At 42.0% G+C, this 72089-nt stretch overlaps 1 protein-coding gene across 1 annotated transcript; it reads left to right on the forward strand.

The window, feature by feature from the left end:
- The first annotated feature begins 8779 nt into the window (after window positions 1–8779).
- PKDCC (protein kinase domain containing, cytoplasmic) lies at window positions 8780–54218 on the forward strand. The gene is made up of 7 exons (XM_084623531.1): window positions 8780–9767; window positions 27542–27664; window positions 30646–30917; window positions 35713–35792; window positions 37147–37254; window positions 49783–49956; window positions 52939–54218. Exons 1-7 carry the CDS (start codon window positions 9075–9077, stop codon window positions 53022–53024), a joined length of 1536 nt encoding a protein of 511 aa, XP_084479657.1. The 5' UTR covers window positions 8780–9074; the 3' UTR covers window positions 53025–54218.
- The last annotated feature ends 17871 nt before the right edge of the window (window positions 54219–72089 follow it).

Here is a 72089-nt window from a genome sequence, read left to right on the forward strand (position 1 = left end):
CTGCTTATAAAGAAAACTGCTGAGAGATTTAATGATGACTGGTTTCAGAGTAACATCCGTGTTAGTCTGTATTCGCAAAAAGAAAAGGAGTACTTGTGGCACCTTAGAGACTAACCAATTTATTTGAGCATGAGCTTTCGTGAGCTACATGAAGCGAGCTGTAGCTCACGAAAGCTCATGCTCAAATAAATTGGTTAGTCTCTAAGGTGCCACAAGTCCTCCTTTTCTTTTTAATGATGACTGTTTCCACAAACTGTCGGAGGAGCATGCCAGGTAAGTGTCCAGCCCTATTCACATGGCACAGGAAACACTGCTGCATCTGGGCAGGCAGGGGCTGGGAAGAATGATTTAGAGGCAGCGAAGGTATGTCTGGAGAGCCTGCTTGAGATCCATGGGATCTGGCAGATCCCTCAGTTCTGTGCATAGGTCAGGACATGCCCAGTACCTCTTATCAGGGCTGCTCAGGTTGGGGGGCGGGGAAGGGAAGTTTGCCCTGGACCCCCCCCCCCGCATTTGAGAGAGCCCTCAAACTGAGTGGCGTTGCGACCTGGCGCATGGGGCCTCAGGGCCACTCAAATTTGGCCCAGCCACTCCCCCGTCGTGACGGAGAGGCAGCTGGGCCACATTTGAGTGAGTGGGGTAGTGATCCCGTCCTCCAGATCGCGCAATGCCTGGCGTGGGGAGCCGGGCTCCCTCTGTGGGACAGAAGACACCACCGCGGCAGTGCCGGGGCGGGGGTCACGTAGGGTCCCATGCCCCTCCCCAGACGCGGGGGGCACGTTCAGCCGCAGTGGCGAAAGGGGCAGAACATGGGGCTGCCGCTCCCGGGAGCCAGAGCCCCACACCGGCCGCCCCTCCGGCCCGGCTGTACCGCCAGCGCCCCCAGCCCTGTCCTCCGGCGGGGCTGTACAGACCCCAGGGGACGCGGCTTCGTGGAAGGGCTGGGGGCAGTACAGCTGCGCCGGAGGAAATGCCGGCACGGGGCCGCCCTCCTTTCACCTGACAAGTGTCGGGTACGGCGGGAGGACATAGGCCCCCCCCCAGGTAATGTGGGGTGGGGATGGGACGGGGAGAGCACTGGGGGCCGGGTGAGGAGGAGACACGTGAGGGGGGGGTCACGCGGGGAGGTCACGTGCCTCCCTCTAGCTGGTGCCCCCTTGTGTCCCTCACATGAGTCGCCCATTTCAGATTTTGCCCCAAACCTCCAAAAATCTCTCTGGGGCCCTGCTTCTTGTGTTCCTCTGCCAATCCTCTAGTGCCAGGGGAACAATACAGTGCTACAGCAGCTCTTCAAAGACACGTTGCATTTTTTGCTCCCTGCATATTTTTGCATATGGTCCCATCATTTTATTAAAATTCTATTGAAGTACCTCAGAAACCTGCTCTTGACCTGACTCACATAATTTTTTTATTGACATCAAATTTTGCCACTTCACTGTTCACCCTGTCTTCCATGTTATTAATAAAGTATTAAACAATATTGGTCCTAGTTCTGATCTCTAGGGCACCACACCATTAATCTCTTTCCAGGTTTAGAATTGGCCATTTATTCCATGGCCATTTATAACTAGATTTTAATCCATGACAGAACTTTACCTCTCACTCTGTGGTTACCAAGTTTCCTTAATAGCCTCTTGTAAGAGAATTTATCAAAAGGCTTTTGAATGTCTAAATAAATTATATCCTTTGGTTCTCCTTTACCCACTATTTTATTAACTCTTAGAATTGTAAAAGGTTAGACAGGCGAGATTTATTCTTATAGCAGCTATGTTGCTTTGTCCTGATCAGTTACTTTTCTGGGCGTTTTATATTTCTCTCTAGATTGTAAACACCTCACAGCACCAACTGTCTGTATTTTGTATCTTGGACCCATACCAAGTATACTGTCAATGTTTAACTAATAACAACAGTTCATGTAATATATTAGTGACTTTCTCAACTACCTTCTTGTAATGAAGTAAAGTTTATTAATCTATAATTCCCAGGAGGACCTAGGCATTCTTTCTCTGTCTAGGTACTTATATGACCTCTATCACTATAATACCTGAGTCTCTCACAAACACTAATGCATTTATCCTCACAGCAGCTCTGTGAGATAGGGAAGCATTTACCCCATTTTACAAATGGGGAACCCAGATACAGAGAATTTCCCCTTAGAACTGTATGGAAATATGGATATGCTGTAAGCCACCATTCACTTAACCCACTTCCCAGATAAGAACTGTGTGCACAGCAACAGAAGAATCATCACGATTCCTAAAGTTAACATGATAAGGGACTGCTCCCAAATCTCTTTCCTCCAAACCCTTCTGATGTAAAATTGAATTTTCTGTTGGAAAAGTCCTGATGGGTACCTCCAGTACAGGCAGAATCCAAGCTTTCCCTTTTTGCAACTTTCTATGCCGGAGGGATTCTGCTGGCTCGGCTAGTGACCAGCACATTTCCAGCCTTTCATGATGCATTTTTTACTCTAGCCAGAACTAATAAAATTGGCTTCTTCTGAGCTTGTTTCAAATATACATGAGAGCAGGTTTACTGAGAAAGTGGCCAAATGAAATCATGTCTAAAGTGACTGTGTAAGGCACTGTATAATTTACTTCAGACTGTCCCATAGCTTAAAGCCCAGAAAATCATGCAGAAAGACAATATAAAATGTGTCTGAATATAACCACCTCAACCTTATGCTTACTCCCTCCAAATAGCCTGAGAAAAGGAAGAGACGTTGCATGCCTGAAGGCTGTCAAATCTGGGCTCTGGCAAACAAAGGAATGGGAGAGCATTCCAACACTGAGGAACTCTCACAGAGAAGGTTGCAGGCTCTCGGAACCAGATTTTCAAAAGTGTGCAGCCCCCACAACTGAGGATGGATTTTCAACTCCCATTCAGACACCGGAATATGTGTCTAGATATTCAAATGATACACCTGAAAGTGTCACCTTGGGAGCTGTTGGGTGCTGAGGGCTTTTAAAATCCTGCTCTTACTCAAGTACCTCAGTGGGGGCTGAGCGCTTTTGAAAATCTATCCCCATTTGTGGGTGCTGATGGGGTTCTTGAAAATCAGGCCCTGAACTTTTTTGAAAATCTGGAATTTGGTCTTCTGGAGCTTCATTTAAAGTCCAATGGCAAAGGTTCCTTTGGAGGCTAAATGTCTTTTTGTGAGTGTGTTTGTATGTGCGTGTTAAACTTTGTTAAAAACAGCTAGCTACTGAGAAATGTTAGCTTTGCAAAGGAATTCTTAATTCACTATACAGTCCGTTATGAAGCTTATGTTGTGAACACAGCCCAAAAGTTAGCACAAGTGTAGGACAGAAAATGTTTATGCAAACATTTGGGTCCAGCAGATCAGAAGGCTTCTAAACCTTTATTTCCCATCCCCAGTCACTGGAACACAATTTTTTTCTTAGGCTCAGCCCTCCAAGACTGTTAGGGTTCCTGGAGCAGCGAAGTGATTTCCCCCAGGAGCAGTCAATACATTGCCACAATCTTAATCTTATTTAGCATGGTAGCATGGTTTTAATTTTTCTGTGTTTGATCCCACAGCCTTAGGAATATTGATAGAAATAGGAACTGGTAAGATCAAATAAAGAGCTGCCTTTTGTAAATAAAAAAATTAACTGCAGCTTTTAGCCTTTCTGCAATGTTCAATCTTTCCCAACTGTGCTGTTGAGATAAAAGGCTAGCATGTGAGCAGAACTGTTAGCAAATACCCAAGCCTGTGATGCCTTCTGCATTCACTATTGCAAAAGTTTTGGTTATAGAGAACAGATAAAATCTATTCAGAATTTTCTTGGTGGGGAAAAAAATCTGTTTCAGAACATAAAAAATGTTTTGTCTGCCTAGTTTTAATGCAGATTTATGAATTTCTGTTTCACCTAAATCAAACCCTTCCCCCTTGGCTTATATTGAGCTATGAAGTGTTAAGAAGTATGTTTGCTGTCCCCTGCAGCTCATTGTTGACTTTAGTCAGTAGCTTTGTTTATAAATCCTTGTTGATTTTTCTCCCTGCATAGTTTAATTAGGTAGACTACAGACAGCTGGGCTCACCATACTCTTGATTTCTAGATTGTGTTTTTAACAGCACTCCCAGTTTATGTGGCATAGGTACCAGTGCAATAATCAGTGACAGGCCCAGAATGGGTTGTAATTAGAAACATCGAATAAGTTTTCTGCCTTTTGAAATCTGTCTCTTAACATCAAAGTGTTCCACACAAGTCCTCTTCCAAAGTCTGCTTCCATATCTAAATGAGTGATGTATTTCATGGTGTCTGTCGGGAATGATATAATGAAGAAAACCGGCTTTGAGAGAGGCCTGATTTAAAAAACAGCTGGCCCACTTGAATGAGTTTGGAAGCATCTGTTTGCAGTTGTATTTTTTCCTGTAAACTTCATAAACAAGGCACAAGCTAATGTCAGATATTACACTTAGCATGCATGCACCAACAACCTAGCGTCAGATCCAAACAAATTATGTGCTTGCAAAGTTGTCTGCGACGATGCACCCAGGAAAGCAAGGCAATAAACTCATTTTGCAGGGGCACTGTTATTAGTGTTTCACTATGCTTACTATTCAAAGGTATTAATGTTTCCTGCTTTAAACAAGTTCTCCCACCATAACTAAACCTTTGAGGCAGAATATGAGCGGTCATGTCCACTTAAAGGATTGATCACAAGGTCTGAAACAAACTAGTAATTCACAATGAGGAAAGCAAAAGCACTGCGGGGTGAGAAAATGACTCAGCGGTGGGGTGCTGAGACAAAGTCTAAAATGTGTGTGTTTAGGGGGCAAAGAAGGAAGAGAATCTGGATACTCCCCATCCTCCTGTGAAATTGTTTAAATCAGCCTTAATAATGAAAAGCAGTTAAAAGTTCATTTTTGCTCCCAGCAGGAAGCCCTTGCAGAACACCAGGCAGGACCAACCTTTCTCCCATACAGGCAGATTTACATCCCTCCCCCCAAACCACCCACAGGTAAAATTGTAATGCAAAGTACCTGGCTAAACAAGCTTCCCTTCCCTCCCTTTCAATGAGGCAGTGTTTGGCCTATTATCTGATAGAAATCTTCCAGAGGGAGGGGGCTGGATTGTGAGCTCTCAGGGGCTTTCCGTTGCTTGTGTGTGAAGTTCGATAATCCCGCGCTAAATGGTTTGTGCGATTCAAAGGTGAGGATGGTAAATAGCTGTTAGGTGTCTGCAAAGAACGCGAGCGATCAGGGGGAAGCTCTAAATTAGAACCCTGGAGAAGACAGGGCTGATAAGACGCTCCGCGGGTGTCACCCTCGGGGCTGCTGGCTGGGGGAACGGGGAGGCGGAGAACCGTGAAGTAACCTGGCCCACTGATTCCATAGTGCACGTTGAAGAGATTGGCCGATGTGCTGTAATCAAAGCGAACTGCCTGGGAAAGGCATTGGACTGAACAGGCAGGGTCGGTGTTTCTCTCCCTCAGATCACAGCACTTCAATCCATTCCCAAGCATTTGGGGGTGAATTAAGACTGTAGCAGTGATTCTTGACAGGAGCTAAAAAAAAAGATCAACCGAAAATCGGTCCCCCGAGTCTGAGAGCATTTCCACCGTAGGGGAAAGTACCACCTCAGTTGTAGCAAGCAATGGGGCTGGATCCTTTCTATACTGAAGTCGAAATAGCTATGCACTTCAGTGGGAGGAAGATCTGCTCCAACAAGTTTGCCTTAGTAGTTCAGTGTTTTCTTCTCTAAAAGAGATTAATCTGTAACGTTAAACCCACGGGAAAACAAAATAAGAATTTAGCCCTGCTCTCCTAAACCTCACTGTTTTCACCAGACGGAGTCTGTCTAGGCCCTTGGATGTTACTGCGCAAATTATAAACCCAAATAAAACTGAGATGGTACAATTACTATATACAGGGTTTCCTTCTGCTCTTCCTTTCTCCCGTTTCATAAACGCTCCAACTTAATTCGTGTACTTACATCTTTGGAATAAATGGGAAACATTGGTTAAAATCAAACAAATCATAAAACTGCGTAAAAATAGATATTTAAAATATTTCTGGAGGGATGGGAATTATTCCCCCATATAGCTCTGGGAGAGTCTTTTATTTCTGCTGCGGAGTGGGGCAGAGACTTGACATTGTGATTGGAGATCTTTGATTGGTGATCGCTTAATGGTTACCTGATCTGGAATGTACATGGGTCCAGGTATACGCACGATTCTCATTTATATTATTCATTGCAATACATTAGCCCCCAGCTCGAGCACTGGAGACAGGTGTGGCTGACAAATCAGAGTGGGAAGGCCCTGCATTAACCCAAGTACAATCTACTTAGTTGTATGCGAGTTTCAGAGGCCTAGTATTGTAATGTAATAAAAAGGAGTGGATTCAAAGGTGCTGGTCTCCCGCACATCCCATTGAAATCAAGGGGAGCGGCAGGCGTTCAGCGCCTTTGAAAATAAGGCCAGTCGTTATGATCAGAGTTTATATTGGGAGACATATCACTGGCCAAATTCTGCCCTCATTTACATGACTGGGAGCAGGCTGTGGCCCAGGATAACTGCCGCTGGGTTGCCCTGGTATCAGCGACGAGAGAATGTTGTCCGTGGTGACAATTAGATAAGAATGGAAAGAGTAAAAACTATGAGATGCAGCAGCAGGCACCGTTGGGGAGTTTTATGCATTGTTACTTGCCATCCAACCACGCAAAGCTTCACCCGGTTACTGTGTCCTGCAATAAGCTTGCGGGGGACTGAGGGGGTGCGGCTGGTTGAGCATTCAGTTGCAAGGAACAGTAGGTGGCGCTTAGCTGATACAGTATTTACCTGGCTTTTGAATGCGATCTCCTCCCAGCCTCCTTACACAGCTCAGTTCTGCTCACATACAAAGGCTGCAATGGCCACAAAGCTAACGGGACAGTATGGCATGAGAACCCCGCGAGGCGTTCGGGAAATGTGCTGCAGGCTACTTAATGGCTTGTTAGCCCCACACCTATTTCAGACACGGTCTCTTCACTGGTAATTTACTGTCCTCATTCGGGGGCTCTCATCATGTTTGACCTTAACGCTTCCATTTGCTCTTGGTATTATGTTTCAAGCCTGACTGTACAGCCACTATTAAAATATGTCAAAATTAGGCCTCATTAAAAACCGTTTGATCTGCTGTCCGCTTCTCATAAACTTGTAATTCGCCCTCCGGACAGTTTTATTACAAGTGACTGACGGTTCTTAGTTAAACCCGTGATTGAAGAGATTACGTTGTAAAAGTAAACTGAATCTTTTAAACTCTCCCGATTATCTTGACCATATAGGCCTCTTATTAATGTATCTTGTCTCTTGAAAACAGTATTCCTTATGAGTCAGCATGCAGTCCTAGAGTTTCACGTGTAACATATGCAGCAAAAATGGACAAACAGTAGGCTTTGGATTTTGATTAATTACAAGCCATACAAAGGTTTCAGAGTAACAGCCCTGTTAGTCTGTATTCGCAAAAAGAAAAGGAGGACTTGTGGCACCTTAGCGACTAACCAAATTATTTGAGCATCAGCTTTTGTGAGCCATCCAAAGTAGATTGCTTTACTGTCTACTCTCACCAAAAATAAATGCTTTCCAGCATCGGTCACACGCGCCTGGGAGGGTAAACGGAATTTTTGTAGCCGATGTGTATTACCTAAATGACTCGTGCTTTAAATGATCCCCTTCCTTTATTGGAAATGCTTCTCTTTTTGCGTCCCGGTGAACTTTAGCTCGCAGTCCCCCCTAGACTCTTTATGGCTTTTCTTTTGTTGATGTGCTTTTCTTTGTGACGTTTCTTGGGCCGATTGTATTTGTTAATTAGTTGCTAACAGCATCGTAATGTGGGCTTGATGGATAACCATGTCATTAGCACTCACCCCTGCAATTCACATCTCCCGCAGGGCAGGGGCTACCCCATGTTGAGACCATGATTTGTAGATCTAGTCTAGAGAGACACAGCTAACCTATCTCCTCCGTGGCTTTCATTTTTCATCTCGAAATCACAGCTCTCGGTTCCTATATTATCAGTAAATTTATGATAAATCACAGTTTAGCCCTGCCAGAGGACACAAGGCCATAACTCCTTCCTGGGTAATGTACCAGCTTCTTGCGTTGAGAGAGAAAATATATACACCACCTCACGCAGACATCATGAATTAGCTGTTATTTATCTTAGTCGGATTGTTTTATTGGTAAGTTAACCAACTGCAAGAAAATATGTGGAAAATTCATCGGCAAAACCTTCCCTTGGTGTGCTTATCCTCACCTCTGTCGGCGTGTGCGTGCTGCTTTCGGAGCCGTGGCTTTTCAGCCGCAAAACGCTTTCCAAGGTGTGACGGGCGTGATGCCCGTGCAACCCGCGCTGTCAAACGGGGAGAGGGGGAACGAGCGCGCTTGAACAAATAACTACGGGTGAGGTTTTAAACGTCCCGCGCAAACAGAAACACGCACCGTGGGGGGAGAGACAAGCCTTCATCACTAGAGGGGGAGATTTTTACAAATGAATCCCCCAATGAAGGCGCCTCCAAGTCGCAGCCGGCAGCTCTGCGTCTAGCTCAGAGGCTCCTGCGAGAAAAGTGGCTTCACTGATCCCGGCCCCGGCCCCGCGGGGGTATGATCTCGTGTTTAGCGCGGCTGGCCAGCCGGAGCCCGCTCCCCGCTCTGCAGAGCACACCGTTATCATTTCGGTCCCGCCTACGGCCCGGCCGCGCACGGGAGCTGCGCCTGCGCCTGGGAGTTGTAGTCCTGACTTCCCGGCTATCAAACGGCGGCGGGGAGAGTCGTTAAAGAGACTACGTTTCCCAGGGCCCCCCGCTGCTCCGCCGGTCCGCGGGCCGGGCCGGGCCGGGCTGTCAATCAGGGGACGTCAGCGAGCGGAGAGGGCTCAGGGTGATTATCCACCCCCCCCCGCCCCCGCTCGCCTCCGGGTCTGGCTAATAATCCGCGCTCCAGAAGCTCATGAGCAGGGAGGCAAGTGTCACGCTGATGTGCCTGCGCGGGGCGAGGGCCGGCGGGGCCACGTGAAGGGGCTGCGGTCCCGGGGAGCCTTTTTCCGCCCAAACCCGCGTCCTGGGGGGAGAGGCTGGGGCGCTGCGATGAGGCGCAGGAAGATCGCGGTGGCCGCCGGCTGCTGCCTCTCCTTCTTCCTGGGCACTTTGCTGAACGTGCTGTTCATCCCGGGCTTTGATCCGCACCAGCAGCCGCCGCCGCCGCCGCCGCGGCGCGGGGTCACCCCGGCGCTTGCGGGCTCGCCTTGGTACCGGCGAGGGGAGGACCGCGGGAGCCGGCGCTGGGAGCTAGCCCGGCAGATCAGGGAGCGCTACGAGGAGGTGCTCCGCTACCAGAAGCACCAGCCGCCCGCGGCTGCTGCCCGGCGGCTGGTGAGACCCCTGGAGCGGCGGCTGATGGACCTCGCCCAGCAGCGGACCTCCTCGGAGCAGACGCTTCGGCTGGAGAAGGGGAAAGCGCCGCAGGCTGGCAGCCGAGGGGGCTCCTATCCCGAAGCCAAAGTAGACCTGGCTCTGAACCCCCCTCTGCTGGGGTGCCGAGACATCCACAATGTCACCAGCCTGCATTACTTGGGCTCCGGCTACACCAAAGCTGTCTACAAGGTCGTCCTGAACCGCACGCTGGCCGTGGCGCTGAAATCGGTCGATTTTGGGGGGCACGACATCGAGAACTGCGTGAAGCAATACGCGGCGTTAGAAGATTGCTACCGGCTAGCCTCCTACAAAATCGTCAAGGAGATGATCCTCCTGCAAAGGCTACAGCACTCCAACATCCTCCAGGTAAGGCCAGGGGGTGGGGCGCTCTGGCGCTGGTGCCGTGGGGGACGTTTGGGCTCTTCGAAAGGAATTACAGGTAAAGCTTTTGCAGATCGCGACACGGTAGGCAATGGTCATTTCTTTCGGGTTTCTTTAAAAATTGCCAGGGCTTGTACCAGACAGTGAGTGAAAACCAGCCGCCGTGTACAGATAGGATGTGGAAAAATGTGTCAAGGGTTTATTTCTCACCACAGGCAACCTGTTGGCGCTCTTCATACCAAGGGAATAAAAGTATGTAGTAACCGCAGAAAGGGGTGTATATACGGTGGAGTTGATTGCATTTGTGATCTGTATGAAAGAACTAGAAAGCTTTGATCTTGATATACCTATAACATTGCCGTTCCTGGCCTTCCATACCGAGTGATTATAGTACATCGAATAAATAGTATTTGACTATCACTAATGTCAACCCAATGGGTCGAAAAATGCCATCTTGTGATAACAAGCCTCCCTCTAAATACAGATGTAACATTCTTTGGACAAGTATAGTTCTAACATCCTTTTAGACTAATGTTTATGGAGTCAAATAAGTTACTTCAGTTAATGTTCTCTAAAGATTTGTAGTTATTAGTTCACCATTTACATGTAATATACGCAAAATCTCTTCTGATCTATCATCTATACAGATCTATAGTTTCTGCTCTCTTCTAACAGCTCTTTACTTATAATACGGAGAAGATAGGAAACCTTTATACACAAAAACGCTCAGTAGACATACATGCACAACTAAAGATATTGACATCCTCTCTGAAGTGATTAATTCTGCCAGATTTACCCTGGCCTGTATAGGAAAGCACTGGGGAAAGATTAGGAATATTATACATTGTCATTCTGCTAACTGGTGCAGAAGTAATGTCATTATGGGAGAAGGCCTAACAGCCTTTTCTGGTTGTTCTTTTACCTAAGAAAAAAATAAATAAAAAAATAAAATTGTGATGTTGAAAAGCGAAGGAAGCGTAAGAAGATATAAACTCTCTCAGAATACGTACAATAAAATGTTAACCCTAATCAATACAAACGACAACTCCCCTTCCCCGGAATATTGTGGGAATGGAAATGTGATTGTTCCTCACCTGGCACTGTAGTCGTTATTTAGGTTTATTGTGTATTTTGTCGTGTGAATCTTAATTACACAGAATCCTGGCAAATGGAAGATTAGAAGGAGTACTAACTGTAACAGGGCGCAGTGTTATTCTTAAGGTACACTGACATTACTCCACTTGACAGAAATGTTGCATTGTGCGACTATTACACCTTCACATTAATTTCAACGTGCCCATTTGGATTGAAATTCCTGTTGCATTTCGCACAGTGTGTGAACGTTGATGAAAAAGAAAACAACGTTAGAACGTGCATTCCCCGTAGCTATTTTTAAAAAGAAATCAAATAGGCAGCTTTTGATTTTTTTCTGTAGCAAAAGCTACCAATTCCCCCATAAGAACTAAAGGTCGAAATGAACAAAACAGTCAATTTTCATACACTGGAAGTCTAGGAAGGGCCAGATGCAAGTTTAATATCTCCTCTTCCCCATGAGTACATGCAAAAATTGGGAATGGAAGTCAGTTTGCTTGCTTTCTTGGGATAAAACTGGAGAAAACATTTTTTGTAGCTTTAGAATAAAAAATCGACAACTAAATACAGCGTTTGCTAATTATTGCCTATATGCTGCCAGGTATGAGACATAATGAAAACAACATCTCGCATGCTGCGCTACAACCACTGTGAAGAGGTTTTCAGTTATTATATATGATGTCATATATCCTCATAGGAAGAAATTCCTACTATCACTGTAATGCAAACAAGGATATCGATACTAGCTTGACAGCAGGAAATAAACTCAATTTTTAAATATTGGTTTTCAAGATTTTTCTCTTATTCCGTAGAAAGCAACCCAGTGTCTCTACAATTTGGCAAAAATGATGATTTAAACATTTTAGAATTGCAGTTTCTCTGGCTTCCTCGGTGGGTTATAGTGATCGTGCTGTATTCCTTTCACAAGCTATTCAAATAGATACTTTCATCGTATGCAGAGAATAATTTGGAAATAGTCATCTTCACAAAATGGAAACCAACATTCTGTCCTGCATTATCTATGCAACGAGCAACAACAACAAACTTCAGTGTTTACACATGTGTAGACACTAGGGTTCCTTTAAACTGGGGTGTGCATTATGGAACATCGTATCGAAAAAGCTGCTCACGATCAGTGATTATTTTTTGTACCAAAGACTAGAGGAAGCGCTGTCAGTTAATTCCCCTGTTTGCTGAAGGCTGGTGGACCCTATAATAGGTAAATGAAGTCACTCTTCTTCATGTCACATTTGCCTTGTGAGCAGTCACGTCATGTGGAAACTGAACTAGAACAAACACCTGAATAGACGCTTTTAAAAACGCCAATTAGAAAATACACGCCCAGCCCGCTGCGCTGGGAGAACGTTCTAATGAGCAAAAATCCCTTGTGTTAATTATGATTTCACAAATTACATGCCATCTACTTACAAAATAGCTTAAACTTAAATCAGAAACATGTTTTCCATTTGGCTCAGATTCTTTCTTTATTATTATTTTGGCCGCTCCCGGTCTCCTCAGACACGAGCAGAATTTCCTTTCGACTTGGCTGCTCTGATCAGATTGCAAATGCGCTAGTAAAGAGAGCTGCGAAGCCGCCTACATCGCTGCCTTCTTGTCTACCACGTTCCGTTCCTTGCGTAGAGCGCGGGGCGAGGTGACCGCCGCGGGCGAACACCAATGTTTGTTAAGACCTTACCTTGCCAGGCGACTATAAAAACCTGGCGGGCCTTATCTGGTCACAGCTGGGCAGACTTATGGTCCAGGAGTAGACCTGTAATGTCATACTGGCCTGGGGGGGGGGTCATCGGGGCGCGTGCAACGGGGAACAGGGAGCGTCTTCCAAATCAGCCTGCTCCTTTTTGTTGTGTCTATTGTAAAATCCCCCACAGGGCCATGGTCCTGCATCTGCTGAGGTCAGTGACAACATTAACGCAGGCTTAGGCCTCTAAGGCGTATCTGGTTTTAGAAATGATACATTTCTGCCGGAGACAGAGGGAAGAAACTCAAAAGCCAACATACTTTCCCCAGTCTATTCTGGGTTTTGACATGAACATCCATTTTAAGTAGAGGAAAAGAGTGTAAAGGACCCAAACCGTTTAACTGATGTCAAATTCACTACAGCACAACTGTATATGTCCTCATAAGAAAACGCTTTTTCTTAGCTCATTTTCATCCGGTTTCTTCATCCAGCACTGTAGAAACACCATTGAGAGTACTCAGTTTGGCCTCAAACGCTTTTCACTTTCTCCCTGCATGCAGTGTATCCATCAACCACCGAGTTACTTCCCTAGCAAAAGGGACAGTCCGTTTCTGCGTTAAAGAGGCAAGGTGGGTGCGGCGATATCTTTTAGTGGACCAGCTTTTGTTGGGGAGAGAGAGAGAGAGACGCTCTGACACCCACCTTGTCTCTCTCATATCCCGGGAGCTACAGGGCTAAAACAACATTGCTACATACAGTTAATGACTGCGTGGGCAGTGCTACTTTATTGGATCTTAATTAGCAAAATACAAGACTTCTGCCTACTGCTGGGCTTAGTTTTAAAAAGAATTTCCAGCTTCATCATCGCTCTCCCTGAGTCGAAAGAGTTAAGGAGACCAGCTGAAATGACTATCCAGCCACCCCCGCCAGCAGCAGTTTACCGCCCCTCTCAGGTAAGGACCTTCTTAGCGATCTCGGACATGGGAAAAAATCAAATGTGCTGGAAAAAAAAAATTCAAATACGCCAAGCCACGGCTTAGCCCGGCGATTCTGTTAGCTACCAGGGGTTAGCTGCTCCTGACAGCTCAGATAGTCAGTCTCACAGAGTGGGTTTTCAATAGCAATGTGTTTACTACGGAGTTTGACATCACTGTAAACCAGCCATAAAATATTGCACTTTTGTTTCTCAAACTTCCCCTTCCAATTATCTCCCCCTCCCCAACCCACAGTGAACACTTAACACCCCTCAGCCAGCTGCGACCAATTAGCAGCACGACTCGGGGCTGGAGCTGCTCAGTGTTGACTCGCTCAGCAGCCCTCTAAAACCGCCTTCCCAAAGAGTTGTACTTGAGCATGAAAACGGGAGCCACCTTCCCGCTAACTGCAGCTGGTGCTGGAGGGAAGTGGGGTTTGTAGAAGGAGAAGAGAGATCTCCCCGTCTCCCATAGAGTCAAACATGGACAGTTAAATAGCCCCCCACCCACAGATCACACACACAGAGAGGCTCAACGCGGTGTGCAGTGTTATTGTTGCCAAGTGGCTGTCCCCGCACTGTACTCTTAGCCTTCTGGCGCTGCAGCGCATGTCCCCACTCAGGCCTGTTATGAGGGGCTATCTAGGGTGAAATACGTTTGAGTCTTGCTCGGGGGAAGTCCAGCGTTTCTTTCCTGGAGGTTCAGTCCCAGGAAAGGGGATTTTCCTGTAAATCTCTCGCAGCTGACAGCCTGAAGTGTACTTTGTAAGATAACAAACTTGCTCTTGACTGTCTCTATAGTTCCCATTCTGGCCTGTCTCTTGTCAAAACCAGCTTTGCTGCGACCCCCCCCCCCCCAGGCATCCTTTTAGAATACCTGATTAGGGCACAATATACGTTGAAATTAAAAAAAAAAAAACCAACCCTTCTCAGCTCGTAGCCCTGTCCTCGCATCCCATATTGACACGTTGGTCATGCATGGAGCCTGTTCGGGCCAGGTGCCAGATGTGGCACATCAGGCTATCACACGAAATGCTGAGAACCTGGAAAAGGGAGTGTGGGTTAGTGTTAGATACAGGGGTCAGCTGGTGTTAATGCAAAGAAAACATGAGGTGCTTTTCGCTTTAAAGTGTATTTACCGTCTCTGAGTCAGGCTTGGTTTGTCTGATGGGGCATTGCATCGTGATCTGGGCAGAGGCGTTGATTCAAAGGGCAAGGCTGGGAACTTGTCAATCACACACTGCCCTAGATCGCTTCCTATAAACATTCCCGCCGCACACCAGCCATTGTGATAGGCAGGTGCAGATGAAAATGGAACCGTGTTTGGTTTGGAGGGAGAGAGAGAAGGGGCTAGTTCATTAAAGTTGATTTAATAATGAGGGGCATTGGGGAAGAGGGGGATTTGGGTCACTGATTTATTGTAACACAGGATTCAGCAGCCCACTAATTGCTTTGCACTTGCTCTCTATCAAGTGCTGTGGCGGGTCTCCTCTTCCTTTCCCTCTCCGCCGTGGTTTCTTTTCTTAGAAAGTTAAAATATTTATTTTTGAATCCAGCTTTTCCGTGCAGTGATTGAGTTTGCTCTAATTCCTCCCTCCAGTCTGTCTGTATCCGGAAAGAAAAGAAAATCAACCACCATTTGCTGTTAATTTCAGACAATGAATACGATTGGAAAGACACTGGCAATGTTTGATTTCCTGTAATAATATAATTACAGCCCTGTAGATCTGAATTAAGGGTGCTGCCATTCATGGGTATAAACAATCTTTTGATTGGTTCTCCTATTACACTGCTGAAGATGAATGAAAGGGAGTGTAGGTTTGAAACTGACATACGTTTTATGAAACCTCAAGATTATCTTTGTAGGTTTTTAGGTATCTTTATAATCACTTATAGCGTAATTCAGTGTGTTTCTCTGAAAAAGAGTCTCCACGTCAACTAAAATAAATCTTTATTTTATTTAAAAAAATAAGGGATGAGTTCATTTCAGAACAGTGGCGGTGGGGTGGGGAGGAACAGCCTTGAACAGCAGCTGATGGCAGACCAGAGGCTTATTGACTAAGACCAACCCCCTTTTTTTGGTTTGTTAAAGCAAATACACTTTAAAAATCACAGTCCAGATTATGATTTTATCCCATTTTAAATCTGGAGTAATTCTGTTGTCTTTAGGGGAATTATTTTGGATTTACATTTGTGTAAGTGGCCTTGATTACACTCTGAAAATGTATCATGTTAAAAAACATGGTATTAAAAGATTTTTGCCTTTGGCGTGGACAAATCCAGTGGTATTTGAAAACGTTTTAGGTGGTCCTGGCATGGGCTATTACAACCAGCTAACACATTTTGAACATCACTTGTTCCTCTTTTAAATAGGATGTAAAGTCATGTTACCATTGTGTTAGTTAACATGTTTTCTAACATGGTGCTTTTCCTCAGCATAGACAAATCCAGTTAGTGAGGTCAAAAGCAGGACCCTTATTTTTAGTTTGAGAATTAAAATGTTGAAGTCTTAATATTAAAATCTGGTAATTCTGTATAGAAGAAAATAATTTCTCCAAGGGGTAAATTAATTAAAATGCATTTCTAGCTTAAATGAGTTGACGTGAATCAGGTCATATTATATCATGTTGCTTCATTCAGAGTCCACACTAATCTTTAATCAACAAAACTTGCTTACAACATGGGAATGGAGTGAGCTCTAGTTATGGGGAAGGGTCAGATGCTCAGGAAATCCTTTGTTGTTTCAAGAAAGTGGGGTCCAGTGGAATCAGGAGCTCAAATCATGAAACACTTTTGTGCTGGTAGTGGTGGAGAATACTTGGTGGTGAACCCGAAGAGCTTTTTGTTTTCATTGAAAATTTGAGCAACCTTCTGAGTAGACTGTGGTGAGGTGTCCTCAACAAAGAGCCCAGGCAAGACGGTAGCTGATCACTTGGGGAAACTGTCATTATGAAATTTGGATTGGGAGAGGAGTGTAGAAATTTCCCTTGTAATTGAACCTTCAAAACAGAGCCCCTAATTAGAGAGAATTAATCTGCTAGAATGAGAGCTTGGGATCTTATTATGTGCTTGATCTGCATCCATAGATAAAGGGCACAATATAGCTCCAAGGACCTATCTACACTGTGAAATTTTCTAACTGTTAAGCTGTTTTTATTGCAGCATTTTTAAACTGCCTGAAACCGAGTGCACACCAGGACTTTGATGGTTTTAAAATGAGTTTAGCTGAACAAGTTTTTAAACTGCTCAGAAATTTTTCCCAGGGTAGGCAGGTCCTTGGGGTAACATTTTCAAAAGCATCTAAGTGACTTAGGAGCCTAAATCCCCAAAGTGATGCAGGAACATAGAAGCCTAAGTCCCAGTGACTTTCTGTGTAAGGTTGGCTCCTAAGGATTAGTCTACAAAGGGACATAGGCATGGCAACACCTAACTTCTAGGCGCCCAGCTGCCTAGTGGAATTCACAGCCCCGAGTTAGGAACCCAGGTTCCCCTATGCAAAGGGTGGGAGGAGTTAGATGCATGGGAAACTTGGCTTCTGGTTTGCTGGCTTCTGTCTATGCTAGCCAGTAGGAAACACTGAGGAGAGGGGTGGGGTCTGAGCCTGTTATCTATTTCTACTCAGGATTGAAAGCTGTGAACCCTCTCCTGGAGAGAGGTTCCTAAGATACCTCAGCTCTTTCTCAAAGAGAGAGAGAGAGAGAGACCGACCGATTACATTATAGCCAGGTGGTTAGGGGGTGCTCACCTGGGCTCTGGGAGACCTGTTTCCAAACCCCTACTCTGCCTGATTTGGAGCAGGTCTTCCCTATCACTGCCTTGACCACCAGGCTATTGGGCATGCTGAGGTGGGACTCTCTCAATCTCTCAAGCTGTTCCATTTCGTATAACAAATGAAATATTTATTGGAGCAGGGACCTACATCACAGGCAAATGCCCTAACCACTGGGCCATGAAGTCAGTCTCTCTTGAGCCCAGTTAATATTTATTTATCTAATACACAGGGGAACAGCTTCAGCAGGACAAGTTGAGAGCACTCCCACCCTAGAATACCCAGTAGCCTCATGGTTAAGGCATGTCTCTGGGAAAGCTGGGTTTAAGTCCCTGCTCCAAATCAGGCAGAGTGGGGATTTGAAAACGGGGTCTCCAATATTCTGCATGAGAGCTCTGCCCACTTGGTTGTCAGATATTCTGAGACAAACATACCCGCATCAAAAAAGTCTAGATCCGGTTGTCTTTTGTGCAGGCAAGGCATGCTCTGACAATACCTACCAGATTTGTCCCTGCAGGCAAAATAGATGGAGGAATGCCAAGTTGGAGAATCCCACCAGGGGTAAAGCATGAACTAGGGCACTGAGCAGCTTGGTGGTGTTAGACTAGGTGGTTTTACACCTGCTCACCAGCAGAAATTGAGGTGTCTAGGGAATTTAGGCACTGATAGGGTGAGGTGGCATCTGAGTGGGGGTTTTGAGGCTATCATTGGTGCCTATATTTTATATTTAAGACCCTGAATTGGGAGTTAGCACTAGATCCACAGGGAGATTTAGTGATGTAAGCACTTTTGAAAATGTTAACCATAGATGTAATGTGGGGTGGCAGCACTGGATCGCTTTGTAGGGTGAGGAGGAAAAAAGCGAACAGTGCCACCTGTTGATGGAGACAGCTTGCTGCAGCTCCAGTATGCCTCCACAGCCCTGAGGAGCTCGGGGTGGGAATGGAGAAGGCCAGGGAGAGCAGACAGATGTGGCTTGGCGAGGAAAGATGAATTACACAAAGTACTTCTTTATTGCAAGAGTGCTTCCCAACAGGCCCAGATGTTATCCTGCACTTTTAAGAGTGAAGAAAGGATCTGTTAACAGGAACTCCAGGGCTGTTGGAAGCACAGAGCTGATACAATTGCAAACCAGCCATAACTATTCATGTCATTATTAGACAAGCCATATGCCTCAACTCTGAAGTGGCCAAATAATATTTTCTCCCATTGAATTGCATGAGATTGTAGATGGGGATTTAACTTACAGAGCTGTTGGCAGGAAGGGATTTCCACGAGGCAAAAACCATAGAATTAGTTAAAGAGCTACACCCTCATTACTCACTTTCAAATAAATCGTTCATAAAACTAATCCCATTAATTTGTCGAATGATTTCTCTGATTGTTCCTCTGTGTTATGTGCCATGTAAATTACCCCAAAAGACTCTGTTTTGAATTTCTGGCTCCTTTATGAGAGCTGATGATTTGCAATCTCATCAGCTTTCCTTGCCTAGGATCCTGGCAGTCTCCTCTCTGTGCAGAACTGAACAGAGACCAATAGCACCATTTCACCTTTTGCAAAAATCACCCTTGCTACTTGAATTTTTCAGAGACACACTGCACATATAAAGCTGTTCAAGTTGGTGGGTATCCTGCCCAGGACACTATGTTTCAATAAAATATAACATTTTGTATAATGAGGATTCCAAGGGCAAACCTGCTTTATCACTTACCAATTGGACTAATTTGTAAGGTAGGTAAGTACTATTGTCCTACTTCTTTTATTAGATAGCAAAGACTGAGCGAGGTTACATAACTAGTCCAAGGCTACCCATCAAGTCTGCCACAGCTGGGGTTAGACACAGGATTTCGTGGCTTCCAAGGTCCCATGTACCCATGTTGTCTCTTTAGATCTGCATCCTGCCCTTGATCAATGAGTATGTCTACATTAAGCTGAGGAAAACTTGTCTCGTTCATACTTCCTGTTATGGTTCTGTAAAGGGTTTGGACCTCCTACACTAGCAATTATTAAAATCCTTCTGCACCTGTTCAGAAGGATCACTTCCTGACAGCTGTTGTAAACAAACAATTCAGTTCCCTAGCTTCAATGGCACTTGACTGCACAGAATGGTTTCTAGCATCACCATCCTTGCAATGGTTTAACCCACCCACAAACGCTATTTTGACAGAATGGTTTTGGTGTGTCCACGCACACCATACACACTGTAGTTGTAACAGCTGTAGTTCTAAGATGCCTGTAGGACCTAGCCCATAATACCCACTGCTGCTGAGAGGAGAGGGTGGCTTTAGAATAATTTCTGCATTACTACATTGTGGGAGGGCATGGGGATTAGCCAAACCAGTATGCTGTCACCCATGTGGCAACCTTGTCCACAATGGGGAGAAACTGTTGTAAGGTGCACTGATTCACTCAGACTTGAGTTAAAGACCACATTCTCCAGTCTTGTGACATACACATGTAAAGCATTTGAGGAGACAAGGTGGTGTTCATACATCATATATACCAACCAGTGATGTTTTTAATACTTTTTCACTTAGGTCCAGATTGCTAAAGGCATTTTTGTACCTAAAGATGCAAATAGGCCTCTAGCAAAGTGTCTCAGTGCCTAGTTCTCATTGGAATTCTCCTCTTCCATGGTGCCTTCAAAAAACAAACAAACATAAAAAACGATACAGGGGTTAGGCTGCTGAGACCACAGCCTCCAGCTGTCCATCTGTATCCATCTGTTGTCTCTTACTTACTGAGATTGTAAGCTTTTGGGGCAAGGACTGTGTACAGTGCCTAGCACAATGGAGTCCTGCTCCATGACTGGCAGTCCTACGCACTATGGCAATACAATTTATCAATAATAATAAAGGAGCAAACTGTTTTTGTTTTGTTTTTTTTCCCCCAGTCTCAGCCTGGCCACTCAAGCTAGGCAAAAAGAACTGACAGTGGAGTATTTGTGGACCTAGGCCTTGACGGCCGTATATTGTTTCTGGCTAAACTCAGAGTGATCTATGATAGGAAGAGCTACTTATTCTGGGACTTTGCAACTGCAGACCGACTCTGAGTTAAACAAAGCTCACTTGAGGGAAGTAAGCCCAGCAGTGAAGAAGACTGAGACACTTAACTTAATAGAACTATACTGAAGGGGTCAGTTTTAATATGGCCAGATCTCATGAACATTTCAACAGCACTGCTTGCTTGCTGCTTCAGAACAGAAAACAGACAGAGATTAATCATTTAAATAGTTGCATAATTTAGAGCAGGGCCAGAGTAACCTTTTGTCAGCCCGGCACCAAACATACTTGTGGGCCCCGACTGGGGCAATGGAGCATGGTGTGGTGCGGGGGCTGTTGGTCCCCAGAGTGAGGGGCCGGCCAGAGGCATGACATGGTCCGCCCAGCCCAGTGCGAGGATACTATTTACAAACCGGCAGTTGCCAGACGCACAATGGTCCATGCTGCACCACACAGTGCCCTGCACAACACCACCCCTGCCCAGTGCCCCCCTGCCCACAGCCCCATCACAACTGCCAAGCCCTCCACACAGAACCCCCAATCCCTTGTGCCCCAACACGCCGAGATCTTCCTCGCATCCCAGCAGCACCTCCCCACTGCACTCCATGGCCCTGCTGGGAGGCCACTTTGTCTGCCGGGCTGAGCCGCCAGGGCTGGTCCTGGGATGGCAAATCGCTCTGGCCCCTCGGGAGTGGTGAGAACAGCCAGGCCAGGGCCTGCCTCAGCTGTGCTCCCTCGGGACCCACTTGACTGGAGGGGTCCAGCCAAGCCACCCCCCCCCACCATTTCCCCCTGCAACTGGCTGAGACTGGCCAGGCTTCTGCACCAGTCCCAGGTAGCTCAGCTCCGGGGAGACAGGTGGTGGGAAGCAGAGACTGTCTGGAGCCAGAGGTACACTGGGGTCTGGCCAGGGGGCGGAGATAAGCCATCGGCTGGCTGAGAGGAGCAAGTGGTGGTGGCGGGATGGGGGGGAGCCAGTGGGCTGGCTGGGTCTCAGGGCACAGTGCAAGCAGAGCAGGCCGGGGATCCTTCTGAGCATGAGCCCGGCTCCATGGTGCCACTGGCATCATTGTAAACCCGGCACTGATTTAGAGTCAATCTTCCACACAACTCCACTGAAGGGGATGCAGTCATCGCTGGTGGAAGTCAGGGTAGATTTTGTTCCCGATTATTTAAGGTCTGGCTTCAAATTCTGCCCTCAGTTATACCTGTCCAGTCCCATTGAAATCATGGTTAAATTAGTAGTCCCATTGACCTTAATTGAGCTATTGGCAAGAGCTTGCAGGAATAAGTGTTTTCTTGGGCTGGACCCAGGGGTTGTGCAATACAGTGTAAATTTACAGTGCTATAAAGAATTTTTTATAATAAAATGAGGGGAGAAAAGGGGAGAGAACTTTTGTAAGCCTCAAGTTTACTGCCAAAATATGTGCCTTACAGGTTTTGTGTGAGTATAATATATACATATACACGTGAATTTCATTTTTGTTCTGCTTTCTTTTGAAGCTATTAATATGGATGGCAGCTCTGATGACATTTGTGTAACCTTTAGCTCTTCTAGCATGCAGCACTATTTATAATAGCAAAGTTATTAATAAAAAACCTCCTAAAGATAGTTGTGAGCAGTTAGTTTAATATTTAAATTTTCCACTGCTTGCTTACAATTTCCATCTCTAGCCTCAGGCAACAGGAAGACATTTTGCCTCTTGGCTTTGACATCCAGCTTTGGTCCCAATCCTACAAGATGCTGAATGCATCCTGAATGGTGCTGAGGGACCTCTGCTCCCTGCGACTCCTCTGTATGTTACATTTACCTAGGAAGATTAAAATTAATGAAATAATCTAGTCATTTGCCATGTAAAAGTGCTCACCAGATGCTTTTACAGTTTTACAGTTTACAGATGCTTTTGGATTGAGGAGGGGTGGCAGAAATATTTATAATATACTCCGTAAAGTTAGAACATGTTTAAAATGTGAGGGGAAAAAACAGCTTTTAGGCCAACATGAAAATCCTAGAGTATTTATTGCTAAGTAACAGCTATGCATCATGGCTGTTCTTGTATATCCCTCTTTGGAGGGACTGGCCCATTGCCCTGGCAACAGAGGGCATGGCCAAAGTTTATCCCCAATTTGTCGTCATTTGGTCTGATGCCATAGGAATGTCAAAGCGCTCTAAAATTGATTCCTCTAATTTAGCCACCTGGCGCTTGATCCAGTGTTCAGCGATGTCAATGGGTGTCTTTCTACTGAGTGCAATGGGCGTTGATTCAGGCCCTAGCTTACTACTAGACTGGCCTTGCCATGTCCAATTCTGGACTAATTTTCAGTTTGGCTAGGTGTGTACATGTATCTTTGAAAATAAACGCCATCCTGTGCGCACTGTGCCCACGAGCTCCAGTGCGCACATGAACAAGAAAATTTTTATCAGTTCAGGGCCAAACTCTGCTCTTACACTGGACTAAATCTGCAGTAACTCCAGTGAAATCACTGAGGTGTGAGTGAGAAGAGAATCAGAACTAATGCTGTTACTTTAGCAGTGTTACCAACTCTCACAATTCTATCAAAGGCGATTATTCCTTTTTTCCCTGAAAGCTCGAGTTCTTGGAGTCATGTGATTATATGAACAATCTCAGTTTTCATTACAAAAACAAGTAAATTTCTAGCCCTCCTGGTTACAGAGGAAAGCTAAAGGGGGGAATCCTCAGGGCTCAAAAACTAGAATGCAAATACATTTTATCATTTTTTTTTAACATCTCATGATTTTTAGGCCAGTATTCTGTTTTTGGGGGCCAGACTCCTGATCTTTGGATGTTTCAGGCTGGCAATCCTGCTTTAGATTTACACCAGTGTGAGAACATAATCTGGCTTTATTTTGTAAGATTTTCAATTGTACCACTCCTGTCTGAGCAAACTGTATAAATAAAAAGTAAAACTTTTGCTAAGGCTTTCTCTTGACCTTTTTTTTTTTTTTTAAATCCAGCTTTGGTGACTACACTAATGCATGAGGGCCTGTTGTTTGCATATACTTACCCTCTGATGACAGCTTAATAAGCTCCTTTATTTTGTGTTTTTATTCAGTAAGCTTGTCGGCTTTTGTGTGCAGTCTGACCTCTGCTCCCCACCACCCCCTTTCTTGTCTGAAAGGGGCACCTCTGTCTCTATAATTTGTAATAAAAGGCAGTTCTAAAGGGATGTGGACTGACTGGCAGTACAGACGTGAAATCTTACAAAAGAATATAACTTTCTCAGGGGCTGACCCTGTGTTCTTTAGGCATCTAAAACTCCTGCTGAAGTCAGTGGGAGCTTTAGGTGCATAAGGAATACAGTCTTTGATTGAGAAAATCTAAACAGTTAGTGAAGAACTCAGTAAATACACCTGCTTTACAGGGATTATTGTGCACAATATGACAACAGTTCAAAATTTTATATCCGTCTTATATTTTCCTAAGGAAAAAGAAAAGTATCCCCAGCTAGTAACTGTATACAGATTCTATACAAAATTATGTATTTGTAGTATTTCAGTGTAATGGCTTGACATATCCAACTATATTCATTGGATAATATTTCTTTTGATACATTTAACTGAAGCCATGCCGTACTGGGGTATGAAATAATAACATATTTGGAAAGTATAATATGTAACTAGATGATAGAAAAAATGCTGTCCCTACAAAGAGAATTTCATTTGTGGAAGTTCCTGATTCACTCTGCTTGCTCTGCTTTTATATCTTTCCCATTTGGATAATCTTTTGACTCCAGTTTCATTCAAATTGTCTGTGTGGTTATTTTTCCAATTGCAGGTGGTTGATCCAAATATGTATGTATACAAATTAGTTACTTTATTATTGGTAGTGAAAATGACATTGTTCTATTTGGAACCTTTACAAACTAGATTGGACAAAAATCAAGAAAGTATACTTTGGGAAACAACCTTGCATTGACAGGAAGAAGGGCTAGATGATCTAATGAGCTAAATTTTTAAAGGAAAATACACATACATCTGTATGCTGTGTGGCTGTGCACATATAAATGGCCATTGTGGATACCTAATTATTTGTTTGCATCGGGACGTAGCTACTTTTAAAATTTTCAGTCACCACAATTGTACTTACAAATGTTGCAGTGTATTGCATTTGCAGTTTTACTTTAGAGCTCCAGCCTTCATTTAAAATATATTGAAATGTAGCCCAATATCTCCTTTCCATCTATGACTTCCATGCGTCAATGATTCTATATAACAAAACAGCAATTCTATAGCTAGAAATCTTTTACATAAATAATAGTGATAAAGAAGAGCCAGATCTATTTCTTTAGTTAGAATTACGTGTGATGAAGAAAAATATCAAATAATTTTTAATGTATTTAACTCTGGACTTAATTAAATTAAATGGACTTAGCAAGAAAATTTACCATTGTGATTTGAAGAGAGAGTTTCTTGTGGAAGGAAAATTGGATTGGGCCCTTTAAGCTTTCACAGCAATTCAAAGCAGCAGAATCTGTACTAAACATAAACATCAGTCAGCAATGATTTTTGCAGGAGTGCAATTGTATTCTAAACTGAGATAATTAAATGCAGTGCTACCCAACCCCCGAGAACAAACCTATTATATTATTATGACAATTGGAACCCGTATTTTGAGATTTAACACTTACAAAAGTATTCTGAATTTATTCTTATTAAATATATATTTTAATTAAGATAAATTCATAATCTTTTAATATGCATATACATTTGCTATAAAGATACTTTGTCGTAATTAAAATTACTTTGTTTTTATTGCACTCTTTCAGAGGGCTTGAATGGCTCATGAAGACTGATGTCCTTGTCATTCATTTCAGAGTAACAGCCGTGTTAGTCTGTATTCGCAGAAAGAAAAGGAGGACTTGTGGCACCTTAGAGACTAACCAATTTATTTGAGCATAAGCTTTCGTGAGCTACAGTAGCTCACGAAAGCTCATGCTCAAATAAATTGGTTAGTCTCTAAGGTGCCACAAGTACTCCTTTTCTTCTTGTCATTCATTATTGCTCTGAATTGACATTTACTGTAGAATTGACATTTTTCATTAAATTTGCCTTCTAAATCTTACTTCTTCTGTTTTATTAGTTTTTTTCCACCAGACAATACAATTTTATAAATCCCCTCTGTGATTCTGTAGAACTAGACTTCAGAAGGATAGAGAACTTATTAGGCTCTGACACCAGAAATTAACCTTTAAATATAATGGGCTCAATCTTACACTGCTAGTCCCCATCCATACAAAGGCTAAACTGTGAGGACTGTGTGATCAGGCATATTTTATATATAACATAAAAAAATTCACAGGCAAGTCCAGTAGCATTCTAGCAAAGATGCATATTCTATAAAATATTCTCTTTATATTTGTGTTCTTTTTGGTTTGTAATGGTGGTAATTGTGCTGATGTGTTCTTCTAAGATAGTTTGTGTCATGCTAAGTTTTGACTACTGTACCTATATCAGAAACATGCTTCCATAAAAAATTGTGTCACAGATATTAAGGGACAATCCCTGTATCTGGTCCAAGAAGTCCTAGGTTAATGTGTATTATTAAAACTATGGTGTATCCCTATTTCAATTCCATGTGTCTCTAGTGTAGTAATACCTGCTACAAGTACATCTCCCGTGCCAAAATTTCTGTTGTATGTTTTTAAAATAAACTATTCTAGCTTTTCATTTTCATTTTGTTTGATGTACATGTTTTACCAGTTGTTTTGAAGTACAATGCTATTCTTTCACTGCAAGGAATAATTGCTTACTTCACTTATGTTTTTGGAATATTTTTTTTTCCTTTAAACATGGACAACGATAGAGCTAAGGGGATGATTCATAACAAATAATTTGCTTACTGAATTTAACCTCTTTTTCTGCTTGTTAAATGTTTGTGAGCGTATTGCACAAATTTGCTTGCTATTCAGAGTAGTGAGTGAATTTGTTTGCAATGTTTTTTTTTTTCATTGTTAGTTGATTGAGAACATTTAATTGCTCTGGCTATTCAAATGTTGCTTAGTTGTGATTGATCACGTAACACACAAGGTATTGTTTCTGAACCTACATTGGCTGAGCATAGTTCTTATAGGATCTGATTCAAAGCACACTGATGTCAATACAGACTCCCATTGACTTCAATGAGCTTTGGATGATGTCCATAATCAGGAGACGAATGGGTTTGAAGAAGCCGTGGTGTTTTTGAGCCTCTTAGGTATGGGGAGGAGATGAGTAGGATCAGGGGATTTTTAACCTTTTAAATCATGGCAGCTCTTCTACCATAAGACTTATTTGGCTGGGAGTAGAGTGTAAAATTGTCCCTGCTGCAAAGTCTGTAATCAGATCTTTGTTCAGCTCATTTAACTGCCTCTCTGCCAAGGCTTTGGCAAGGAGTTTCTAAAAGCCTGTCTCCTGGCTGTGTAAAACAGTCCCCATCCCATCTGAAATAAGTCACTTCAAGCACAGGCTTCAAATGTTGTTACTGTGGAAGTGTCTGTGCAAGTAAAAATTGATCACTCATGTGACTTTTGGAAAGCAAACATAAAAGGAGCTAGAGCATGACTGAAGTGCATTCATTTTAAAATATTTTGCAGTATTCACCCCTCTAACATAATTGCACATGTAACTTCAACAAGTACTATTAGAAGCATTTTCTGTGTTGAAAAGGATATGCCTTGACATTTGCAACGGCTCTTTAAAGTTCATTATAAAGATATAGTTGAACCCTCTGTCATATTTAAATACAAATAGACACTCAGTGCACTAGCAATAGTACTGCAAAAAACCTTGATCTTTACATGAGATTTTCTAATGCCTATTTTTAAGTACAGAATTATTATGATTATGCCAGATAGTGCATATGCTAAAATGAATTCCCATATCTACACATATATATATTTTTCCATATAAGTTTCTTGATAAGGGCCTTGATTATAAAAGCCTAGCCAGAAGGATATGCAAATACTGCATACCCAGCCACCCATGTGTGGCCTGCAGAGCCTGCACTGGGCAACTTAAGAGTTTCAATGATGGGCTTCGACAGGACTTCTCAGATGGAAGGATACATGACTGCGACATGGGGCCTTAAGGGCAGCGTCCTAAAACATATAGGATCCAAAGGTCCAAGGAGGATACAGGAGACTGTTTCCTGCATCCATGGAGAAAAGAAGAGCATGCCAAGAAGTATTACACTAATCTCTCTCCCTTTGTGTACTTTTTTCAGCTCTATGGTTACTGTTATCAGGATAGCAATGACATCCCAGACACGCTGACTACCATCACTGAGCTAGGCTCACCACTGGAGATGATTCAGCTTTTACAGACCTCTTGGGAGGACAGATTTCGAGTAAGTGCAACAACCTTGGTATCTAAAGGACTTTTAAGTAGGATGTGAACACACAACTCCAAGCATGTGGGTCGGGGGGAAAGAGAGGTTACATAATTTACAGCTTTGTTCGCATTTATTAAACAACTGCTTTGCTTGGGAATGTTAAGTCTTGGTTTGTCTATAAGACATAACACTCCCATTTTTCAGTTTTTAAGACACTGCGCTATTATGTCTGTTGATGGTACTGTGCTATTCATGTTATATCTTCAAAGGTTTCATACTTGTTAAAAACTCAGAGCTTGGCATTTTTGGCTTGAACATTGTGCTCTGCAACTGGAATTCAGACAATAGAAGGATGTGACATCTCTATCTTGATCATTATCATAAGCTGATTTTATAATTATTTCCTACTGTTTCCTGTTATGTTGCCTTTTACTAGGGGAGAGTAAAGGGTAAAGCAAGTTTATAAATGTACACAGATCCTAAAACAGAGTTTGCCCAGTGAAGCCCACTTTGGCAATTTAACAGAAACATGGAGGTCACATTTAATTTGTATGGAATGGAGCCCAGATTGTAGAGGTACTTTCATCATGACAGGGTATGCTGAGCTGTAGTCTCGGTGGGATGTACCTTACCATTAACGATTAGGGCAGTTACAGGCTTCTTTTAGAGCTCTGTGAACTGCATTTGGCCCATGAGTTAAACTTCCATTATGTTGTTCTGAAAGAAATAAATTCCTAATGATGACTCAATCTGAGTTTTTAGTTTGCAATGGCCAATGAAGTGTACTTCTGTCTCCCCCACACCTCACCCATGCAACTGCAAATTATGGCACAGTGATGTAAATTGCAAAAGATGCAGTAGATTACTGGCTTGACCATATCACATAGGATGTGGGTGGAAATTCTCTTTAGAATGGGTATCCCTTACAGGGCAGTTAGAGGGAGATGAAGGAGAAATACCTTGGCAATGCTGGTCTGAATCACAGAGATGTAATTATAAATAGAATATTCTTGGAACTACTGTAATGAAGCCTTAGGCAATGTCATAACTATTACCTTATCTAGTGTGCAGCTGTCATAGAGGAGAGGAAGAAGGATGCAAGTTCTCAGCTGAATACATGAGAATTGTTTATGTATCTGCCCCAGTCAAGCAAACATTAACATGGTTGTTTAACTTTATACACTGAGGTAGTACCTTTGTGCTTACAGGACAGGGACCAAATCTCCCCAAACCTATTGAAATCAGTGGAAAGGAATGGTGCAGAACTGAGTCCTAAAATGTGTATTTTAATCTTGTTGTGGGGGATATACACACACACAGCCCATATCAACACTGAGGGCAGGTACATAGATAAAGGACTTCAACAGGGCTCAGTACAGGCACAAGGGTCTGTGTCAGTGGATCCATCTGCAGGATCAGGGCCTTGGTAGTGTTTGAGGAAGGAGGAATGATTTCAGATTGCAAACAAAAATCCCTCTTTAGTTTTTGGCAACATTTGTATACTTTTATGCAGAGTTTTCCGTAGTAGTTTAAGAAATCTGTGAAAAGTGATTTTTTTTCTATATTTACCTTTGAGCAGTTAGATGTTAATTATAATTTTGTTCAAGCTTATGGTAACGATTTTAGCACAGTGTTCAGCTCCTATAATGAGGTTCTGTGCAGTGCTCCTGACCCAAGGAAAAAATCACATTGATATTCTGAATGTTAAATGCTTCAATTTGGTCTACTTTCATTTCCTCAGCAACACGATACGCCTTTTATATATAGCATCCTCTGGGACTCTGTATAGAAGATTTCTATAAATTTCAAGAGGAACAAAAGCAGTCAGTGCAGACATCCCATAACCATGCTTGTATTCATTTATACCTACAAGTATCTCTCCATAAACTTTTGATATTGCTTAAGTGGAACAAAAATGTTTCAGGTTGGTAAGGCAGGGGAAATGATTACAGAAGTATTGGATAGTCCTAATATCTCACAGACGTAAAGTCTGTGAAGTATAATGTAAGCCACATTCAACCTCTATTTTCGTCTGAAGTATGCATTTAAGTATTTCCCTGAGTATATCATTTATGTCCTGAGACTGAATTGTGATTTGACTACTTTAATACATATGGCCTTAACAACAGTTTTAACAAAAAACCAAAGCTAACATGTTAAACAATAAAAAGCTTTCTAGCCTGCATAAGACATGTCATTAATTGAATACAGTGAATGAGCATGCAAATATTTAGCTGCGTGCATATTAATATTGTTTTTGATTAGTGTGTTATACAATACATACAAAGAAATATTGTCAAGTCTTCACATAAATGAACTGCCAACAGTAATAAAAACTATAGGGTTGGGTCCAAATTTGAAGGTTCCAAATATTATTCTCTTCTATCTATTTGCAAAGCCCAGATAAGTCTTCCCTCTATGGCCCCAATCTGCACATGTGTGGAGATCCATTAACTTGAATGGGATTCTGTGTGGACAGAAGGGTCTGTCTACATGGATAGGCCCTGTTTCTACAAAGACTTAGCTTTATGCACTGAGACTAGTTCCACTGAAGTCAAACTACTCTCAGTGTGACAAGTTAAGAACGTGTTCATTTTTAGAGGATAAGAGACTTAGATTGCAGGATCGGGGTCTACGTATGATGTTTTATTAAAAAAAATGCTTTTATTTCTATTAAAATAATAAAAACAAAACAAAAAAGCCTCAGCAGCTCAGAACTCATGAGCAACTCTACAATAATAAAATTGCATAGGGGAAAAATTGGTAAAGAAGCACGTTTTAGTATCAAGCTTCTAAAGGTTACATTGAAGGAATAATGTTAAATTTTATGAAGAATGCCTGGAATGTACTCACTCTCTGATTCTGATGATAAATTTATGCCAATCTTGGTTCATTATTATGTGTGTAACTTAATTAAAGCAGATGCATTATTATTATTATTATTTTTACGTGCTCCATACTAGACAAGTAACCCAGACTGTGCTTTTACCTTTCAGATATGTCTCAGTTTAGTTCGGCTTTTGCATTATTTGGCTCACTCGCCTCTTGGCTCTGTGACGCTGTTGGATTTTCGCCCTCGACAGTTTGTGATTGTAGATGGAGAACTGAAAGTGACAGATTTGGATGATGCCAGCATAGAAGAAAGCTCTTGCACCAGTAACCGGGACTGTTTTATAGAGTTTCCAGCCAGAAATTTCACTCTTCCCTGCTCTGTGGAGGGCCGATGTCGAAATATGAATGAGAAGAGGAATCTTTATAATGCGTACAGGTAGCTGACCAGTTATCTAAGTAGATAAAGTGAATAAAATTTGACAAGAATTCTGTATAGTCATTTATAGCCATTGAGGTCAATGGAAATGTTGGATCGGGCCTTTATAATTATAATTTATAATTAGTTATAATAACTATAACAATGAATAATTTGTGTTGTAAATATTTGTTTCATTAATAATAATACATAACATTAATATCTTGGAAGTACTTTGCAACCATTGGGTCTGATTCACTACTAAAGTCTATTTTGGTATAACTCCACCGAAGTCAGTTACACAGTAAAGATTTATAGCCATGAAAAACTGGGGTAATCTTAGGATGATTTGGGCACAGTTACTGCATTATTAATTAAATGATTCACACAATGCATCAATGCTGTCGATTAATAAGTGTTATCATCCCCTTTTAAGTATGAGTCAACTGAGGCTGAGAAGTGAAATGACTTCAGAGCTGGGATTCGAATTCAAACGTTTCTGTCTTCTAGTTCTGTGCTCTGACCACTAAACCATATGCCTCTCTCATTAGACCATGCCTCTTTTCTGCTGATTATAAAACTTGCTGGTTCAATTGTTTGATAGTCAAAAACCTGTAACGTCATTTTACTACTTTAGTGTAGACCAATCTCCCAGGGGTTATAATGAATATAGTGATATAGTTCTCTCCTGACAATTGACCCCATGCTTCTGTACGCCAACAAACCAATTGCTGTTCTTTGAATAGGCAATGATTTGCTTGCTTCTTGCATTACTGTCCATCCTCCAGTGCCCCTCATTGAGGTCTGCACATGGCAGATAGGTAATCAGGTGATATTATGTCTGGCCAGTCAGAACTCTGAAGAAAGTGTCAAGCTCAAATGTGTTTCTTAGAATTTCGTTTCTTAAGGTTTCTTCAGATTTACAACTGAGGAATTTTACATGAGGGTTTTATGTTTGTGGTCTTGGCTCTTCACTAACGCTGATCACTCAACTCACTCTTTGGGCCAAACACTGATCCCAATGAAACTTTACTATTGGCTTTCATAGGATCAAGAATTCATTCTTAATGCACTGCTTCTAATTGTGTTGTGGCTTGATGTGCAAGTGCGCTGGAGAGACAGAGTGCTGTGGACTGATCCAGATAGGACGGTAGAAGGTCTCAAGGCAATGCCATAATTAGGTGTGCTCCTTTCTTAGGCTTATCTTTCAAGTATCACACCACTCATTCCCTGCCAGACCACAGCTAGAAGAGACTTCTCCAGGGAGAGTCTTCTGCTTTTGTCCCAATGCACTTACCAGCATATGTGTAACATTATCTGACCACACTGAAATGCATTCCACTACATGACTGTCATGTGCATTTGCACAGTGCAATTTTTAGTGTATTCTGCAAAATTTTCCATTTGCTTGGGTTAAAGATCCTCCTTAGTGAATTAGTTTTTCATTAGGGCCATTTTGCTGGACTGGCCAGAAAAAAACGTTTAATGTTTAAGTGTGCTTTTCAGCCATTACACTATCATAAATGGGGATATGCCCATGACACAGTGATTTCATGGAATGGTTGCTGGTCTCACTGAAGAAAGCTGTCTTTTTCTATCACAGTGGTTAACATTTGTGAGAGTGCTATTGAACAATTCCAGAGGTTCTAAAACCCCGTTTTAATGCGGTTGCCAAGGGCTGGCATTTGCCTTGCCGGGGCCTAGGACTGAAGCCCGAGCTCCATTGCCCAGGGCTGAAGCCCAAGGGCTTGAGCCCTGAGTGTGTGTGGGCTCAGGGAACAGGCCCCCTGCCTGGGGCCAAAGCCCTTGGGATTTGGCTTTGCCCCCCCCCCCACATCCCAAGAGCAGTGGGGCTCTGGCTTTGGCTCCCCACCCAGGGCGGCAGGGCTCGGGCAGGCTCAAAGTTCAGTCCCCCGTCCTGGAGTCGTGTAGCAATTTTTGTTGTCAGAAGGGGATCGTGGTGCAATGAAGGTTGAGAACTCCTGAACTATTCCATCTGGTCATCAGTTTCTAAAGATCTGTTTTTACACTTTGAAAATCCTAATGCTTTTAGCACCCCCTATTGCTTATTATTATGCTCACACAATAGGTCTTGGTATGAAAGCAGACCTACACCATGGTAGGCTGCAGCTGCCCTTATGAATGCATCTGCAACAATCTCTATATGCTCACTCAGCAAGGACAAAACTACAATCTACTTGGTAGAGACTAGGTCTTCCAGTTCCCAGATTCCCATGTATTGGGACACTGTGATGGCAGGTGAATGGCAGTACTACTTTCTGAAGCTTGGAAAAAAGGTTTCTTGTCCATATCTGGTGCTACTTGATAGTCCAAACCTGCAGCACATTAACCAATGGTATACATTTTCAGTAGTATCTGAATTTATTAGAGTCACCCATGAGAAACATCACTAGGCCAGTCTCCTGGTTCCTTCTCAGGGTGGATTATTAGAGCTGAGAAAATATTACAAAAAATTGTTGTGCAAGTATTGGCTTGGATGTTTAAATTATTTCCTTCAGTCACATATGCATCCTTTTGTGCCCTCAAGGTGCACATTTTTAACAGTGAGGGTAATGAACCATTGGAACAATTTACCAATAGGTTTGGTGAATTCTTCATAACTGAACATTTTTAAAACAATATGGGATCTTTTTGTAGGTGAGATGGTCTAGTTCAAAAAGGAATCGTATTCAAAGAAGTTATCTGGCCTGTGTAATGCAGGAGGTCAGACTACTAGAAGCTCACAGTGGTCCCTTCTGGCTTTATAATCTACAAATCATAAATGCAGAGATGTAACGTAACTATCGGTAGTGGGGGGAGGGAGGGCACAATGTGAAGGTTCTTCTGGTGGTAGCAGTGGGACTCAGGGCAGGGCATATAAACCCTGGCAGAAATCTTCGGGGGCAGGAGGGGGTGTCGGCGCACGTGACTCCGCATCCCCTCCCTGCCACAAGGTGCCTCTGCATGAATGTTCCAGTTTGAAAAAACAACGAGGAGTCCTTGTGGCACCTTGGAGACTAACCGATTTATTTGGGCATAAGCTTTCGTGGGCTAAAACCCACTTCATCAGATGCATCAGTGCCAGTTTGAGTTTCACTGGCACTGAAGTCGATGCATTTCAAAGTCACACGTGTGAGTGTTCATATCAAAATGTTTGCACGGTCATTCAATTGAGGATCAGAAACAATACTATGTGACTTTTCTGTCCAATTGTAATATCCAACCCAGTCTGAAAAGCAAACTGTGACCTTCAAATACTTTCAGAATGCTTCTGGTGATCAGTCGCAATCCATTTATGGATTTTACAGGTACAAAACATTTACCAGATGAATTCTTCATTGGTAATGATCTGCTTACCTTTAAAACACTATGTATTTAGAGTGCTGCTTTTTATATAAAACACTAAGAAATCTTTTATAATAATCTAACGTGGGGATTTTGTAAATATCTTTTTTAGAAGGGATGAATTTTACTCTTGTATAAAAAAAGTTAACATTTTCAGAAAATATTAATTGTATAAAGTGGAAGTATGTCAGCTGAATAGGCCACAATACTGGCTCCTGTAGCTGACATTTTCCAATCAATAACTTTAACTTTAAAAAAATTATGCTTATGTGAAACCTGCTTTATTTTCTCCAGTGAGTATGATTCACTGCAGTTTCTATGGCCGTGTGGGGGATGGGGAAGCTGTACTTTACAGGATAGACAAGGCAACTTTCTCAGTAAAATTTCCTATTTGTGTTACCATTCTGCTTATTACCTAATATATATGTCTGGTACTTTTGTTTATATTACCAGATCCTGAACTGTCCATCTTTATCTAATGTTCCCTCTGAAACAGGGTTTGTAGAGGTTAGTAATATTGGCTTAGCAATAGAAATTTAAAGGGGCACTGTGAAATTACTTCTACCTTTAAATAATAACAGAGAAGTGAAATCAGCATACCTTTAATTCCAAGAAATTATTGCTGTGCCTGCATTTCCAAACCCTAGATGTGTTTTTGTGAAGTCATCACCATTTAACTTGCATTACCAGTTAAATGTTTGCATTTCGGTATCACCAGGCACTGAGCACAGGGCAAGAGCCTTCATAACCAGATGCTTGTTTCAAGCTTGTGAGAAATTAAGCCAGAAATTGTAGAACCTGCTTTACTTTTTGTTTCCTAGGAAAAGCAATACAAACTACCTGAATCCCTAGCAGGTTTTGTTGTTGGTTTGTTTGTTTTTTTCAGCAGAGAATGTGCATTCAAACATGGAGTCCATTCGGGAACATCATGAATGCATGTTAATGATGACCACACCAATATTCTTGGGAATATTGAAGATGTCCTGAATTTCGGTGGTGTAGAATGATCCCCCCTGCCCCCCCGCATTCATCTTAAAGCCTAAAAATAATGCAGAACTGCAAAGGAAATAATCGTTGAAATGAAATAAGCAAAAATCTGACCTGTATTTTTAAGGATTTTTGGGGAAAAAACAAGACTTCAGAGTTTGACAGTGTCCCTTTAATAAAGTTTGTCCAAGTACAGACAGCTTGGCAAATAGTCACAATCCATAGGGCTTCACAGCAAATTTCTGTGTTAATGGAACATTTACAGGTAGTTACAAGGCAGCCTTGTATATCGCAGCTTAGGCTGGGTATGCCAGACAGCTGTGTGACTAGTCTCAGCTGTATATTTATTTGATTATAGAATATGACTATATTTCCTGAATAGGTCAAGGACTTAAGAAATAAAATTCTAATAGTTTATGTTGTTCAGTGGTTACTAGACCCATGCAAACTTTATTTTAAAATATGGGTTACTTTTCCATTGCAGGTTTTTTTTTACATATCTTCTGCCACACAGTGCTCCATCCTCCTTAAGACCATTATTGGATATGATAGTCAATGCTACAGGTAATCCCACTGTAAATATGTGATACTGCCAAATGTCTCTCTTTTTCATATTACTGTAAACTTGAGTGTTTGTTTGGGGGCGGAGGGTGGGAAGGGCGCTACATTTACATGTATTGCTTTAGGGCCAGATTCTGCTCTCACTTAGGGTACGTCTACACTGCAGCCGGAGGTGTAAGTTCCAGCCTGAGGAGATGTACCCAGGCTAGCTTTGAGCAAGCATGCTGAAAATTGCAGTGTAACTGTGGTGGATGGGCTAGTCACTGGAGTATCTACCTAGTACCTCCGATGGGATTGTACTTGGGTGGCTAGCCTGAGTCGCTGCTCATGCCACTTTGGCTACACTGCTATTTTTAGGTGCTAGTTTGGGCAGAGCTAGCCCATGAATATCTGTCTGAGCTGGGAATTACACCTCCAGATGCAGTGTAGATGTGCCTTTAGAATTAAATTCACTCCTGTTCAGAGGAGCCAAGATGAGGCCTATATACCATTTAACTCTCTATTTTGAGGTCTTAAGTAGTATTTAAGTGGTATGTGCCTTGTCCTGGGCCCCAGCACAGGGATGAATTTCACCCTTACATAGGTACAGTTCCCACTGCGAGTCGATGGCAGTTTGACCGGAGCAGTATTTGACTCCAAATTTGGTCTTCTCTGTATGCAGCTCTCAGGAGGAACAAGCCAGGCCACAGAATGAAATTCATCCTGATCAAAGGGCCCATGCACAGCCCTCTGCAAAATGTTAGTCCCATGTTAAGGGATTCATTGATATGGAGGGCCTTGAATGGGCCATCTCTACTGAGAGGAATTTGAACCTTGGAGACAATTTATTGCATACATCGCCTGGATGACATTAGAGATGATTTTATGCTTCAGAATCCAGAGTAGACCATAACATTATCTTTACCATAAAATGACATTCAGACAAGAGTAGCTTGAGTATGTCTTAACTGTACTTTTGATTTCATGCCAGAGGTTTTTTTTCCCTGCCTTGTATTCAGTACATTTTTATGGGGGGGTATAATGTGCCAGGCTATAAATAATTTCAAAGGGAATTCACTGGAAAGGAGTTTCCATCTCTTGTGGGTAACCCATCCTATCCTATTCAGACAGGAAGCTGGTTGTCTCAGTACACTAGCTGCACAGCTTTGGAGACACAGGTTTAGGGCTTGACTCATCGCACATATGAAAATCAATTTGGCAGTCACTTTGTAATGCCTAATGGACTTTAAGTCCACATTACAAAAACATCACGCAGTTTGGCACAGCTGAATCTTGATCCTTTGGAACCTTACTCAGATATAATCCCTATTAATTCCAAATTCTTTGTCTAAATCACTGTTTTTCTGTACTATTAAAGGAGAACTCCACTGGGGAATAGATGAAACAGTGGCTCAGCTAGAAAGAGTTTTGCATTTATACAAGAGTGGCACATACCTACAGAACGCTACACGGATGCCGAAAGCTGGTAAAGTATTCCTTTGACAAATGTAAAGCTATTGGTTCAATCTAGACTGTGAGGTGTAGAGGGAAGCAGAAATAAGGAGAAGAGACCAAAAAGGTCCCTGAAGTCATGGAAATTGAAGTCCACAGCAGGGCTTCCAGATAGTCAGACTTCCACAGGTACCAAGGAAAGTACTAAGGTGGGTTGCTGATGCCATGGAGAGTAGCTATCAACCACGTCAAACCTGTGGGAAATCTTCAGTATAAACTCCTGCTGAAAGGTAAATCATGTCAAAACACTTATCTCTCAACCTGCATTTTGGAACCTCCTTGAGGTGGGAGTTTGGGGCAGGCCAGAGCAGGGAGCCCATGAAGAGAGAGCCAATTTATCTCCATGATAATACCCTAGCTCTGCATGGATATCTTAAGATTCATGGGATTTCCTTGCAGATCTTGCAGCTGCTGCAGGTTAGAAGCATTAAGCCTCCTACCTACTCTGCAGGGGAAAATCCCTGCAGCCTTCAGCTTGCAGAAGTGATAAGGTAACAAAACTGCATAAATTGACAAAGAAATTGCATAAAGTTTACATGCTAAGGTTTTTCTTTCACATCTTAACAAAAATCTCTTGTATAGCACCATAAATGAAAACAGTGCTTTTCAGACATAAGAATAGATCAGTATTCTACCTTGAGGACCACATTACAGAATGTAACATTTGAAAGAGGGGAATAGGTAAATGTTCTTGTTTAGACAAACCACTTAAAAAAGATGCTGTGCAGAATTTATCTTTTTGTAGGTGCAATATCCATGTCATACTTTGAGCTGCTGGAGGGTGATAGGAAAATATGATGGTTTTCCTGCATATGCATAGCAGAGAGAAAGAGATGGGTGGTAAATGAAGATGGATTTAGGGTAAAGGATTAGAAAAGTTCAGTGAAGCATTTCCCTTGTGACCGACTCATGAGTCAAATTTATTCCTGGTGTAACTCTGCTGACTTTAGTGGACTCTGACCCCAGGGATGAATTTGGCTCACTAATCACAAATAATTCGATATTTATTTAGTTGTAAAATTGGCAAGAAAATTGTTTCAGGTGTTCATTTAACTTTCTAATGTTCAGATTTTCATCACAGTCTTTGCTGAGTGATACCTGTCAACACAGTCAAATCATTCTCAGCAGCACAATCAACAGTACAAACACATCCTTTGTTGAGGAAGTGCCAGGAAGGTTGAGGTTTTTCTATGATGCTGGCTGATTCCAGATATAGCTGCCGTGTCAGGACAATATGAGGTTTTGAATTTTAAAGGCTGTCCTGCTTATAAAGAATTGCCAGGAGAAAACCCAAGACAGCAATGCTAGATGTAACAGTGCAAGGTTTCACTGATATGGAGCAGACCTGCACTCAGATTAGGTTTCTGTATTTCATATGTGGTTTAGTTATGTATAATCCTGAATAACTGTGGCTCAGATTCTGCTACCCTTACTCATGTTGGCTAGTGCCTTTGTTTGCAAGTAGTCCCAGGAACTGCTCAGGGAGCAAAGTGCTACTCAACATGAGTAAAGGGTATAGAAATTGCTCTGTGTAACAGCACATAGAGTATGTGAGCACAGTTTTATGCAATTCTAATAAAATTCTGATTTAACACAACATTTAGGTTCTTTAAATTATTTTATGTGAGGATTCAGCCAATGGTAATCAAGAGAAATCAAATATCCTCGCAGAAATTACACTGAAACAAGACCTTGTTGACTTATGGGTAAATTTTCATACTTCGATACCATGTCTTCAGAATGCATGGGCCTATTTCTCATTTGCACTAAGGCCATTTTACACCACTATAGTGTAAATATATAATGTAAATGTACACCACTATAGTGTAAATATATAATGTATTCATATTTTAAGGCCCCTTTATCCTATAGTAACCAGATAGCAAGCATGAAAAATCGGAATACCTTTTTGGGGGTAGGGGGAGTACAGTTGCATATACAAGACAAAGCCCCTAATATTGGGACGTTGGGTCACCCTACTTTATCCTCCCAGAGGAGTCTAAAAAGGCCTCAGGGCAAATGAGTGTAATGAGGCCCCATGTGTCCACTCGCATCCTTCCTTCTCCACACAGGCTCCTCTCTTTCAAGATTTCACTTTTAGCATGACGACTCACTTTTTTAAAACTCTCAATCCAAAGATGATTTTCCCAACGGTGAAATTCTCCTGATGGTGCAGTGGAGCTGCAAGGCAGGGTGTGGTAGTAGGGGAGGATTGGGTGCTCAGGAGAACAGCCGAATGCTGGTCCAGCACACAAGGCAACACTACTCCCAAGCCATGCTGGGACCACAGAATAAGTAGTTTAGGCCACTGGGCCATGTAACAACTGCAAGTGGTGGGGAGGGGTCATGAATACTGTTCCAACCCATCAGTTCAGCAGCCACAGAGGCAAAAGCAGCCACAAAGGCAGTTACACACTCAGGTTCTGACCCTGCCTGGGCGGGGGAGAGGAGGATTTCAACTCCCTAATCCCTTGCACTTTATGTGGGTGAGACAAATTTCACCTTAAAACACCACTCAAAATGTTGTCTGTGGAAAGACAGTGAAACCAGTAGCACGTCACAGGACGCTGTATAACTCTCTCCCAAGGCAAGGGAAAAATATTCTTTTAAGTGGTGGCTTGTTTGTTCTTTTTCTGTCTTGTTCTATAATATAGTGAGGGGGGAGGAGGCTGTTTGTCAGATGCTGAGCTGATTTAGGGTTGGGCTAGGGATTGTGGTTTGGGTTCGAGGCTGAATTGGAGCCAGGCTTTGGTTTCTGGTTAAACCAAAACTCTCAATCCAAAGATGATTTGGTTTCAGGTTAAAATGAGGCAAAATCTTACAAGGTTGTTCTCATTAGATTTCGGTCTAAATGGTGGAAATCTCATCAGGTGACCAGATCTCACAAGATTTCCACCATCTCGAATAATGGAAATCTCAAGAAATTAACAGCTCATGTGAGGTTGCCTCCATTTTGGGCTGAAATCTCACCAAATAACTGTTACCAACAGATTCCTGCTGCATCTGAAAGAGACCTAGAAAATGAGCTCATTCTGGTATAGAATCTATACTGAAACTAAAGCCACAATAGTGGGTTCAGATCCAGGAACTGCAAGTGATATCTCTTTTTAAAAAAGGAACATTAGAAGGTTCAACTCATGGTGCTTCATAATTTGATTTAGATCTAGAAACTGAGTTATCCATTGTCTTTAATAGAGAGTTGTAAATCCTTACAAGAAGTAATGGTGATCTCTGAAAAGGGACGTAAGGAAAAAGCTGAAATCTGACCTTTCATGAAACAGATTTCTTTATATGACCTATGTTTTTGCAAGGAAACCCTTTTCAAGTGAGAAAGGTGATATTGACCATCAGTAGGAAAGCAACACTAGGAAAGTTCTTGTCAATCTGAGCCTGTCCATAAATTAAATTTAACAACATGAACCACGGTCATGTCACAGAAGGACTTGGGTCTTTAAGCTTTCACTGGGTTTCAGCTGTAAAACATTTTACAGTGTTGTAAATTTATATTATACTCTAGGCTTTGCTTCTAAATTACTGAAGCTAAGTAGAGAAGGGGTTGGGGAAGAAGTCCTTCAATAGCCATGTACGTTTTCTGTAATTAGTCTCTTCTTCTGAAAACATTGAACAATGTGGATCATATATTTATTTCCTTGTAAAAAAAATTTCTAAAATGACAGTAATATTGCTATAACTACAAGAATACTATACTGTACAAACCCATTGGATTTTATGGGTGAAATTCCTTCTTCGTTGAAGTCTACAGCAAAACTCTCATTGACTTCAAGAGTGATGCTGATTTAAACCAGCTGAGGGTCTGGCTCTGGAGTTTTAGTCTAACCTCCTCAGCCCAACCTGTCATTGAATTCAGGAGTTACACAAAAATGTATGAGGTGCACTACAGCTAGTAAATCGTGTAGATTTGTTATTCATTAAAGAAAATAGGTGACCCATTATTAATTCTTGAGGCGTGGGTTAGCCAAAAGAAAGGCATAATTAGCAGAAATAAAAGAAGTTGTTGAACCAAGTACATTTACAGGACTCTAGACACAGAATGCCAAGGAGTAAGGTAAAAAGACATTCCCTGTTTTTCTTTGTCCTTTGACATTTTGGCAGGGTTGTGCTGTATGTAAATATTTACAGTGAAATAATATTTCTTAAAAAATACTGTAGCAACATGCTCGAGAAAATTTAATGGGGTGTGTGTGTGTGAGAGAGAGAGAGAGAAACATTGGAGGGTGGGAACAGATTATATTCAGGCAGTTTTTATACCCCATATTAGGTTGAGCTACAAAAGACAATATGCACTTTCTTGAAGATACTTAAAGACATATATGCTACAGCTGGGACTACATTATAAACAATTCCCTACAAATAGTCTCACAGATTCTAAATGAATTCGTTTTGGCCAGGATTGTGCCCCTGTGGTGTCCTTTTCCACAACCATATAGGTCCAGATTGAATGAGGCCTCTTACTGAGGCACGTAGGGATAGAGGAGCATGGAGGAAGCCTCCCATTGGTCATGCAAGGGCCTCCCCTGCTAGCAGTCTGTGTGCTCTCTCCACTTTAGGGAGCACAAGGATTGTTTTGGCAGCCACATGTGGGGCAGGAGCCTGAAAATGAGAAGGGAAGAGGCATGGTCTGACCCCCATCTTTACTGGCCCATGGAGTGGGGCCAATCCACTGGGAGTGTGTAGTTATGGAACAGAGTGCTCACCTCTACCATCAGCATGCAGCAGCCCCAGAGAGACAGTAGCTGTCTTCCATAGGGTGTAGGTCTGACTCACTTTCACAGGCCTGTAGCATAAATATAATGACATGGCCCTGAGAAAATACCTTTCCCCCATGTGTAGACAGTAAGATATACATCTCTACCCTTGTGCAGCCAAGGTACTCCTTTCCTTTCTGCTCTGAAAAGTGGCTCTAAAAATGGCATCATGGAGTTTCATATTTATTAACTTTCCATTGCTCTAGGTCAAATTTGATCACACACATTTAGTAGTAAAAATGTTTTTTTCTAATTGCTGGGCTGGACCTTCAGATGTGTTAGGGGCCAGATTTTATTTACACCGCTAAAGATGCGGATAGGCACCTAGTGGAATTTTCAAAAGTGCTGAGGTACCTAACTCCAATGGCAGTTAAGTCCTGTTGAAAATCTCACTACGAGATGCCGAACTCCAGTTGGGAGCTATGCACCTAGGAGCTTCTGAAAATTCCACTAGGTGTCCAGCTGCATCTTTAGCAGCTTAAATATATTTAAAAATCTGACCCTATACATTTTCTGGCTTGTGTGGTATCACGCCCATTTGGTACGTTTTCAGCATAGGAACAGAGAAGTTAGATAAAACAATACAGTGCTACCTTCCAGCAAAAGTATTGTAACAATACTTGATTTTTTTTAGAATTTAGAATAATACAGAAGAACCCAAAAATAGAGAGACAAAGCAGGCTGCTCCCTAAGACAGAGAGGCACAGGTCGTCTCACTTTATTTTAGACTGCCTGTCTGCTGCGAGAGTATTGCTCACACACTTCCCTCCAAAGCTCACTGCCTGCAAGTAGAACCTGGGAATCCCCTGAGCATTTAATGTGATAGCTCTACAATTTTAATACAGTTTTTCATACACCAATAAAGATTTTGCTGGCCAAATTCTGCCTCAGTCACATCTGTGCAACCCCAGTCTCCGATACAGCTACCTTCAATGAGGTTGCACTGCAGAGGCGTAACTGCAGGTAGAAGCTGCCCCTGTAGTTGGACCCTGGTTAACAGTTCTATTGTCAATGCATGAGCCAGGAAAAAAATCCAACTTTTTCTCCTCTCATGGTGCAATGTTGACAGGAGGACAAAATGTAAATATTTGTACTGCAGCAGCCCTGATAGGCTCCAATCAAGACAAGGGCTTCATTGTGCTTAGGCACTGTACAGGTACATAAAAAGAGACAGTCACTGCTCCAAAGAGCAGACAGTCTACATAGACAGGACAGACAAAAGATGGAGTGGAAACAGAGAAGCTACTTACTCAACATCATGAAGCAGGTCAGTGTCCTATCCAGGTGCCTTTTTCACTTGACTACAGCACTCTCCAAATGGCTGCAGTGATTTAGTGGAGGAGGGCAGGTGTGCTTGGAAGTGGAGATAAATGGAATAAACTTGATGAGTAATTTTTCCTGCTATACTACTGTTTTATTGCTGGCATGGGCATGTAGCGCCCCTGCCCCCTCCCAAAACAGCTTTTGTATAATGCAGATTCACATTAACTTTTGCCTAAGAGCCATATTTATGGGGCATTCTTTTGGAACGAATTTAATATAGTATATGAAAACATGGACAAATGTAAATGAGATCTGCTGAAAGTCAAGCAAACCAATATAACATCAGGAGGGCAAACGTTAGTAATATCAAAGTTTACACTTTGTTTCTTACTCTGAACGTATGATGTGAAGCAATAAGTATATTCTTCTGTTAGTCAGAGTCTGATTCTGCTGTTTGTACTCATTGGGAAATCAGTGGGACTATTTGTATAGCAAGGTATTACTGAGATTGATAGAATCAGGCCCTTTATGTTTAACCACAAGCAAGGGCGGTTGGGGGGAAAGAAATCCAGAAGCAGGTTTCATTATTTTATCATTACAATGGAAGTGCAGGTGAAATAGGGAGTAACAGGATTACTTTGTCAAGGATGCAGTTGTGTCATTGACCCATGGTGTATTGGCAGGTGATAACTGGAAAAGACGACTGGGCAATTTTCCAACTGGTAGCTGTAGCTGGTAGTAAAAATGCAATCTAGCTACTGTGGCTGAAATAAATGGTCATTAGGATTGATTAAAGTCAGATTTAGGGTGATTTAAGCAACTTAAAAAGGGGAAACCACAGCCTGTTTATAATGTAGTCCTGAGTTATTTATATGATTGACTCTGGTACTGTGAAAATGGGCATGTTTATATATTAGAGTCAGCACTGGGACAACACAGGTGATTTTTTTGCTAAGGTAATTTTGGGATGTTAGAACCTTTTAAGCTTTGCTATTTTGTTTGTAATGATAGTGTTTGGTCAGTGATTTGTTAGTTTGCCATGAACTGATTTCAGTTTTTAAATGTATCACTTTATCCTGTGAAATGGTACATTGTCAAGATGTCTTTTCTGCAATATAGGGGTGGGCCAGAGCCTTTAGGACATTTTGGGCCTGATCTAAGTTACACTGCCGTAAATTGACAAGTAACATAAATGAATGGGCTTGAATCTGATCTTGGTTTACATTGACTTTTTCCCAGTGTAACTGCCCCAGTTTTGCTGGAGCTACTTACCTTACATCTAGAGCTGCCTGGGAATTTTTCAGCTAAACATTTTTTGTTGGAAAATGCCAGTTAAACAAAGCAAACTTCATGGGAATGGGTCAGTTTCAACTAATTTCCCATTTAGAAAGAAAGAAAAGGAAATTTTTTTTTATTTAAAATGACTTTTTACTTCAGAATTCAGGTTAATTTATAGATAATTAAAAAAACCTAAATGAAATATGAGTGATTTAAGAAAACATCTTGGAGTTTTGGTTCATGAACAATTTTTAGATTTCAACTTAATCATGATTTGGACTGGGAAAATGTTTTGAAATCTCAAATTTTTGCAGGATGGGAAATTGTTTCCTGCCCGGCTCTGATTAAATTAGCGTGAATGGAGAATCTGGTCCCAGAGATTAAACTGGTATGAAAAATGGCATAAGTGATAACAGAATCAGGCCTAGTGTAGTAAAAGTTTATTTGCTTCAACCTTTACAAAAATATGTACAAGTGAAAAGGAATACTTTTGGTTAGGGCATTGGTAAGGAGTTATTTATGAACACAGTGTAATTCTTTGATCTATTCCTTGACTTTACAGTGATAGACTTTAAGTATGCTATGTCAAATTGTGTATATGTATGTGAAAGTGTAAATTTATTGCTGCATTTATAGTATTAGGCAAGTATTTATTGGTTTTAAACACCATTAGTCTGGAAATCGACCAGAACTTTGACCTTTTTTATGATGTGATTTACTGCTGTGAGCCTTCAAATTCCAAGAACTCCATTTAAGTAAGTTTCAGGTTTGGGAAGACAAAAACCTGAGCTAAAGCTGTCTTTAAATCAGTCGGGTTTTTCTAAATAGAACAAGTACATTGAACCATTGTGACCAGGATGAACATTTAAATTTGTTGTGTAAGAAATGCAACTTAGTTTTTTTTTAAGCCGTTTCACACAGCAGGTAAAGAGTCCTGATGTGGCTTTTACAAATCTCATTCAAACCTCTCTTTGATACATACAACAAAGTACAAGTGAGCTATGTAACATTTTTATCTTGCTATATACTACATAGTGAACCACAAAGAGGTAGGTGAGTGACATGAACATAAAAACAAATGGATAGAAAGTGAGTGACTGGAAAGTTATCACTTAGTGGGTTTATTTTTCATCTTGATGGTTTATCTCAGATTGAGCAAGTTTTGAATAGGAGAGGAATGCTCTCTGAACCATTGCATTAGTACCAAGTTTATCAGTATTTTGATTCATTATGTATTTGAATGTTTACATTTGGGCATATCTAAAATACATAGCTTTCCTTTTAATTGGGCATACCAATTAGTGTTGTCAGAACTCCTGTTAATTAAGTAACTGTCCAGTTGCCTTCAAGTAAGGGCTCCTTATCCTGATAGCCCTGCTTAAGTGAGTAAAGTGTCTTGGTTTCAAATACTCACAGCACAATGGGATTACTCACACAAGTAAAGGCTATGGATCAGACCCTTGCTTTGAAGTGTATACACGTGAGATTCACATGATTTTTTCTTCTTTGTGCAAATTACAAAGATACTAGATCACCATGTTATGAGACAAGGTGAATCTTTGGAAAAGGATTCACTTTTTCAGACCAGTATTCAGTGGTGGTTGTTCTGAGTTAGAGTTTTTTCTAGGTTACAAGCAATTCGAAGATATTTTCTATAACCCAAAAAACCACATGGGCCTGACCGCCCTTGGGGGGGAAGGATGTCTCCTGGAGCTCCCTAATTGAGGAGGAGGAATAATTTGTGGCACCGGTTTAAAGGGGTATAGCAAACTTGTTCTACTGCAAGGCTGGAAAGCTCTGCTGGCTGGAGAGAGAGAGAGAGAGAGAGAGGAAGGAGCTACATTTCAGCCTACTTGTCATCCTTGCTGCCCTCTTTCAGGTGAGATGCTGCCAGGGGACCAAAGCCTCTTGACAGCAGCCCCTACATTCAGGGCTATGATTTAGGCTTTCCTGTTGTAGGCCACACAAGTAGGGGCAAAGCCTCCTTTCCTGTTCCTGCCCTGCAGGGCCACTTATGGCAGAGGCACAGCTGGCCTTTAGGGAGCAGCTCACCCCCTCACATCTATTTTAAAAATAGACATAAAAAAATGATTAAAGGGAAAATGTAGTAAGAGTTATTACGTTAGTGGTAAGGGGAAAAGTGATGTATGGAGAAGGAAGCTGAAGAGTGTCTTGATGTGGCTGTCAGGGTTGCCATATGGTCCTCACTTTGGCAGTTACTCATATGTTAAGGACCCGAGCGTGCTGTCCCTGAAGCCAATGGGAGATTTTCTGTTGACTTCAGGGGAAGCAGGAGAGGATCCATAATGAGCTACATTTCATGCAAAGTCCAGTTGTAAATATTGGATCAGGCTTTTTGTGGGAAAACTTTAATGCTTTTAAAAAGTAAACTGTGCATCTCTTCACATTGTGCTTGCTGAAATGCATCATGCTCAGGACATCAGCCTTTCCACAGGAAAACCCACACAATGGAAAGGAAACCCCATGACAATCCCCTCTCGTTTCCCCTCCTCCCTACACTCTCCCCATACTGGAAAACATAGGTGCTGGAACTAGGGGTGCTGCTGCACCCCCTGGCTTGAAGTGGTGTCCTTTATATCCAGGGTTTACAGTTTTGTTCAATGGCTCTCGGCACCTCCACTATACAAATTGTTCCAGCACCCCTGCTGGAAAACCCCAGAATTTGTGAGTATTCTGCAAAATGTGCCACTCTTGGGGTTCTGCCAGAGCTATCCACAGGGAGGTCCTGTTCGTCCACACTCCCCATTGGCCTCCTATGTTTCTACCTCTTCCTGGACTGTGCAAGGAAGCTTAGTAACGTCCCAGCCAGGGAATGTATTAGTCTTCCTCTGTGTATATTTTTGTGGTTTGGATGATCATTTACTAAATACAGTGCAACACTATTTACATTAGTACAGAGCTCAGAGACTTTTGCAGACCATTGTGGCTTCCCTGCTCTAGGAACTGGACAAAGAGGTCACTGCTGCACACCTCAGAGCTACTCCAAGTAGGAAGACTAACTTCACTCTAATGTTTACATGAACACGAACGAGGTACCTTTTTGAATTTGTGCCAGCAGGGTCTACACGGGACGGTTAGATCACAACACATTAGCTCACTCTATAATTCACACCCCTCAATCAAAGCAAGCCGTCGGTCTCTGAAAGTTATTGAGAACTGCTTTTCTTTATAGCTGTATGAAGGAAATAGGGCTTCAGCTGCTCAGGTTGTGCCACCTGAGGCTCTGGCCCACTGTGGTTAAAGAATTGTAATGGTAGGTAGGGTTGGGAGTTGAGGAAAACTTGAGAGAAACATTGAATATATAGTAACACATTAGAAATGAAACCATGTAATATGTAGTAGAGAGACTTTTAAAATATATTTGCCCGTGAAAGAGTTTTTTGAAAAGTAAATTGCAGTTTGACAGGTGGGTTACTGGGAGACAGATTTCTGTTTGTATAGTGAAGGTCTATCACATGATGTTGGGGTTGCTATGCTAACTACTCAGACTTCCTGCCGAAGCCTGCTAGAGCTTGGCCTTCGACACTGTTGTCAGGAGCTTGGCAAGCTCTGAGAATTCCCTGTAAGGGCCCAGGGCTTGATCCCTACCGGCATTCCAGCACTGTAGTAGATGTTACCTTTTAAGTAACAGAGGAAAATTATGTCCAGCTTGCAGGTGTCCATTTAGGTGTACTGATTCACCTTTGCCTTGCACCTTTTGTAGTCACACCACTGCAAGGTGAGCATTTCATCTCCACTTTGCATTCGGTTGGCACTGATATAATTGACTAAATAAGAAGCAGGGCAGCTGTAGACTGGACCCGTTGTTTGTCTTACATGGATAGTCTCATTGACCTTAGCGTGAAGGCACAAATCAGTCTCTCTGCTGTAGCTCTGGCCAAATAATTCCATTACATGTAATACTGAATGACATATGTCTGATCGGTGACTGTTCTTATTCATGCAGCAGCTTTTTAAGGAGACATTTTTTGGTAATTTTTCCCCATTTTTTAAAATCCATTTTGGGGTCTGATCCTGCATCTACTGTAGTTAATGGGCGTTTTGCCATTGGCTTAAATGGGACATGACTGGACTCTTACTGTGTTGGTGTATGTCTTATTTTTGTTTTGACCAGCCTTATAAGAGCATATTGAATATTTCACACACTTTCTATGTAAATAGTATGGAATGTACCGTAGATGGTGAATAATTGTTTTATGAATCAAACTGTTGGCTGTTAAGTCTATAGTAAACACTGTCTGTTGGACTGGGAGCATCCTTACAAAGCTCTCTCTGGAAATATTAGCAGGCTGGAACTTTGCAGCTGCAAGCAAAAGATCCTTGAACTAAAGTGACTAAAGAAGTAGGGCACACAGCTACAATTTCCTTAATGGATGCAATTAGAATAACTTATTTTTTATTTCTGTGTCCTGGGAGCTAAGTAGAAATATTTATAAATGATTAGTTTAATTTTGCTGATGCATTCATCAGAGAAGCCCAAAAGCAGCCGGGAGACTGAGAGGAGCTGTGAACAGAGAACAAGAGGGAGCTCATAAAGGCAAGAGAGAGACTGAACGGCAGCCAAGGGAGCCAAGTAATCCACAGGGCAATGCAGAGGAGCTGGGCAAGAACCAAAGCTGACATGCTTCATGGGCTCTTTTTGTCTCTCCTCTTCCCCCCCACCCCTGAGGCCCATCAAGCAACTCCCCTTTTGTGTTAATGTGAGCAAGGAAAAAAGTTTGCTTAATTAAAAGCCTGTCTTTTCTTCATGTTCTAAAGAAGCTAGAGTAAAATAACATGCTCTCCTGACTGAGAGGGAGGGGCAGGAGTGCCCGATCAGGTCTCACCCTGACAGTCCCATTCAGTGTTAAGAACGAGGACAGGGAATCAGTTCATTCAAGTGGATGCTGTTTATTGAATGGGACATTCTCTCAGTAAAACCCCACATAAAATCTATCGTGCCTGCTCAGGAAGGAGGCAAAAACATCTTGTGTACGGACAGTTTTATGGACAGACCCTTTTCTATAAATAAATAAATGAGAGTACCAAAGAGGTTTTAGCGAATGGAGGTGATGAAAATCTTATGTGATTATGAGACACCTCCCTTCGTACGCCTTCTTTCCCCACCCCTCACGGCATTTAACAAACTCTTTCAGAAGAGATTCCAACTGATTGCTTAGCTCTGTTTTTTGCAGAGTACCAACCGATACCTGAAGCTGCTATTCCTGATGAGAACTACAGGTGCTGGCCTTCTTACCATCACAAGGGCTGCCTCCTCTCTGTGTTCGATGTTGGCGAAGCCATCGAGGTCTGTGAGAATCACTCCCAGTGCAAAGCTTTTGTCCTGACCAACCAGACAACGTGGACAGGTAACGGGTGCCATTGAATAAATGCAGCAGCTGGTGCTAATAATCCAAAACAAGCTACTGGCCCATATAAATATGTATGGTTTTGAAACCATCTGGTGAATGAGTTACACTGAAGTAGGCTCATGGGAGCATAGTTGCTAGAGATGGGAGGATGTCTCTTAACCCTCAGTTGGAGCTGAGCAGAGGAGGTGGGCTAGGCTGTACTTTATTTGTGCTCCATAGGGGGGGTCTATGCACTGACTAAGAATAGCCCTGAATGAGGGGATCAGTTGGGGGCAGCTGGACAGGGATCACAGGGACTTGACCTCCCTGGGAGTTTTCACATGAGTAAGATAGGCAAAATTTGGTCCAACATTTGAATTTGAAAGAAACATTCAAGTGCATGTGATCTGGTTTGAAATTAGGCCAAACACGTTCTCTCATCCCTCCATCTATCACTCAGCAGTGACCCTCTGGCAGACAGAAGAGCGCCCTGATCTTGACGGGAATGCTGTGCTGTTGTCAGCTGTAATAAATAAGCAGTCGGTGTTCTGGTTTAGATGCAGTTTGTTGGTAAGGAGAGTTGGCACAACTTTCTAGACAAAGGATGGTTCAGTTGCGAGGGCACCGTCCTAGGATTTGGGAGAGCTGGGGTTAAATCTCTGCTCTGCCATAGACTTCCTGGGTGAGCTTGGGTAAGTCACTTCACGTCCAGAGAAATGTCTACACTGTGTGTGAACACCTGTTGCGGTGAATTTTAGATTTGTGCCACAGCACTAAAATCCGCTGTGGAGACGTCTGGGCTTGGGCAGGAGTTTGGGCTCTGAAGCTCAGTGTGGGGTGAGTTTTGGAGCCTGAGCTGCACCGGGTACACAGCTGTTTTTGGTGTGAGCCTGTCGGTAGCCCTGGTAACTGAAATTTGCTGCTGCAGGTTTTAAAAAGCAGTCTAGCTATACCCTCCCTGTCTCCGTTCCCGTCTAAGGGGATGATAACCCTTCCCTACCTCAGAGGGGTTTTGTGATTTGTGAAGGGCTCAGATACTGTGGTAATAGGAGCCATACAAATACTTGAGGCTGTAAAACCCTAGTTTAAAGAAACGATATGACTGCACAAGAAAAATCTCCTTCAGCTTCTCCGCACAGTAGTGTTCTGCTCTGGGAAAGTCCGTTCTAATCTTAAAAGTCATTGTGTACTAAGATCTATATGTAAATGATGCTACAACAGTGACACAAAAAGGGAGTAAACAGTTAAGGCAGAAATGTAGAAATGACAACACTACCTGGGCATAACATTGGGCTACTTTACCTGCTCGTGCATTGTGCCCCATTGTGGGTAGATAGCAAAGATGCAGGCCTACATATCTAGAAGTGGCCACTTAGTTTGGTAGCTTGGTTTCTGGTGTCCAGCTAGAGACCCCCTAAAGCTGATTCTCAGTTAGTGTAAATCAATGGAGCTTTGACTTCAGTGGAGCTATGTTAATTTAGACCAGGCCAGAATCTGGCTCTTTATCTCACTCAAGTACCCCAAAACTGGAGGCACCCACAATAGACACTTATATATATATATAAAGTTGTCCATAGGATGATATTCACTGTAAGGTGTGGTATGCAGCTGTGGGTCGTCACAGCCATTGTGTACCCCAAAGACGTGAACAGAGGCCTACCTGGAACCAAGAATATATCACAGGCTTATGCAAGTCTTATCCTGAGGAGCCAACACTTTCTAGCTTATCATACCACACTGTCCATTACATGACAATCAGATTTATCAAAGATGCCACTAAAAACACCTTCTTGAGCTCTGGTGAGATTTGTGGGAAGAAAGGAACAACTCCCTTAATTGCATATCACCATCAAAATAATTATTTAAAATAGTACTTTAATTGCTGCTACATTATCACTTTATTCTCAGGCATTCTGATGAGTTATTGATTATTTAAAACCATAGTTGTTGACATACAAATGAGAATGTGATATGATTTTTAGGGAAATGTTGTAATCCATCTTAAGAGGCAGGATTTGTGGGAATAACGTTTGGCTGTATTACCTTGAGACAGAAGGTAGGAGAAGGTTGAATAACTGCATAAGGACATAGTAGTGTACATTCCAGTGACTCTCCTTTATCAATTACAGCGGGTGCCTTAGGGATTTCAGTATGCTGGGACCACATCCAGATAGAGGGGATGTAAGAAAGATCCTAGTTTGACAAGCATGATGAGAGCAGAAAGGGCTAGCGAGGCAGCAGCAAATACCAACACCTTACTGAAGGACAGCCTTAAATGAACTCTGGCTTATGAAAGGATTGATTACGTAATGGAAATGGTACAGGCTGCCCATCACTCAGTGGTTTTTATTGTACTAGTTTGTTGGTAAGAGTGGAAAATCTGCTACAGTTGACTTAAAAATCTGAGCTGCAGAACAACAGGAGATGACTTATTTAGCATCTGTGTTTCAGAGTAGGCCAAATTTGGTGCATATATACATTTTTTGTGTAGGTTCAAGCAGTCCAAGAAGATATTCTTGCATGATCTAGTGAATGCTCTTCATTTAAGCTGTTATCCAGAGCCCATTAAAGTCAATGGGATGACTTACAGCAGCTCCTTCAACTCCATAAATAAATCAGATTAATACAATTTTAATCTTGAAATGCTTCCCTTAGTTACACCTAGGCAACCCCACAGAGCCAAATCTTGACCACACTTATCCTAGCATCTACCTGGAGTAGCTATATTAGGCCAGATTCTGCTCTGAGTGATACTGGTTTGAATCCATAATAAACCTATGGAAATCAATGTAGTGTTGGTGTAACAGAGAGCACTTTGGCCCTTGTGACTTCAGCAGAAAGACTCTAGATTTATACCAGCTTAAGAGAGAGAAGAATTTGGCCTCCTGTGTAGTTTAAAGAATGCAGAGACAGAATCAGGATATGAGATTTCAATGTTTGGAATAGACCAAAATGTTGGTAATCACTTCTAATTATTTTCTTCTTTCATGTTCTGTTTAGGTCGGCAGCTTGTCTTCTTCAAGATGGGCTCAAATCATATCGTGCCTGATCCTGACAAGATAACATATGTGAAAGTGACAGGCTGACAGCTTAAGTGGCTTAGTCTGACTTGTAAATGACAGGAGCTGTTTGTGTATAAATATAGACAGCTGTTATGTACAAGATGTCTGCGGGAGGGAGAGATAATTGCACTATTACTCATTCTAATCTAGAGTGCTAAGCAAAACTTTAAAGAAATGACCTGCATGACCAGGATGAATGTGCAATACAACAACATTTTCAAAATGTGATTTTTTTAAAACAGAACAAAATACAAAATGTGATACACTGTTGGAATATAAGTTGGGTTATAAAGCAGTAGGTAACCCAAGCCTTTCTAACCAAGGTTAATTAGGTCTGTACATATTTGCACAGACCTGGAAGTTCATAAGTTCCATAGGAAGTCTGGGTCCTCTGCCATGATATTTATTTAGACAAGTACAATCACTACAGAGTTAATGAAGCTTATCAGTTACAAAGCTTTAAATATCAAATGTTATAGAAGACAATCAACATTTATGTCAATGTTATCAGATATGCAAGACCAAAAACATTTGTAGAAATACCATGGGCCTGTCATCAATGGATCTCAGCCATATTTATAATTTCAAAAATGTAGCCAATTTTCATTTTGTTTTAAAAGTTTATGAAAACATTTATTTTTAATTTAATAAAGCCATATTTTCAGTTGTTTAGGCCCTGATCCAGCAAAGCACTTAAGCATATGCCAACTTTAAGCATGAGTAGTCCCACTGAAGCCATGGGGATGTAAGCCCATGCTTAAGTGCTTTGCTGAATAGGGATAGCTTTAAGTATATATTTAAGTGTTTTGCTGAATTAAGGCCTTAATCGCTGTCCAAAATATTCCCTAAAATATTTCACTGACAGATCAGCAAAGCAATCTAGCAGTTTGAACAACACAATTTTTGATGAAAATCTTGCCATGGAAGACTTTCCATTTGTATTATCCTCAAATCCTTGGTTTTCTAAGGTGCTTCTTACTAATTCTTAGAACAAATGAAATGAAAAATGAAAAAACTAGCCTGAAATTCTATATAAATAGATGCATTTTATAGGCATAGTGTGTCTAGAGGATTTGCTTTCAGTGAAAGCAATAAATTAAAAGCTAAAAGTGACCAATGTCATACTATTTTGTAGTTTGTACATTCAGAAATTTTTGTACTTTTGTTCCTTAAATTGTTTATTTTTGTAAAAAAAAAAATAAAATTTTAAATTTGTCATTTTTTTTCTGTGCTGCAGACTAAAGCCTGAACCCTGTGAAGATGTATGTAAGTTCTTAACATAGAATAGTGTGAGTCATGTGCACAAATCTTTGCAGAATTGGGATCTAAGAGAACCCAGTTCTGCCTTAGGATATACACGACTCCCTACTGACTTCAGTGGGAATCTGGTGCACATAGCCAAGAGCAAAGTTTGGCCCTGTATGTGTGTTTGTCTATGCTGAAATAAGTGACCTTTAGGTCAAGAGACCATGTTTCAGTAGCTTCTCTTTCTTTGTGACTTCAGTCATGTAAATATAGCTCGCTGGTGTTCAAACATTTTGAATTAACAGTGGATTAGAATAGAATCTGAAGTAATTAATCATAGGACTAAATTCTGTTTGTCTTCTCTGGGCTCTGTTCAGGGCAGTGGGGGACAGGGAGGAAGGGAGCTACAGCTGCGAAGCAGAAGTTCTCTCAGCTTTCTGACTATGCCAGAGAGGATGTTCTTAGGGCAGCACATTCAGCAAAAGTCTTTACCTCACTGCATATAAGAACATAAGAGCATAAGAATGGCCATACTGGGTCAGACCAAAGGTCCATCCAGCCCAGGATCCTGTCTACCGACCGTGGCCAATGCCAGGTGTCCCAGAGGGATTGAACCTAACAGGTAATGATCAAGTGATCTCTCTCCTGCCATCCAGCTCCACCCTCTGACAAACAGAGGCTGTCATTCCTTACCCATCCTGGCTAATAGCCATTAATGGACTTAACCTCCATGAATTTATCCAGTTTTCTTTTAAACACTGTTATAGTCCTAGCCTTCACAACCTCCTCAGGCAAGGAGTTCCACAGGTTGACTGTGTGCTGAGTGAAGAAGAACTTCCTTTTATTTGTTTTCTTTATTTTGATAGCCTCTCTAATCTCCCTTAGCATTTCATCGTCACTATCCCTGTCCTGGTCAGGTGGTCGATAATAGATCCCTGCTGTTATATGCTTATTAGAACATGGAATTACTATCCATAGAGATTCTATGGAACATGTGGATTCATTTAAGATTTTTATTTCATTTGATTCTACATTTTCTTTCACACATTTCTTTCTTTCCTCCCCCACGACCTGTTCTGTTCTTCCGATATATTTTGTATCCCAGAATGATTGTGTCCCATTGATTGTCCTCACTCCACCAGGGTTCTGTGATGCCTATTATATCAATATCCTCCTTTAACACGAGGCACTCTAGTTCACCCATCTTATTATTTAGACTTCTAGCATTTGTGTACAAGCACTTTAAATACTTGTCACTGTTTATTTGTCTGTCCTTTTCTGATGTGTCAGATTCTTTTCGTGTATGTTTCTCGTCTGATCAGGCCCATACTTTATCCTCTTCCATCCCCTCCTCCTGACTACAAACTCAAGAATCTCTATCAATAGACTCTCCTCTAAGAGAAGTCTGTCTGATCCACATGCACCTCTGCAGCAATCAGCTTTCCCCCATCTCTCAGTTTAAAAACTACTCTGCAACCTTTTTAATGTTAAGTGCCAGCCGTCTGAATCCACTTTGGTTTAGGTGGAGCCCATCCTTCCTGTATAGGCTCCCCCTATCCCAAAAGTTTCCCCAGTTCCTAATAAATAAACCCCTCCTCTCTATATCATTGCCTCATTCACGCATTGCGACTCTGAAGCTCTGCCTGCCTACCAGGCCCTGCACGTGGAACTGGAAACATTTCTGAGAATGCCACCCTTGAGGTCCTGGATTTCAGTCTCTTTCCTAGCAGCCTAAATTTGGCCTCCAGGATGTCTCTCCTACTCTTCCCTATGTCATTGGTACCTACATGTACCATGACCACCGGCTCCTCCCCAGCACTACACGTAAGTCTATCTAGATGCCTCGGGAGATCCGCAACCTTCGCACCAGAGAGGCAAGTCACCATACGGTTCTCCTGGTCATCACAAACGCAGCTATCTATGTTTCTAATGATCAAATCTCCCATTACTAACACCTGCCTTTTCCTAATCACTGGAGTTTCCCTCCCCCGGAGAGGTAACCTCAGTGCGAGCAGATACCCCAACATCATCTGGAAGGAGGGTCCCAACTATGGGAAGGTTTCCCTCTGATCCCGTTGACTGCTCTCCTTCTCTGGGCCTTTCATCCTCCTTAACAGCGCAGGGGCTGTCTGATCGGAGGTGGGACAAATCTACAGTGTCCCGGAAAGCCTCATCAACATACCTCTCTGCCTCCCTTAGCTCCTTCAGTTCCGCCACCCTGGCCTCCAAAGCCCGTACACGGTCTCTGAGGGCCAGGAGCCCCTCGCACCAAATGCACACAAGGCCACCTGCCCACAGGGCAGGTAATTATACATGCTACACCGAGTGCAATAAACAGGATAGCCCCCACTCTGCTGCTGGGCATTCTCTTCTACAGCTACCTAGGTTAATGATGGGGTTTTTGTTTAAATCAAGAAGTTTTGATTATAGTTTAGTTTAAAGGTTTTAAAGAATGGCAAGTATACCTCACCCCCTTTCCAAACTCCCTCTTGAAACTCCCTGTTAGCGGTCCCTGGTCGCTTGCTCACTGCTTTATAAAGCCCTGGCCTTCTTGATAGCCCCGCCCCCGACTAAGGCTCAGCCAATGAACAGAGGCTTCTAGATTTCAAACCTTGTTTAGAAGCTCACAGCTTCCAACTGCCGGCCACGGCACACAGTCTTTCAGACAAACAAGCTCAGCACACAGCAAGTAACCCACAAACACACACTACAGACAGCCACTTACCCCAAGGGTCCTGTATTTGCTCCTCCTTCACCTGGAGAACTCCCTCTCGAAACTCCCTGTTAGTGATTGCAGTTTCTCAGAGATCACTTATACTGTAATAATGTCTCACAAATCACTAAAATGACATGCTGTAATTCACAGATTAGCATTTTAGCTGCTGCAATAACTGATTGTATAATTAGGAGTCCATCATTCATTTAATGGTGATAAACACACAGTAAGGAGTCCTTTAAAATTCATTACACCAACACATACTGTACTTAGATGTACAGACCACTGACATGATCCACCTTATTGGCATTGAGGTGTCAGTACATACTTTGAAAGCCTTTAACCCTGGTTGTGTGCCTTCATATTAAACATTACATAAAATACATTAATTTTTTTTAAAATGCAAAGTATTTTATAAATGGTTGTCTAATTAGTCATTTTCTAAATAAAAAGTATCCAACAGGGTTTTTAAATTTCAAGGAAAAAAAAGACATCCAAAGGCTAATGATCACGATAATTTCATTCTACCCTTTCAAGTTTTCCTAAAAACATCTGAAACCAAAAAACATGCTGCCCCATGGAAACTGAAAAACTGTCAAAACAATTCTCACCAAAATTTGCAAAAAGAAAGACCTATAGCTTTGAGCCAAAAGACTGGATGACAAATTTCAGTGGTGATCAATTTTATATGGACCATTTGATAACCCTTTGAAAATAGGGGTTTCCTATGGAAATGCTGATAGAATCTTAACAAGAGAAGCACTTTAGTAGTTCTAAGCTGGAATAACCACTGGTAACAGAAGTATATTTACTATCTAGGGCAATGTGTCTTTGGCAGCTTAAGATCTGATTCAGCAAATGCTCGGACTGGTTCTTGTGGCATTTATTTATTTGGTATATGCAATACGGTCAAGCCAAGCCACGATGTTCAAGGCATGAAGACCTCCAGGAAGTGGAGTCATTTTGCAGTCCTCAACCCTGTGTCATGGTTTGTGGCTGCCCATATTGATATTGACTGTCTCTAAAATGCCACCAAAATTCTGCTGCAGCACAAATTCATGTCCAGTACAAAACTGGTTCAGAAGACTGCTTTGCTGTAAATCAAACCCAGCTAGACGTTGGGTAGGGTCTGAGACAAGATAATTGTGTTACTTTCTCTGCGGACCATGAAGCTTACCAAGCGTCCCCGACCTTAAATCCCTCACCTGTTAAACTTATCCACAATGGGCAACGTGAGGGCAGACTACTATGTAGTGCATACCTGTGGCATGGAAAACCCTGAGACCTTTCTAGACTTGGAGCAGCAATCTTATATAAATTTCTTTCTGGAAAAAGGTATTTTTATCTTTTCTTGAAGGCTTGGACTGTTTCTTACATTTCCTTGGCATCTTCAAACAGCTTCCTGCAGCTCCGAAGTGGAAAAAGGAAAGATGACACCAACTAGGCTCTACGTGGTTGATTCTTGGTATTAAAAAAAGAAATAAATCCTGAGAGCTGAATAGAGATTTACTCAGTGCAAAACCAACAGACTGCATATGAAATGAACTGCCAACAATGTACTGAATGAGACTGGGGGAAGTGAGATCTATAAAATAGTGAGCATTGTTCACAAAAGGCTCTTTCTGATCATTTGTATAAATCTGACAAAGCGTAAGGAAGGCCTGATGACTCTTGGAAAGGCTTGAAAGTTTAGGGGTCTGTTTAGATCTGCAGTCCCTTTCCTACAGGAGTTAATACAGGAAACTACAGGCTAGGAGTGATTACTTAACAGCTAGTCCTACCCCTGCCAGACACTGATTGATCAGCAGACAGCCATCAGAAGGGATGGAGTAGAAGCCTATTTGAATGAACCTGAATAAGCAGTTGGTAAAATGTGGTAGAATACTGCTACTACCCAGGGAGGAAAAGCAAAGGGGATACACTAGCGGAATCCAGTGACAAAAAGACTAGAGGGAGCCATGAGACAGAGATTGGTATTGCCAACCTGAAGCATTTGAAAATCGCTAGTCAATCCTACAAAAATCATGAGATTAAAAAGAATTCTAATTTTTCTTTGCTGTCTGGTTTTTGAGGGACCCCTTGGATCATATTTCCAAGCTTTTCTCCACTACCAGAAGGGATAGAAACTTAGCTTTTCTAAAAATGAACACTGAAGTTCTCACATAAAATCCACAGCTCCTTGAGTCAGCTGACTAAGAAAAAACACCAAATATAATGAAAATTGCAGTACAAAGCACAAGAACCGGAAATAGATACAGAGGTACTCAAACTTTAGTCCAGAGAACCCTTTCTTGTGTCTTGTACAATAAAGAAATAAGTAAAGCCAGTCAAAAATTGGGAAAAATCTTCATGAATATTTTCTTAGAAAATGGTCCTAATTTTTTTTGGCTAAAATTTGAAATTTTAATGAAAAAACTGAGGATTTTCTAAAATAAAAGTTTGATAAAATACTTTATCCAGTGTCAAACATCTGTGGAAACAAGCAGAGGGGGATTGGGAAGGGGAGAGGGATCCATGAAAGGGTCTCTCTCTTACAAAGTGTCCCACAGAATGGAAAAGCCAGAGAACCCTGGCTTAATTAAAAAAAAACAGAAAATTATGAAATACTGTTAAAACCAATGTATACTCAAATTTAGTGGACTCTTTTTGGTAATTGGAATTTATCAAGAATGTAATTATTTTTGGATTTCCACATCTTCTAAGGTACAACAATAGTGATTAGGTAGGCATGAGCCAATTTCCTTTTTTGTAATTGCAGCATAAGTCCAGTGCCACTTACAGCTCTCACTGTGTGGTCACATGCTCTGCCCTCCCTCAGACAGACCTAGAACTTGAAATCTCTACATTTTCAGGTCTACCTTTTGTAGATTTTCAAGTCCTGTATTTTTATTTTCATCTAATTGATTTTCAGTCTTTTAGGAGATGCATGTGAAAGTTTTGGAAAAAAAACCCATTGTCCCTTCATTGTGTTAGCAGTTGCCCTGGGTCAGTAGCTGCACCTTTACCAAAGGGGAAAGTAACTACATTAAAAAGTAGTCACCCTCAATTTGAAATTGCCCTTGATTTAAAGCCACAGGGAAAATAACTTCTTTAATGGAAGCTGCATCCTGTAAACAAATAGACTTGCTCAGCAAGTGACTGTGAGGCTACCAGGGAAGAAGAAAATTTCAATTCACCACTTGACATATTAGAGCCTGAATCTGATTTTATCTATCTGGGTTTATTGGTATAACTCCGTTGATTCCTGATTTATACCTGTGTAACAGATCAGAATCATGCTCTTAGAGTTCAGAGTGGCTATATTTTAAGATCCAAATAAAATCTTTTTCTTGGCTGCAAATGTTTTGACCACGTAAGTGAGAAAAAAATGCATTGTCTCACCTCCCCGCCTCCCACTCCCCATCATAGTTCTTGGTGATTCTGTGGGATTCCAACAACTGACTGACAAAAAACATTAATGAAGATAGCTTTTTGTTTTAATTTTAAGTTGGACTTTGCCAAATCTGTTTATGAAAAAAAGCAATGTGTATGATAATCAAGGTGGGCCATTTCCAGCACAAATCCAGGATTTAACAAAAATGTCTGGGGCGGGGGGGGGGTAGGAAAAAACAAGGGGAAATAGGTTACCTTGCATAATGACTTAGCCACTTCCAGTCTCTATTCAAGCCTAAGTTAATTGTATCCAATTTGCAAATGAATTCCAATTCAGCAGTCTCTCTCTGGAGTCTGGATTTGAAGTTTTTTTGTTGTAATATCGCAACTTTCATGTCTGTAATCGCGTGACCAGAGAGATTGAAGTGTTCTCCAACTGGTTTATGAATGTTATAATTCTTGACATCTGATTTGTGTCCATTTATTCTTTTACGTAGAGACTGTCCAGTCTGACCAATGTACATGGCAGAGGGGCATTGCTGGCACATGATGGCATATATCACGTTGGTGGATGTGCAGATGAACGAGCCTCTGATAGTGTGGCTGATGTTATTAGGCCCTGTGATGGTGTCCCCTGAATAGATATGTGGGCACAGTTGCCAACGGGCTTTGTTGCAAGGATAGGTTCCTGGGTTAGTGGTTCTGTTGTGTGGATTTCCAGGTTTATGGATCTTGGGTAGTAGATAGAATATTCCAGGTTGGATTCCAGGGGTGTATCTGTGCGGATTTGATCTTGTGCTTTTTCAGGGAGTTTCTTGAGCAAATGCTGTAGTTTCTTTTGGTAACTCTCAGTGGGATCAGAGGGTAATGGCTTGTAGAAAGTGGTGTTGGAGAGCTGCCGAGCAGCCTCTTGTTCATATTCCGACCTATTCATGACGACAACAGCACCTCCTTTGTCAGCCTGTTTGATTATGATGTCAGAGTTGTTTCTGAGGCTGTGGATGGCATTCTGTTCCGCACGGCTGAGGTTATGGAGCAAGTGATACTGCTTTTCCACAATTTCAGCCCGTGCACGTCGGCAGAAGCACTCTATGTAGAAGTCCAGTCTGCTGTCTTGACCTTCAGGAGGAGTCCACCTAGAATCCTTCTTTTGGTAGGGTTGGTAGGGTCCAGTGAGAGACTGCTGAATTGGAATTCATTTGCAAATTGGATACAATTAACTTAGGCTTGAATACAGACTGGGAGTGGCTAAGTCATTATGCAAGGTAACCTATTTCCCCTTGTTTTTTCCTACCCCCACCCCCTGATGTTCTTGTTAAACCCTGGATTTGTGCCGGAAATGGCCCACCTTGATTATCATACACATTGTAAGGAGAGTGGTCACTTTAGATAAGCTATTACCAACAGGAGAGTGGGTTTGTGGTGGTGGTGGGGGGGGAGAAGGCCCAACTTGATTATCATACACATTGTAAGGAGAGTGATCACTTTAGATGGGCAATTGCCAGCTGGGTAGTGGGGTGGGAGGAGGTATTTTTTCATGCTTTGTGTGTATAAAAACATCTTCTGTATTTTCCACAGTATGCATCCGATGAAGTGAGTTGTAGCTCACGAAAGCTTATGCTCAAATAAATTGGTTAGTCTCTAAGGTGCCACAAGTCCTCCTTTTCTTATTACAGTATGGGTCCACTGCCTTCTGAGCAAAGCTAACTTTCTTCTGAATAGATCACAGCCTATTAGAGCAATATAAGTCTTTGTCCCCCCTCTGGTGGCTGGTCAATATAAGAGGTCACTTAGTGTGCCACTAAGCTTAGTGTTTAGCTCAGCGGTAGAAACTCATGCTTTTTGCACTGTATATTTCTGGTTCAAACTCCACTGATGGTCAAGATTGGTTACATTAACATTTATGATCATCCTCACAAAGCTTCAGAGACCATGCACTGGCCTAACTGGGTCCTTACATTTTTTTTTCTGCTTAATATTTAGTGAAATGGACAAAATATGAACACGTTATAAAAAGTTCTGTTGCCATTACATCTCTGATCTATTCAGACTCAGAGTGATAAGATTTCATATCACTGTAGAGCAGAAAATTTGGGGGATGTAAGATGGGGGGAAGGATGGAGGAGGGAATGCAAATTTGCTTTTTTTTTACGTATTGGACACCATCTGTATTTTATTCAAATAGGGTTATATATTTTGTGAAAATAAAAAACAGCCTCATGACTCAGTATGTGCATGGCAGTCCCTTGAATATCTATAATGGGAAACATGTTTTAGGTTGGAAGTTGCAAAGGGAAATCAAATGTTTGAAGTGTCAGAGTTGGAGAAATATAAAATATGCCTGACACCAGAGCGATTGAAGCCAAAAGGAATAAATCAGCATCTCAGGAAAGAAAAACCCCACCAAGCTCCTGGCTGTAACATGCGTTTTCCTACACTCAAATAAAATTACCTACAACCTGATAATTTAACCAGACTTGTCAATAAGAACTGATGGATTCAGCAGACACTATCACTTCATGCTCCAGAGTAGACTTCAAAAGCATCTAGTATGTTAGCCAAAAATATTCAATGGAACCTTAAATATTAGGGCTGAAGTAAAATATCTCATTTTGCAGACCATTTGAGTAAAGTAATTAATGCCAATTTAGTAGTTTAGTCCCAATGTAATGTTTCTCCTAGGCGGTTATATAAGTCTCTGTTTAAGTGGGGCAACCAGAGTATCCAAAAAGGAACTTGAGAAGAACTCTGAGGTTGTACTAATAAGAATTTGAATGCATGCTCATTTTTGTTATGTCCTTTGCATGATTCTGGTTGCGTTTTAACCCATTTTCTGTTCACATTATGCTCATTGTCAGAAAGATGATTTACTGTAAGTTTTACACCTAATGTTGCATGTTTTGTGAAAGGTACTGCTCCAGAATGTGTTCTGGTTTGTGCGGTATCTAGCTCTACTTGAAATAATTAGAGTAGCTCAGTGAGGAAATGAAAATACTCCCTTTAAACGGTAAATTCACATGCTATAATTTGGCCAGGCCAGCGATTTCCTTTTGGTGTTTAATAAACATTTTGATATTACTTTTTTTTCAAAAGGAAACAGCTTCTTGCATGTTAAGCCAAGGTCTAATCTTTATTTGTTTTAAAAGATAAACGTATGCAGTCGTATCCTCCACTGTGTCCAGCGTAGGCTGAGTGCAGCAGCAGAGCTGGAAAGGGAGCTCATGATTCTCTCCTTGACCCTGGCCCACGGTATGGGGTATAGCAGCCTAGGGGAATTCTCTGAAGTGTGTTGGCTTTCTGTGATTCCCTACATACCATATGCCAGAATGCATCAGGCTCCAGCCACCTCTCCTCACCTTGACTCCCAACCCCTATCCCACTATGACACAGAGCCTGGCAGGCAGCTCTGCCATTGCTGGGCCTCCTGGGCACTTCCTCATGCTGGGAGCATCCACAGCAAGGCACTTGAGGGAGCTTCAGGTCCTTTGGTGCTACTCAGGGACCCAAAAAGAAGTGGAGAGAGGTTGAGAATCTGGCTCCATGTATGTTTTATTTTGTCCAATCAAAAATGCATCAACCAGTCAGAAAGCTGAATCACTGTTATGCTATGATAAGATCTGAAAGAATATATTTTAGCCAGACACTAGGTTAATTGTTCATTTCACTTTCAAACCCCACACCCCCAGATGTTTATAGATAAGCTGTTCTCTGATTGGCTACAGCACACAATAAGCCTCTTTTACTAATCAGTGAGAATGAAACTATTCAATAGTGATACAGGACCAGAGTCTGGTTCCTCTTCTCCCACTGAGTAGCACCTGGCTTTAGAGGGGCCACTTGTGGAGTAACACAAGGAAGGGTATCGGAATCATGCCCACAGCGAGAACTTGTCGCTCTACTGCACCAGGGAAATTATTAAATCAACATCAGTCACTAGGTATAAGAGAATCAAAGTCACTTCACTCGAAAGGGGTCGCAGGACCAGTGTCTCCTGCTTTGAAAATAAACGCCTTAGCTTTGCCTCACTATTTGTATAGCAGCAGGAGACCATTATCCAGTGACAGTGCAATGCTCTATTGACATGATCTCCTAATTAAATCTACAAATGGAACTCATCTTTTTGTGTTTCCAGTATTTTTTTTCCCCTGCAAAGTACTTTCAATATTTGTTTGTTCGCTGGCCAGAAATCTATTCCAAGGGAAGTTAGAAATACTGTTCAGTTTAGTTCTTTCATATTAGCACACGGAGCCAATACAAGATGGTAAAAAAACATGCATTTAATAAAGCGGCATCTCTAGGACAGATGGGCTTTTTCATTGGAGAATAAGTCAAACCTCTTTCAGTGGTTGGCACTGATAGATGCAGGCTGGCATTGTCTGTCACCCTTCCTTTGAAAATCTGTATTTGGACAAGTTTCTTTAGGTAAATATTTAAATCGATACTCACCAATCAGAAAAAAAAAGAGTAGTACATTCATTTCCATATACATTTTTATTATGTAGATATGGAATCAAGCGTTTGTACTCGGGTTTGTAAATAACCTCCAAGTTCCATGGGGCTCGCTCCATCTCTATCATGTAAACACCGCCCCCACAATTCAATTTGGCCCATACTTCAGCCCCTTGCCCTAAATCTGAGGCACTTGTATGCCCCCCACCACTACTGTAGTATCTAGGCACCTCATAATCTTTAATATATTTATCCTCACAACAGCCATGTGAGGTAGGGCAGTACTGTTATCCCTGCTTTACAGATGAGGAAGTGAGATTCAGAGATATTAAGTCACTTGCCCAAGGATGCATAGGAAGTCAGGGACAGAGCAAGAAGTCTCAGGTTAAAGTTCTAACCACTGGATCAGCCTTCCTCTCATACTCCTAGATTCATGGATTTCAAGGCCAGAAGGACCACTGTGATCCTCTAGTCTGACTTGCTGTATAAAACACAGGAGTAAAACCTTTATTATGGATTAAATGATGAGACTACTCCTCTACTGCCTTCCCCATTCCCCGTGACCTCAAAAAGGTAATGTACTCATTCCCGAGTGTCCACCATAGACGCCTCTCTGGCGCTGAGGACCTTCTAGAGGGGTGCAGCAAGTCTGGTGGTCTTGCTGCTGGGTTTTTCATTCACAATATGAATTGTGCTGCAGTTCCATTCAAATGTTGAGTGCTTTAGATGTTGGTGCATAACACACTTCCCTCTGAACTAGGAAACCCCAAAGTCAAGGGAGTTTAGATGGGAGAGGTTTTCAAAACAGGCGGTTAGTGTAGGTGTATAATCCCAATGGTGAAAGGGACTTTGCTCCAAATCAAGTGGTTTCAAACTTTTTCAGAAAGTTTACCATATATTAATGTAAGGATCACCTTGAGAATCACCTCCCCTCTCATTCACAACAGCACAGGCCACCCTCCCCCTCTTATTCACAATTGCATTGTATTCATATGGCAATTAGAACAATTGCTTTAATGAAAAATTTAAATTAGGAATGTATTTAATGTTTGTTTAGCTACCTTTTGATGTGAACTAACTGATGTAAATAAGGAGGAGTTTTCCAGGAACCACCAGTAAGTGCTTTTTGGATCACATTTGCCTTACACAATCAAACAGCTGGGAAGGACCCTACAGAGCACTGGCTACATTATCTAAGGTAGGCTACAAAGTGCAAGTAGAGAAGTAAAAGTTTCTCTTTTCTACTGGTCTTATGGCTCTTGCTCTGTAGGGTATAATGAAGCGTCAGTTGCTGACAATTGTTTATGTTGGCTGAACATGGTAAGGAACAATCAATGATACAATGTTTAAATTCTAACCTGTACCATTTGCCAATGGAAATATACATGGAAGGGAGAGGGAAAGATTAATCCCTGTTCATGTATTTTTCCAGCTCTGTAATATAAGGTATCATGTAAAGTTTGCAGCGCTATGTGGAACAAGTATGTACCTTACGGTTATAAGAAGGTTCTCTCTTTAAAAAAAAAAAACAACTTTCAAAACTTCCTTTACTCCGAGACATTAAGAATGTAATTTTTAGTATAGATATATAATTCCTTAAATATTATCCATCCATACATTTTTGAAGTGATTATGACGACTAGTGGGCTCCTGGATCCTGGTAAAGCTATTAGGTGTACTTCCGACCCAGGGGATCCCTGTAAAACCCTATCCGCACCTTTGCCACAGCTACACATACAAATAGCTTACATGTACACAGCATTTGTCGCCTACAAGGATTCCCAAGGCCCTTTATAGCTTGTACGCAGCATACAAGGATCATTTGTCCACCATAGAAATTCAGCTATTCTTTGGTGGGGCTAAGCAGTCCTTCTGTACCAGCAACGCTACACAATAGGTTATTTTTCACTTGCTATAAACTTTTGAAACCGAGACTGCAGGGGAAATTTTATATAGGCAGGAATGTACTTAACCAAGCTGGAATTTGCCAGGATACTGGCAAACACCCTTGCTGTTCCCAGCATTTTAAAGCACTTACTCATCCTCAGAGGAAAGGCTCTACATGAGTGTAAAGTGTTATCGCTTTTCTCATTCTGGTATATGCCAGGGAATCATTTGATCACCAGGAATGTGAGTGGCCAGGACCTCAGTTCTCTTTCGAAATGTGGCACCCACAGCAGTGCAGTTCCTTCTTCCACATTATGCTGGGGGCATTGGTTCAAAACGGGATCACTCATCAACACTGCCTAATTTTCACCTAGCAACTAGAATTCCTTTGGAGGTCTCCCATCCAAGTACAGACCAGATCCAATCCTGCTTAGGCCAAATTGGGCCATTTAGCCACTAGCTGAGATACGGGATCGGTGCCGAGCTGTGCTGCTGCGTTAGGAATTCATGGAGGAATAGTGCCTCAAAGAGGCATAACCTCCCCGTGAGCAACCAAGTGTGCCAGGCAACTTCATAGACTGCACTGTCCTTTGGAGTCATGCAGCCCACTTCCCCTGGAGCAGCTGGCCTGAGCTATGGGCCAGGGGAGAGGGGAGGGACAGGACAGGGTCATAGCCTCATCTCCTCCATGCCTATCTCTGCCTCCCTTGAGGCACCATTCTGCCCTCGGTGCAGGGAGTACAAAATTGTGGTGGCTCCTTCTGCAGGTCACACAAGACACTGCAGGTCTGCACAATTGTTTTAGTGCCTGTTGTAATCTGACTCCTAAATCTGCAGAATGTGGTGAGATCCCAGCCCGTGGCGGCACATCACCCGTCGCGTATCTTACCTATGGCTGACCAGAGCTGGAGTCTGTAGAGTGCGTAGCCAGCTGTCCCTTGGAAGGGACAGATGAGATGCAAATTTCAAAGTGTGACCAGCACATCCCCGAGGTCATAAATGAAATCAAAGTTACTTACCAGTAGACATTTGCATGTATGAAGTTATTGATCCATAGTTCCAAGTGCATTTAATGTGACAACGTTACTTGAAAACCCCACAAAAGCATCATCGTGCTGTATATACTGAATGCCTCGGCACATCACAAAAAGAGATTTGATCCTCTTTTCAAACTACATGAAGATTTATCCACAATCCTTTAGTTTTCCAAATGTCAAAGGTACTGTCAGCCAGTTTCCCAGCACAGTGCGGATTAGCCAGTTTACAGAAGCCGAAGACTAAGACCAACGTTCCCCTTACCACTGAGAGCTACTCGTGTATTCCCAAAGAAAAACATTTGGGAAATCTCTCAAAATGCAGGTGTGCAGAATGTTTCCTGCTAGAGAAAGCGAGTGCTTGCAATATCCGTGAACTGTTACATCTACTCATTGGACTCAGCACATACGTCGTCTTGCTATCAGTACTCAGTGCATGACAGCCAAAAAAGTGACTCTGAAAGGCCTAAAGGCTACTTCAACTTACCCTTCTTACTCCTTCTTTCTATTCCTTGCTGGGTAAGTTACACTCCGATTCTCCTACACATTGGTAGAGCAGGTTTCAGTAGATTGAGAGGAGCCTGGGTGAATGTAAAGGCACTGAAGTTAACTGAAAGGGGTCAAACTTACACCACTTTATCCATCACTTTGAATTTGACCGTAAGATGAGAGCTCAATCCTGCATCTCTTACTCACCGTTCTCTTACCCACACAAGGAGTCCCATTCATTTCAGCATGACTGCTGGTCTGAATGAAGCCTGCAGGATCAGGCCCCAAAACACCAAACTGCCCACCCTCTTCTCTGCATTATCACCACCTTGAATAAATGGAGGCTTTGTGAATGAAACCATTCAACCCCTTTCCCTTCCAACATCTAGCAATATAACTGACTTCAGAAGGTATTGCCACATTTTTTTCCTCTATACTGCCCCTCTGTAAAACAGCCATTCAGTCTGGCTCACTGAAACTGAAAATTTATGTCTAGTCTTCAATTTCAAATCCCACATTCCACCCCAGGAGTTGTGGCTGAAGAGCTGAAAGGCAATGGCTTGCCTTTGCCATCCCCAGTTGTTCACTGACATTTCAAAAGTGGAAAATGACAATGGTACAGGGCACATTTTGTCCATTAACTCACTTGCTGAGAGGACCAAAACATTGCACTGAATGTTCATTTTTCCCTATTGTGAAATGCTATTTCACAGGTACACTGCTGACGCAGGTCAGAGAATACATTTGCATAAACCGTTTGTTAGAAACAGAAGGTTCTTTGTAAAGACTATTAAGACCACATAATATACTTTTCTGTTCTTATGCGAGTCACAGTCCCTTGTAAACAGTGACTAGAGTCACGTGCTGGGTATGTTTTGTCTGCAATCAAGATTCCACAAGCAATACATCTGAGTTAAAAAATGAATGTACCTGGAATTGGTTATTGTAACGTTAATGATTTCCCATTATTATTTGAGAGCCTGGAAGTTTAGCTACTAACACCAAGCAGTTTTGAGTTCATTGAGAAAACACAATCTAAATTTGATTCTGAGATGGTCACCCCAATACAACTTTTCCCCCCTAATCAACCAGGATCACTTTTTGATAATTCAAGGTAGTGGGAAAATTCACCACCTTCCTTTTTCAAATTAGCACTTCTGCAGTACAGAAGAGGAAATTCGTCCTCTACATTCAATTGTGGATTTTAATAAATCATTTCAATTAATTTCTGTTTTTATCACTTGACTGGAGGGTGACCAGATGTCTTGATTTTATAGGGACAGTCCTGATATTTGAGTCTTTCTTATATAGGCTCCTATTACCCCCTGCCACACACACACACCCGTCCTGATTTTTCACATTTGCTGTCTGGTCCCCCTACTTGACTGAACACTTCTGTCTAGAGAGGTGGCCACAGCGATTGCTTCTGTATGATTCCACCTCTCCTTCTTCACGTTTCATTGCACTTTTCCAGTAGCTGAACTTGTGCACACTCAAAAAGGACTTTCTACCACCTACATGATCACACAAACTGGGATAAGCCAGATAAGTCAAGGCAAACAAAGCCCAAGTGTGGCACACTGAACAGCCAAAGAGATTACTGCTCATGCGATTAACATCTTTTCATGCCCCTACTCCCACTGCAAGATGGGCTTGTTTCCTTTTAATTGGACAAAACATGCTCAAGTATTTCCACGTTGTGTTTCACCATGATGAATTTTTCAGGCAGCTCCTCCATTATTTGGCAGCATCTCCTGCTATTTATCAGGGATAAACATTGGAGGAGTGCTCATAAGGAACACATAGGCAAACTCACTTTTGAACAAATTTCCCAGTGCAATGATTTGCAAATAATATGTTGCTGTAAATGTACTGATTGGGGTTTTTGTAAAAAATAACGGATAACTAAATATTTTAAATTAAAGCAGTTGCAGAAGTGACTTTATTTTGAATGAACTATGAAACTTGTGTGGATAACATATGCCTCCAGTGTTGACTATTAATTGCTTGGACTAATAGAATACAGCCAATTACCTGCAATCATTGTCATCCACAAAAATAGTATGTTCTATTTATATGTCACCTTTAATCCAGTGACTCTTTCCAGACTACTGTACCCCTTTCAGGAGTTGATATGTCTTGCATACCCCAAGTTTCACCTCACTTAAAAACTACTTGCTTACAAATCAGACATGAAAATACAAGTGTCACAGCACACCATTACTGAAACATTGCTGACTTTCTCATTTTAGCCATGTAATTATAAAATAAATCAATTGGAATAGAAATATTGCACTTACATTTCAGTGTACGGTATATAGAGCACTATAAACAAATAATTGTCTGTATGAAATTGTATTGATGTTATTATTATTATTATTGATGTTGATGTTGCTAGGTTTTTTTTAATGTACCCTGTTGCAAAACTAGGCAAATATCTAGATAAATTGATGTACCCATGGAAGACCTCTGCAATCTCACAGGGGTACATGTACCTCTGGTTGAGAACCACTGCTTTTAAATCTAAGCATCTCAAGATGTTCTACCAACTTTCGTTTATTAGAGCCCAATCCCATAGGGCAGTGGTCTCCCAAGTGGGGTGCGCGCACCCCAGGAGGTGAGCAAGACCACCCCTGGGGGTGTGCAGCAGAAGCAGCACTGCCAAAGGAGTGCTGCTGGCACGCGGACGGCAGCTCGGCTCTCCCCGCCCCATCCTCGGCGGCACGCGGGCGGCAGCTCTTCTTCTTCTTCTTCTTCTTCTTCTTTTTTTTTTTGCTTCCCTAGAGCTGGCCTTGGGGGTGTGCGATCCAAAAAGTTTGGAGACCACTGCTATAGGGTACAGAGTGCCTCTTAAGAGGTACTGAACACTATCAACTCCCAGTGAAATCAATGGGTATCAAAGATATTCATAATCTCTCAGGAGGGGCTGCATCAGGCTTGTAATCCTCACAATACTCCTGTTTGGTGGGCTAATTTTTCAAGCTGGTTACATGCAGGAATTCTGGTGGAAAATAATTGAACAAGAATGTCGTTAAAAGGCCACCAATTTTTTCGAAGTTAAAAAATAGCAATGAAAGTCAGAGGGAAGTGGTGTGAGGTGTCTACATTTAAAAATATTCTAGAACACTTTGCACTTATATAGGCCTTGATTCAGCAAAGCACTCAAGCACATAAGAACATAAGAATGGCCATACTGCGTCAGACCAAAGTCCATCCAGCCCAGTTTCCTGTCTTCTGACAGTGGCCAATGCCAGGTGCCCCAGAGGGAATGAACAGAACAGGTAATCATCAAGTGATCCACCCACATACTTAACTTTAAGCACATTAGTAGTCTAAATGAAGTCAATGGCACTACACATGTGCTTAAAGTTAAGCATGTGATCAAGTGCTTTGCTAGATCAGAGTCATAGTGACATCCTTAAAAGATTGTGAAGTGCTTTGCAATGATTTGCGAGATGAAAATAGTCCATATGCACGTTACAGATGTACAAAGAGCTCTAGGGGAAAATTTTCAAACACGGGTACTCAAAACTAGGCACCTAAATCCGTAAATAAGTGGCCTGATTTTCAGAGGGGCTGAGCACTACCTGCTCTTTCACTTCAGTAGTGGCTGCAGATGCTCAGCCCCTCTGAAAATAAAAGATGAGCTTTTCAAAGCAGACAGAGAAGACTGAAATTGATGGGAGCAGTGCGGCTAAATCCCCTTATCTGATTTGCAAACCTAAATCAAACCACTCATTGAGGTGACTTATTATGGATTTAGGTGCCTCACTTCAGGCACCCAGGTTTGAAAATGTTGGCCCATGTAGCTTGCCCAAGTGACAAGGGGTATGTCTACACAGCAGCTGGGAGGTATACACATGCTAGCTTGGCTCAAGCTAGCAAGCTAAAAACAAC

The sequence above is a fragment of the Lepidochelys olivacea genome (genome assembly GCF_965140295.1).
Source record: "Lepidochelys olivacea isolate rLepOli2 genome assembly, chromosome: 3".
Lineage (NCBI taxonomy): Eukaryota > Metazoa > Chordata > Testudines > Cheloniidae > Lepidochelys > Lepidochelys olivacea.

What these genes read in the sequence shown, in the direction of transcription:
- PKDCC (XM_084623531.1), top strand. Translation starts at nt 9,075, where the DNA reads ATGAGGCGCAGGAAGATCGCGGTGGCCGCCGGCTGCTGCCTCTCCTTC. An exon ending in TATGATAGTCAATGCTACAG is followed by an intron (nt 35,793 to 37,146) that starts GTAATCCCACTG and finishes GTACTATTAAAG; the next exon opens with GAGAACTCCACTGGGGAATA. An exon ending in TACACGGATGCCGAAAGCTG is followed by an intron (nt 37,255 to 49,782) that starts GTAAAGTATTCC and finishes TGTTTTTTGCAG; the next exon opens with AGTACCAACCGATACCTGAA.